General features: G+C 31.6%; 9 protein-coding genes across 26 annotated transcripts; 1 reads left to right on the top strand and 8 right to left on the bottom strand.

The window, feature by feature from the left end:
• Positions 1-817: 817 nt before the first annotated feature.
• Positions 818-4503, bottom strand: LOC129302199 (SNF1-related protein kinase regulatory subunit beta-2-like). Of its 3 annotated transcripts, none has more exons than XM_054940901.1 (5): positions 4077-4503; positions 3695-3831; positions 2947-3119; positions 2676-2838; positions 818-1578 (listed from the first exon to the last, which is right to left on the bottom strand). In XM_054940901.1, the coding sequence occupies exons 1-5, from the start codon at positions 4468-4470 to the stop codon at positions 1249-1251; spliced, it is 1197 nt and encodes a 398-aa protein (XP_054796876.1). In that variant the 5' UTR covers positions 4471-4503; the 3' UTR covers positions 818-1248. The 3 variants fall into 3 exon arrangements, with proteins under 3 accessions (XP_054796876.1, XP_054796877.1, XP_054796878.1); XM_054940902.1 differs by having other exon boundaries at positions 3695-3969; positions 4077-4217; XM_054940903.1 differs by having other exon boundaries at positions 1435-2675; positions 2783-2838.
• A 9173-nt stretch (positions 4504-13676) lies between these two features.
• LOC129301678 (nuclear transcription factor Y subunit B-3) lies at positions 13677-15863 on the bottom strand. Of its 2 annotated transcripts, none has more exons than XM_054940273.1 (2): positions 15087-15857; positions 13677-13939 (listed from the first exon to the last, which is right to left on the bottom strand). In XM_054940273.1, exons 1-2 carry the CDS (start codon positions 15617-15619, stop codon positions 13918-13920), a joined length of 555 nt encoding a protein of 184 aa, XP_054796248.1. In that variant the 5' UTR covers positions 15620-15857; the 3' UTR covers positions 13677-13917. The 2 variants fall into 2 exon arrangements, with proteins under 2 accessions (XP_054796248.1, XP_054796247.1); XM_054940272.1 differs by lacking the exon at positions 13677-13939 and adding an exon at positions 14699-14950 and having other exon boundaries at positions 15087-15863.
• A 601-nt stretch (positions 15864-16464) lies between these two features.
• On the bottom strand, positions 16465-20671 carry LOC129304158 (F-box protein At5g65850-like). 8 transcript variants are annotated; one of them, XM_054943842.1, is made up of 4 exons: positions 20574-20671; positions 20411-20465; positions 18958-20232; positions 16465-16912 (listed from the first exon to the last, which is right to left on the bottom strand). In XM_054943842.1, exons 3-4 carry the CDS (start codon positions 19711-19713, stop codon positions 16793-16795), a joined length of 876 nt encoding a protein of 291 aa, XP_054799817.1. In that variant the 5' UTR covers positions 19714-20232; positions 20411-20465; positions 20574-20671; the 3' UTR covers positions 16465-16792. The 8 variants fall into 8 exon arrangements, with proteins under 8 accessions (XP_054799817.1, XP_054799815.1, XP_054799819.1 ...); XM_054943840.1 differs by having other exon boundaries at positions 18958-20465; XM_054943844.1 differs by lacking the exon at positions 20574-20671 and having other exon boundaries at positions 18958-19855; positions 20411-20523.
• A 1268-nt stretch (positions 20672-21939) lies between these two features.
• Positions 21940-24052, bottom strand: LOC129303274 (F-box protein CPR1-like). Of its 4 annotated transcripts, none has more exons than XM_054942476.1 (2): positions 23903-24052; positions 21940-23470 (listed from the first exon to the last, which is right to left on the bottom strand). In XM_054942476.1, exon 2 carries the CDS (start codon positions 23095-23097, stop codon positions 22063-22065), a length of 1035 nt encoding a protein of 344 aa, XP_054798451.1. In that variant the 5' UTR covers positions 23098-23470; positions 23903-24052; the 3' UTR covers positions 21940-22062. The 4 variants fall into 4 exon arrangements, with proteins under 4 accessions (XP_054798451.1, XP_054798454.1, XP_054798453.1 ...); XM_054942479.1 differs by having other exon boundaries at positions 21940-23431; positions 23903-24030; XM_054942478.1 differs by having other exon boundaries at positions 21940-23477; positions 23903-24013.
• An 11003-nt stretch (positions 24053-35055) lies between these two features.
• Positions 35056-37161, bottom strand: LOC129301621 (F-box protein At4g22390-like). 3 transcript variants are annotated; one of them, XM_054940177.1, is made up of 2 exons: positions 37044-37161; positions 35056-36544 (listed from the first exon to the last, which is right to left on the bottom strand). In XM_054940177.1, exon 2 carries the CDS (start codon positions 36411-36413, stop codon positions 35184-35186), a length of 1230 nt encoding a protein of 409 aa, XP_054796152.1. In that variant the 5' UTR covers positions 36414-36544; positions 37044-37161; the 3' UTR covers positions 35056-35183. The 3 variants fall into 3 exon arrangements, with proteins under 3 accessions (XP_054796152.1, XP_054796153.1, XP_054796154.1); XM_054940178.1 differs by having other exon boundaries at positions 35056-36522; positions 37044-37156; XM_054940179.1 differs by having other exon boundaries at positions 35056-36519; positions 37044-37136.
• Positions 37162-40378: 3217 nt separating this feature from the next.
• Positions 40379-41951, top strand: LOC129304062 (fasciclin-like arabinogalactan protein 2). Its single transcript, XM_054943691.1, has one exon. The coding sequence runs from the start codon at positions 40399-40401 to the stop codon at positions 41611-41613; it is 1215 nt and encodes a 404-aa protein (XP_054799666.1). The 5' UTR covers positions 40379-40398; the 3' UTR covers positions 41614-41951.
• Positions 41952-42790: 839 nt separating this feature from the next.
• On the bottom strand, positions 42791-48311 carry LOC129301986 (glucose-6-phosphate 1-dehydrogenase 2, chloroplastic-like). 3 transcript variants are annotated; one of them, XM_054940642.1, is made up of 11 exons: positions 48019-48309; positions 47637-47947; positions 46032-46222; positions 45844-45938; positions 45649-45763; positions 44968-45173; positions 44741-44890; positions 44513-44633; positions 44202-44431; positions 43915-44115; positions 42791-43221 (listed from the first exon to the last, which is right to left on the bottom strand). In XM_054940642.1, exons 2-11 carry the CDS (start codon positions 47818-47820, stop codon positions 42972-42974), a joined length of 1743 nt encoding a protein of 580 aa, XP_054796617.1. In that variant the 5' UTR covers positions 47821-47947; positions 48019-48309; the 3' UTR covers positions 42791-42971. The 3 variants fall into 3 exon arrangements, 2 of the variants coding, with proteins under 2 accessions (XP_054796617.1, XP_054796618.1); XR_008591136.1 differs by adding an exon at positions 43552-43812 and having other exon boundaries at positions 43097-43221; positions 47637-48311; XM_054940643.1 differs by lacking the exon at positions 48019-48309 and having other exon boundaries at positions 46032-47437; positions 47637-47654.
• A 946-nt stretch (positions 48312-49257) lies between these two features.
• On the bottom strand, positions 49258-51300 carry LOC129303530 (nitrile-specifier protein 5-like). The gene is made up of 2 exons (XM_054942905.1): positions 51142-51300; positions 49258-50403 (listed from the first exon to the last, which is right to left on the bottom strand). The coding sequence occupies exons 1-2, from the start codon at positions 51169-51171 to the stop codon at positions 49459-49461; spliced, it is 975 nt and encodes a 324-aa protein (XP_054798880.1). The 5' UTR covers positions 51172-51300; the 3' UTR covers positions 49258-49458.
• A 10308-nt stretch (positions 51301-61608) lies between these two features.
• On the bottom strand, positions 61609-65030 carry LOC129303521 (nudix hydrolase 7-like). The gene is made up of 9 exons (XM_054942897.1): positions 64518-65030; positions 64237-64430; positions 64063-64128; positions 63717-63854; positions 62972-63049; positions 62838-62888; positions 62710-62744; positions 62489-62597; positions 61609-62101 (listed from the first exon to the last, which is right to left on the bottom strand). Exons 1-9 carry the CDS (start codon positions 64726-64728, stop codon positions 61889-61891), a joined length of 1095 nt encoding a protein of 364 aa, XP_054798872.1. The 5' UTR covers positions 64729-65030; the 3' UTR covers positions 61609-61888.
• Positions 65031-70333: the final 5303 nt, after the last annotated feature.

Genomic DNA, 70333 nt, shown 5'->3' with positions numbered 1-70333 from the left:
GTTTTTTATTTTTACATTTTTCTTCATTTTTAGATCTAAACCACTGTGTATCCTTTTTTTTTTTTGACAATTTACCAGTTAAAATATTGTTTCTATCATGCATCTCTCATTACCACCGTGTATCCCTTTTTTTTTTTTTTGACAATTTACGAGTTAAAATATCGTTTCCATCATGCATCTCTGATTCTCTCTGCCTCTAGGATAGAAATATGTTAAAATGGAATAAATTAATAATAAGATCTAAGCCATCCGAATCAAATCTTAGCAATTCAGAGAAAATAAACACCCATGGTTCTCTGTGCGATTTATCCATTGATTCGTTTGTAATCGAACTAAACCAAAATGGTTAAATCGATTTTGACTTTATTTTTTTCCTTTTGTTCAGTTTTAGTTAATTTATTTTGGTTCAATCCAGAAAATTCTTGATGCTGTATTAGTTGTCGCTTATGGGACGGCCCCATCAACTTTACATTAGATTTTGTCATTCATTTGTTAGTGGGCTCCACTTGAGCAAAATATTAAAGAAAATATCTCTCCAATTTTTATCATAAAACACCTCTAATCATCTCTAATCATCTCAACTCATTGTAACCAAGAAGTGATGTTAAATTATTAATTTTATCTAAAATTTATTTTTCCTCATATTTAAATAGAAAAATTTCATATTTGTGTCACATTTCCTCTCACACATAATGACTTTATAGGAATAATACTAAAAAAAAAACTTAATTAATACATCATCAAATGACTTGTAACAAGAATCATTTATCTATCTTAAAAAGTGCTTTATAACAAGAATCAAATTGGCATTTTAGAGTACTGAAATAAAGCCTTCAAGTAGAAAAATTTATCGTTTAAAAATTACAACATCAAATGCACTCCATCAAAATCTCAGACTGCAAAAGAAAAAAAACATGACCAACCAAAAGAATACATTAATAGAAGCTAATAGATGCTACAGACTTGCCAGGTGAATATATCTGCATCACAGCCGTATCAATAATAACTACAACGTATTATTGACAGCCATATTGAGTAATATATTACTTTGTTTCTCGTTTTTGGTCGAAGAAAGAAACCTTGATAGATGTTTGACATGGCAGGCTATCTCATATTTACTTGTTTTCAATTCAGCCCACTTTCTGCAGAACAAATTCATTAAAACTCAACAAATATCATCATCAACGCTTGAAAAACCAGACAAGTCCTACCAATAACGGATGAAAACCATGCGTGTTTCATGTTTGATCATGTTTCTCTTCTCAGGGATTTGTATAGTAGTGTGGTGACATAATTGAGTTGAAACCTAGAAGTTGATCTCAGTACAACAAATGGTTCTCCTTCAGTTTTGTGAACGTAGAGATGATTCAGTTCAAGATGAGTAGGTCTAAGGAAAGTCTGATGACTGTCAGTGGATGATGAAGGTTCATCCCTTACAGTCACTGGCATTTGTGGTGGTAATTCTGGTGGAGGCTTATCAAATTCTTCTTCATTTAAGAATATGTTGTCATAGCTCCATGGTGGTGATGGAGGAGATTCAAAACCTGATAATTTTGCCAGATTTTCTGGAATATAATCCTGTAAAATATGGTTTATCATGAGCTAAGTTAGAGTATTCTGCAGAAACAAAAGAAGAGGATGTTCAAATGGTCATTGCTGCATGAGTCTATTCAGATTTTAGAAAGGGCATTGATAAAACAAAAAAGGAAAATTAATTATTTGATCATTATAATTTTAACTCGATTGTAAATCAGTCCCTAAATTTTGACTTGATACAACTTAATTTTTATAATTTTGACTTAATTGCAACTCAATCTCTAAACTCTATCTTAGTGCAATTTCATTCCTATAGTTTTAATCATTTAAAATGTTGATATCTATATTTTCAAAAATAAAATTATGAGAATTAAAGTTATTTTTTGAAAACTTAGGAATTGAGTTGTACCAAATCAATGTTTAAAGGCTGATTTATAACAAAGTCAAACTATAGGAAACGAGTTGTATTAACTTAAAATTTAGAGACTGAGTGACAATTGGATCAAAATTATGAGAACCAAATGATTAATTTTTCCAAAATATCTTTTTGGGGATTTTCTTTATTTCTCTCTCTCTCTCTTCCTTTGAACTGAATATTTCTGGTAATTGAGATTCTGAATTCTGTGAAAACTTGCGCCGTGTAGAGAGAAAAATAACTGATATGGAATCCACATGCAATCAAGATAACTGATTTGGCATCGTCATTTAACAAGTAGGATGATCTACTAATCAAGTAAACAAAAGCAAGAGATGCAGCATCAAGATGTGATGCCATAAAATTCCACAATCAAGATTATACATTTAATATAATTTAATATCTGTCCAAAGGACTCTGATACATTCTGTATGAAAGGAAACAATGCAGGTGAAGAAATTCTGTCTATGTCCAGTGAGTTTAGATTAAAGAATGATGATCATGTTTTGTATCAAGAACAAGAAAAGAATGTTGCTTTTACTTTGATTGCAGTAAGATTGCGATCTAACTATACACACACACATGCTCCTAAAGGTGTTTTCCTGAAGCATGTATCAGAAAAAATCTACGACTTTGGAGTGTATATATGTCATGGATCAAAACAGTGTTTTCCTGAAGCAGATATAACAATTGTGAAGATGGGGTTTATCATCAATGGAATTACCTGCAAATCCAAAATATTGTAGGCATACCCAGAATCATCACAAGCCCAAGGCAATTCTGGAGCATAAGTGAAAAAGCCATCAACAATGAAACGGTAATGATAGATACCTACTGGGAGAGTTTTTACAGCAACAAAAATCTGCCCCACTCTCTGCAAAGCCTTCCTGACAAGGAAAAGACAGAACAGAACAATTTCTGATATCAAACTATGATTTTAAAATCAACAAACTGAAAGAAGAAGAAAAAAGTGTGGATAATAATTAATTAATTACGTGGTTTCCCAGTTGTCCCATGATCCTGCAATAGCTACATTATTCCCAGGATAATTCCATGAGAACTTCACTCTTCTCAACTGTTCATGAACCATTGACTCTAAATACCCATTTTGCAGCAACCCGGTTCTTGCTGGCTGTCCAGGAGATCTTTGAATTGCCATTCTAGAAACCTTGATATTGGAAAATAGACACCCAAAGATTTTAGCTTTTCAATATTTGAGTTCATGGACACTCGAGAAGCTCAAATGCTAACACGTAAAGGAGACACAGACAAAAGTAGTGAACATGAATACAGTTACAGCTCTTTGCCACAAAATCATCATTGAACTGCAAAACATCACAGCCTCAACATGACTGCTTATGTTTCTCTTCATAGAAACTCAGAATGACAATTATACATTCTGATCAGGAAATAAAGTGTCAAAGAAATTCTATACTCTTGAACTCTGATAAAGTCCAAAAATACCTCAACCCCAAAAAGGTCAAAAATAGTTTAGAGAGAAAATACTTGCAAATTTTAGACACCATCTCACAACTCGAAGTTCAAACAGAGTGCTTTTTCTGCCTCAAGTTCAAAGTTGAACCTCATGTGATGGATTCACCACAGAAGAAAACAGCAAAGACGTCTTGTTTCAGAGCTTGCTTCAGTACAATTCCTAGTCACTGTTCTAGGACTCACGAGAATAAGCAAATATCACAGCACAAAAAAAGAACCATAATTTTCCTAAAGGAAAATTCATCTGACCTGTGAGGTGATCATGGGAGCAGGGGACGGTTCAGATGCCCTAGCACCACATGGAGGATCCTGAACCATTAGATCTGAAAACCCATTACTTAGTTCATGTTCCAAGCTGTCGTCAAGCTTCTTAACTCCAGAAGTACCTGCACTATCTCTAATTTCTCTACTGTTACTACCCATTACTGAAGATTAGAAGAAAATGGAGCAAGACCCAATCACTCAATATAAATCACCCTCAGAGTCCAAGAACCGTGAAAAATTTCCACGTTCATGTGAAGAAGCTGTGAGAAGTAAGAACAGAGAAAGAGAAAAGTGACAAAAAATCAGAAACTTAACATATCTTGCTTCTTGTGGCATACCCATGTCTGCAAATAAATAAAACACACACCTTTCCAGGAATTCGATGAAAGCTGCACAGTGGCATTGTTTGTTGTTGAAGAATTTTCTTGCTTTCCACTTTTTCCCCTTTGCTTTTTTGTATTTGATGATAATAATTTTCTCCTTCTCTCTCGCTGAAAGTAACTGAACGATGTCCAGAGTGTTATTCTCCAACGAGTTGGGAAGATTCTGGGTGAACTAATAATTGTGACTCTGTTTGGGAGAGAATGTTTCCTTGATATACGGAACAGCCAAACACTGTCTAATTCACTGTGCAAACTTTTTCTTGATTCTTTCTTTGATGCTTGTTTGATAAAGGCATGGTTTCTGTTTGTACAAAGGAAAAGAAGAAAAACCCCACAACATTGAATGATTACACCAGCTAAATAAAACTTGTTCTTCATGAGGTTGAATTGATGGATTGCATTAAAAAAATGGAATATAATAATATAAATAGAAAAGAAAAAGGGAAAGATTCAAAAGGAACTTATTCAAGAAACAAATGACTTTGTGACTACGGCCCATACAGGGAGGCATGAGTTGTTAATGGGATTGAACAATGGACTTGTCAAGTTTGTCATTTTATACTTTGTTTTTTTTTCCCTTGGTAGTTTTGTTTACCAAGGTTAAATTAGTTTGTTCTAGGTTTTTTGAGGGTTTAACTTTAACACAGAATAATAACTCATTTATACGAGTTTCTTCTTTAGGAATAAAAATTATTGCTAATGTATTTGAATCATAAAAATTAATTAAACGGTATCCTTTAGATGATTACTTTTTCTTACCCAAGATTAAAAAGATTGTTTAGGGAATCTATATGTAAACATTAGAATTTAAAAAAAAATTAAACTTAGGAAATATTTATAATTTTTAAAATCTTTTAACCAGAGCTCTATAAAACCTGGGTCCTTCACCATAATTTTCCCCTAACTCGATGGTAGTGCAAGCATTTCTTTTTCTTTTGGCATATATAAGACAAAGTAAGTGCAAGTTGAATGTGACATTGGGGGCAATTGGAGAATATAAAAATAGCAACCTATATCAACAAGAAAGAATCAAATTAAATTAAAGAATAATATATTGCTCAACTGTACTTTATTTCACTGCTTTGTGATATCAGATGACAGATGACTCTCTCCCATGAATTTCCTGTTGTGTCCATGAGAGGCAAAGCATGGCATTGTCAAGAGCTGATGTGGCAGCAATTTTTTAATTTAAAATATTAATTAAATAAATGATTGTCTCTAATTACAAGTAGCCTCTTCTCGCTTCTCACTTTGATCCTTTGACAAATTCATAGAATCCATGTATACATTGATCATGGTTTTTGAAGTTATAATTTGGCATTTATTTTTGGGTTAAAAGGTAAATTTATTCTTAAATTATAAATTCATAAATGTTTGGATCTTAAATTTGTTTTTAGTATAATATTTTCTTTGAACATTTGAAAATAGTACAACATCATCCATACTGTTAACCAAAAAATTATAAAAAAATAATTTAAGAAATTATAAAAAACCTAATAGTTGCAAAATTAGTACCATATAATAAAATTAATATCAATTATTTTTTATGAATTACAAATAAGATAATATTTAAATAAGCATATTTTTAATTATTGGGTCATTTTTTAATTTTTTACTCTCTCCGTTAAAAAATGTAAGGTATTTTTAATTAAATTTTACCTTTTAATAAAATAATTATTTGTCTTTAAATTAATCCTATCTTTTCATATTTACTCCTATTTAATGGAGTGTTTCACCTTAAATAAATATAAAATAATTTATTTAATAAGGACACTTTTAAAAAAAGGGTAATAATTACACCTTAAAAGAATAAAAATACTTTACATTTTTAATATCTAACCTCACAAAAAATGTCTTACATTTTGAAAGGAGAGAGTATGTTCTTTTCTATAATTTTTTAGTCAATTAACAGTGAATATTAGCTTTTATTAATAATAGAACAATATTGTATCATTTCAAAATGTTGGGAAAAAACATCATATAAAAAATAAGTTTAGGATTTTAGACACCTCTAAATATATAATTTAAGGCCTAATTCATCCTTTAATCCATTATTTTTAAACAATTTTATTGTCATATTAATAGTAAATGTAAAATATCATATTTTATTGCAACATATTAATAAAAAAGTAATAAATTCATACATTAATTTGGTTAAAATTTATGTTTTTTTAAAATATGAATTAAACAATAATGTGAATAATTAAGCCATCATTTTCACAAGTTTTCTGACCAATCTAGTGGCGAAAACAAAGGTAGGATTGGACCATATAGAATGAAAGACAACCACTTTGAATGAACTGAAGACATTTGTTTATTTTTTACTTTATTTTTTAATTTAATCAAAGATCATACATATAAACAACAATGAAGACGCATATAATAATATAATTATAATAGAATAAAAAAGGTGACAATATTATCGAATGTAACGATGATCTTCTGTTTTTTTCCCCCTTCTCGTATACGTCTGCTCCCTTGAAACCAACCACAAGTTGTGCCTTCTCATGTGGCGACAAAACCCTCCCTCTTTACTATCACGCCACACTCTTAATTAATCACAATTCTTAGAATTATTTATTCACTTCAATTTTCATATTTAATTAATACATTGGTCTAAATATTACATGGAGCCTTTATATAATTTATGATTTTTTATTTATAGAGTTTGGAAAATGACTTATACCTTGTCATAAATTTCAATTTTGATATCATGTCACTGATATCTCAAAAGTTATATTAAACTTTGACTAATTTGAATTGAGTTAGAAAGTATCACACAAAGATTACAAGACTCTCCTAATATTAGCATTGACTTTTATTTTTTTATTAAAATAATAATAAACACATAATTATAATAAGTTAATAACATAAATAATTAGGTTCTCAATAAAAAAAATTTGATAAATGAGTTGCAAATATTGATTTAAATAATTTTAAACATGAATCTCAATTATAAATTGATTGTTATATTTAAAATTTAAATATTTTACTTATAACTAAACTCCTGAATTTTTAAAAAAATTATTTAAATTTATATTTGAATTTTATTTCTACAATATTTTATTGAAAACCTAATTATGTCTTTAAATTTTTTTTAGATATAACTGTCATTCTCCCTATAACAAGATATAATCATTTATAATATATATATATATATATATGAGATTTTATACTTTTATTGAAAGTTATATAAATAGTGCATGTTAGGTTTTTTCTTTTAAAGAATATATGCTCCTTTTAAAAATAAAGAGCCAATTATTAATGGTGTGTGTGCATATGCCTGAAATGTTAATGTGGTTGGTGGGCCCTGCAAAAGCGAATAAATTCCACCATAACAAAAACCAGAGATAGCCATGAATCTGTTCCACGATATATAAATATATGAGCTTTTCAAAACTTAAGATTCAATAAGTCCATTTAAATTTGAATTAAATATAATTAATTATAAAAATAATTAATTAATTAATATGATTAATTTTAATTATAATTGATCATATTATAAAATAATTTATTTAAATATTATTTTTTAAAAATTAATTTTAACTATATAAATTATTATAAAAGATATTACTTTTCAAAACTAAATTATTAATAAAGTTATATTTAATATCATTAAATTTGTTAAATTTCATTTAAGAAGTAAAATATATTATTTAATAGTAAAATTAAATCTATAAATAATCTCTCAGAACTTATCTCAAAATGTGATTCTGATTCAATAATTAATTATTAAAATTTTTGACTGTTTCAGTAATTTTTGTTAAAATCAATTATTTGGTTGAAAAAATTGATTATCTATGCAATCCAAACAAGCTGAATAATGGTCCCACTTATGCTACAATGCTTCAATATATTCCTTTTTGTGCTATCAAATGTCCTATAAGAGAACAGATCAAGATTAAGAATGCGCCTTTCATCTTTTCTCTTTTTTCACTGCATGATGATTCCTTGGTTGAATTCACAACAGCTCGCTAGCATTGTGTTTAAGTAAAATATGTTTGGATCAATAAGAAATTAAATTTGAATCATAATTTAAATATATAAAAATTTATGAATTTAAATTTGAGTCAAATCTAAATTCATTTTAAATTATAATTCTTTGATAATTTCAAATTCCTTTTACATTCTAATCATTTAAGATTCTAATCACTTTAAACATTTTATTATTTCCATATTTTCATTATTTATACATCTATAACTCTCTTATTTTTTTTTTCATTTCTTATCCATTAAGAAATGAAAATAAACTTATCATTTTTAATTTTTAATTTTTGTTTTGAATCTCAATTCATTTTTCTTTTGCATTTAAAATCTTTTAAATTACCTAAACAAAAGATTTTAAATGCATAAATTTTAAATGTGAAATTTAAAATGAAAATATAAAATCCAAATCGACCAATATAAATACTACCTAAATGTTGATCAGGTTTCAATATATTCTGCTCCATATCAGCAATTTGGTGGATTTCAAATTTCAGTCATAACTATGCTCTTCAATTGAAAAATCTGCTTTTTCTTATATTTCATGAAAAAGCTTGTCTCCAAAGAAATGTTTCTTATGAGTCTAGGTCCGAATCCTCTCAGCAGCCATCTCTTAGAGTCCCTGAGCAACACTCCCATCCACACCGTTCAATCCATCTTGTGTCTCATATCTTGCCATATCATCCCAAGTTGCAGCAGCCAAAAACTCTCGGCTTGTTTGATATGCTTAAATTATTTATAATTATTCTTGTTGAAAAAAATGTCCAAATTAACGTTTTTTAGTATCTTAAATAGGATTACCTCTTATAAAATGATACTTATGAAAAATATTTATAATTAAATTTTATCAAAATATTAAAATAAGTAAATAGGTTTGTAAAAACTTACAATCTAATCTATTTAAACTTTAGCCCAGTCTATTTAACAAAAATCCGTTTTAAAAAAAAGTCCACAAGTAATTTTGTAAAATAAGTTTTGAAAACAAAACATAAGAAAAATCCATTTGTTTATTTAAACCATCCAATGTCCTTGAGTAGCCAGATTGATATAATTAAATTATTTATAATTAAAATATTAAAATAAGTTAATGTGCTTGCAATGATCTATAGTTTGGCTTGTTTAAATTTTGGCCTAACCATTTAACAAAAGTCTGTTTGGAATCTGCAAGTTTTTAGAGTAAAATTTGAAAATGACAAATGAAAAAAAAATCTGTTTATTTTGAGAGTTTAGAATATTTTTTTATTTTGAGCTTATTTAGGCTATCCAAAAAAATTTAGGCTAAGCTCGAACTTAAATTGGCTCAGTCCAAATATAAAAATTCTTTTTTTATTATTAATAAAATAATATTAAAATAAAATAAAAATTGAAAATATTATTTTTTAAAATAAAAATTGAAATTAGATAAAAATAAAATAAAATAATATTCAACAATTCTGATATTCAAGCAAGTTCAAATAAGCTCAAAAGCTTGAGGAGTTTTTGAAGTTCATAAATTTAAAGAATCACTCACCTAATAGATTAGTATTTTGGACGGGCATTCTTTTTAAACTTTGTGATTATAATAATGTTGCATGCTCGCACATCTCTCTGCTTGTTCTAAGCAATTTCATATTTATGTCTCTCTACATATATATTTTTTCTACTTTCAGTTTCTCACCTTGGAAGCTTGAAGGAATGTGATTGAACGAACTATCATCTTTTTACCCCCTCTATCAATATATATATATAGTGTTTCTTGTCTTCCAAAAAAAAAAAAAAAAAAAACAAAACAAAACAAAACTAATGAGCATTCTTTCCGACTTATCAAAAGCAAAAACTTGCCTGTGGATGTAATCTCAACGGCCCAGAAGAATAATTATTTTTCATTGCAGTAACTTCCATGACACATCCTATTTGAAGGCAAGAATTCAACATATTTCATAGCAACAACATGCAACTATTTGGAATTTCAATTCCATGATATTGCATTTGCCTGGGGCATGGAAAAAAGGAGGACATGGCTGCATATTCTCTTCAATGATTACGTGCTATATATATCGCAGCCAGTTTCAAGTTCAAGGGAAGGACTGATTTGGACTCTTCTATTATTTCTCAGCATTGGATATCCTCTCCTTCAACTTTACCGCTCATTAGTTTTGTTTCTAATTCATCTTACTTCCTTATAATTCTTGCAACCAATCGTTGATCTTGGGCTCCTAATATCCTTATTTTAATTATTAAAAGAGTTAATGAACATTTTAAATTTTAAACTATTACATGAATAATATCCTGAATTCTGAACTCTTAAAATATGTAAAAACTCTTTTCAACTTCTAAATTCGCAATATTTTTTCACCTTATTTTAATTATTAATATAATTGCTTGTTTACCCAAAAAAACTTGTGAGCATTATCCAATTTTTTGTGTATAAATTATAAAGATTATTTTTGGGAAGTGTGCATATATATATATATATATATATTAAGTCAATTCCCTTTATTACAAAAATAATTTTTAATCTTTATAATATTATTTTTTAAAAATATATAGACCAATATTTTATATAATTAGAACTATAAGAATTTAATTGTACCAAATCAAAGTATAATTAAATTTCAGCCCCATGCGATGCACGAGACAAGTAAAGATTAAAAGAAATTAAAATTAGATAAATATTGATTGTAATGATTCTTTGTAATTTATTATATTTTAAATATATTTTATTTCAAAATTTATTATCCCTTACATATTAAAAATATAAAAGCTAGCTTTTTAATTTTAAAAAAATTTATCCTAGTGCATATTTAAAATAAAAATGTCATCTTATTTTATTTCATAATCTCTGTAAAAATATAGACAATTTATTTTGACAATAAAATATACACGTATTTATTTAATAAATTGTTATCTGCTACATTTTAGAAATTTAAATAATATATTTTGCTACAAAATTTATTACCACATACACCATGTTGATTATAAATCCTTCAAAAACAGTAATAGCTAATTTTCTTATTAAAGTTAATAGCTAATTTTAAAATAAGATAAATGAAAGATTAGAATAAATATTTTTAAAATAACTAATTTCCTTATGTTTATGGATTTCAGTTAAATTTAGATTAGACTATGGAAGGTTATGAATTAGTTTCTTATAAAATTCAAGATTTTTATTTTAATCCAAATTTTCACTTAGTAAGACTAAATTAAATATATAAAATGAAATATATATTATATTATATATAAATCACTTTAATTGTACTTAATCATTTGATATCTAAAATAAAGAATAAAATGAGTTTCTTAATATTTATCTTCAAGTGACCTAAGTTGTGTTTTTTTAGAGTATTCTAGTCAAATTAGTTTTTTTTGATTAATTTTTAGTTAAGAAAATCTTTGTATATATGTATGCATGTATACACATTCACATTGCGAATAGTTTATGTATGGAATTGGAATCCTTTTATTTTTCAAATCTATCAATATCATTTCCGTAATATTGATTTATATAGAAAACGGGCAACTTACCCTACTGCTAGGAATTTCACTATGTACATCTCTCAATAATGTAGAACCATTTCTGCTACTTTCTTCATCAAGTCAATCATTTCTACATGATAAATTTTAACATTCATTACATAAATGAAAGCAAATATGGATAAGTAAATGGTGAAATGAAGAAAAAAGAAAATGCTGCCAAGCTATTTACTATTTTAGCTTTTAAATAACGACATGCATTTTCCATTTTAGCTTTTTCTAAAATATATGGACCAACATTTTATATAATTAAAATTATAGAGATTGAATTGTATCGAGTTAAAATATAATGATTGAGTTATAATTGAGTCAAACTATAAAGATCAAGTATAATGAATTAAAATTTAAAAATTAAATTATAAATAAGCCAAAAGTATAGGGGCCAAATAATAAATTTTCCATTTTCCTATGTTTAGTTGGGCTCCCATTGCCCTGGTGTAACGTAATCCTTTTTCCACCGAGAAATCACATGTCCACACGACAGCACTTGTTCAAAAAATATCTATCTTCACTTGTGTTTAGTTTTTTGCGAGTAAATTTATTATTTTTCGTTTGGAATATTGTATGTGCGTGTCCATAATATAAAATTAAACACTGTTTTATTAAGTAATGACACGAATTCAACTTATTGAAAGACTAATAGTATTAATAGATATATACGTAGTAATAGTAATAGTAATAATAAAGAATGGACTTATGGAGTCGCTTAAGTTATGATACAAACATAATCACGCTTAAGCTTTAGCCTTTTGAGAAGATACATGAGATCAATGAAAACATAGGAAAATATTGGCATTTTTTATCCTTAGTTTCTTGTTGCCTGGCGAGTTAAATATTAATTTTTTAATTGAGTATATAATTTCAAAAAGAAATGATAATGGCATCATTATGTTGCCATTAAGATTATTAACCTTGTATCTGTCAGCTCATGGGAGAGTCAACGAGGGTATTTCAATTCGTGTGGCTTTCTTGACATATTTTTCAGCGTGAATTTTGCATCATATAATAAAAAAAAATTGTGAGAGTGTGACATCAATGAATATATAATGTTCCAAGGTGAAGTGTGAAAAATGAAAGAATCACATTGATTATGATGACAAGAAAAAAATATGAACACTTAAATCAATAAACCAGGTGCATGTGCCGCAGAAAGAGAGGCTCTGACAGTTATTTTAATCATTATTTGGCATTTTGGTGATTCAGTGATAATTTTTTAAATCAACTTTTGAATTGTATTTTGTCAAAGACCAAGTGTTATAAGATTTATTCTATTTAATATGATTATTTTAACCGTCCTTGGTTACCCCTCCAGTACGTGAAGTGTCGAGTGCTATAAGACGGATCAAGAATTGTTGCTCATTTCTTTTTTGATTGGTTTATGGTTGAATTCATGAATAGTTGAACCAATAACTTCACCAGTTTAATGAAATGCTTTATTGATAATTGATTTGACTATAGTTAAATTACAATTTTAATTATTGATCCTTTAAATAAATGTCTTCATCAGTTCAATAATTGGTCTAATTTTTAATGTCTAAGAAAGACTTTGATCAAGTAGCATAACAGAATTAATTAAAACGTCATGTTTGAAATATATTGTGGCAAACACTTGTTTCATAACTACTTATTGGTTTTCCCTCTTGTGTGGTCAATCTTAATAGGTACGATCTGTGATTGTGCATATAAAGAAGTATTTTAATAAATTTTGAATAAATAAAACATCTTTTTTTCTTTTTAAAATAAATTGCAAACACATGCTTTGTATAGCTTCTGTTAATAGTCATATTTAAATCATTGATCATCAGTGTCTTCATCAGTTTAATAATAGGTCTAATTTTTAATACCTAATAAAGACTCTGATCAAGTAGCATAACAAACCTAATTAGAACGTCATGTTTGAAATATACTGTGACAAATACTTATTTCATAACTAGTTACTGGTTATTGGTTTTCCCTCTTGTGTGGTCAAACTTCATAGGTATAGTCCGTGATTGTGCATATAAAGAAGTATTTTAATAAATTTTGAATAAATAAAACATCTTTCTTTTTCTTTTTAAAATAAATTGCAAACGCATGCTTTGTATAGCTTCTGTTAATAGTCATATTTATTAATCATTTAAGACTTAGAAGTAACTTGACTTCCTATAAATTTCGTATCATATTACTCGGTCATAGAGATACACAGACGGTTAAACAATGTGATTGCCCAGCATGACATGGGAAATAATTTGTTGTTTATCTCCATCTGCCCCACTCCCATGTTACCAAATCAAAACCAGCGCCTAAAATTCCTCTTCTATCTGGGAAGGTGCTTGAGAGGTTTTCAAGCTAATCAAATCTGAACAAGTCCCTGAAACCAAATAATCATGTTTTTCTGAATTTATAATCCCATGAACTCAGATGAGAACTGATAGAAATCTAAAAACAAGACGTAAATGAGACCCACATGAGTGTGATCCATACGTAAATTTTGTCATCTTCCTCCCTATGTCCATAACTGGGCAGGATTTTATCTTCAGAAGCAGTGACAGTGTAGCTATCTTCTAAATTAACACTAGAGAGATTCACACTATACTTGCACGGAAATTCTAGGGTCACATACGCACATAACAACAATCATCAACATCCTTTATATAGAAACCAAGAAGAGACAAAAATGTGGAGAAGCCCACCACAGAAACTCTTGTACTAGATTTGTAGCCGAGCAAATAAGGTTAGACAAGGGTTAAATTTGGAAAGATGAATGATAATATGTTTTCCAGTTCTAATTGTAAAATTATGAATAGCTGAAATTAGATTAGATCTTCTTAAATTGTTTATAAGTGTTTTTTTTTTTTTATAGATTTATCAGATATAGCAAGTATTTTTTTTTCCCCAGCCTAGAGAGACTAGTGATGGAAAGATAGGCAAATAGAACAGGTCAACAACAATTACCGTTCTCTGCAAAATGGCTAACCCAAGAAGCTTGAACCTTCCTTCCTCAAATGGTTAAACATTCCACAAACAACCTCAACCTAATTCCATGTCTCCCTCAAGGTTACAAAACCTCAATGATGACAAGCCATTTAAGAAGAAAACCATTATTAAACAAACATGCACAACACCAACAAACTTTAAGCCATTTCATTAAACCTCTGAGAGAAATTAAAGGGAATGAAGCACATGTTGATGTCTCCTCCCCCTCACTTTGATACAACTAATATTTTATCATAACAAGGTTACAATTGTACGATGATCCTGTAATCTCTATCTCATTACCATATTACACTATAAATGCTGCAAAATCACTCCTCAAAGTAACTCTATCTCTCATTCTGTCTTCCTCAGAACATCACAGCGATCCCAGCCTTTAGACAATTGACTAGAAAAATACAGGTTAATAACATATTAAGATAGCACCATCATAGTTATTCACAAGTTAATTTGAATCGAACTTGAATTCTTCATCCAGCTAAAAACTTCATTGGTTCCATGCTGAAAACTAAGAGTAAAGCTACCTGGATCTCATGTTGGAGCCTCCACCGCCGCCTCCTTGGTTGAACCCACCAGAACCGTATACCTGTCCCTGATGATGCCCCACCGTCATCCCACCGTACATACCCTCAGCACCATTAAACCCAACAACCCCACTTCCGCCGGAGCCGCCATCCTTCTCGCCGTGTTTCCCCACGGAAATCTTCTCCCCTTCCATCTCCCGATACTTCTGTAGGTAAATCTTCAAGGGCTCCACATAGTCTTCGAACCCTAAAGTGGTCATGGCCCACAGCAAATCGTCGCCGTTGATCGTCTTCCTCTTCTCTCTCTGGCACTTGTCCGACGCCTCCCCCGTCACGAAGCTTATGAACTCCGACACACACTCCTGCACCGTCTCCTTCGCGTCCTTTGAGATCTTCGCATTCGCCGGCAACGCCTTCTTCATTATTCTGCTCACGTTCGCTATCGGCAAGAACCTGTCCTGCTCCTTTGTCGACACATCGCTGTTCGCGTTGCCTCCGTTCGCCCCACCCGACTCGTTATCCGAATCCGCCATCCGATCCTATTCGCGGCCGATACGGATCGAACTGCACTCCGATCGTCGGCGACGAGAAGGCTGGAAAACCAAGAGCGAGAGGATAACGAAGGGATATGGGAAAAAGACAGAGGGTAAAACGGGGATTTCAGTGCGTGGCGGCGAATTGGAAAATGCAACGGGAAAGAGAGTGGACGGTGTTGCAGAGCGCAAGGAAGAAGATGGGAGTTATCGAGTCCGTTGGATCGAGGAGGTAATAATGAAGGGGGTTGGACTCGTGCCAGGACGTGAACCGCTCGTTGTTTGAAGAGGAATGAGATAGCGTGGTGGATGATGAACCGTTGGATTAAGTGGGACCGGAAGGATCTAGATGGCTCGGACATGATACAAGTGGTAGGCATGGGATGGTGTCGGGCATTTTGATTCTGTTCGTGGATTCTAGCGCTGCCTACTTCGGCTTGTAGCTGTGACATGTCGCATGCGCTGCAAATGATTGTTTTTTTTTTAAATGAAACTGGAAGTCCATTAAAGAAACTCAAAGGGCACAAATGGACCTAGAGCTAGCAGCAAACCAAAATAGCATACACTATAATCCTCTTTCCCCATCTTCAGCTTCCTAATTTGAAATTGGATGACGGCTAAAGGGCCAAAAAGAAGAATCCATAGAGTAGGAGTATCTAGCTAGGTTGTCCGCATTTTAATTTTGTTCGCGGTAAATGTAATAAACATAATAATGCCACCACTAAAAAGAAAAGCTCTCGCCTCCTCAACTATGTCCGTAAAGGAATAATTATTATCACACCCTTTAACAATCAAATTAATGGTTGCAATATAATCAGAGAAACAACAATGTTGTGAAGGCCTCATTCCCAACATAAATATAAACCTTGTATGATGCCAATGAGCTCTACAATAACAGGGGGAACCATAATAATCTTAGAACTGAAACCACAAATGTAATTGTTGTGAACATCACGCAAAATCCTGCCACATCCACAGCTTCCTTCCTGAGTTACTGATCCCTCAATAAAAAGCTTAGTAAAATCCTCTTCCTCAAAGCATGTCTAAGTCAAGTTTGGATTATGGCCACCATATAGAGAGCATTTGTTCATCAGCTTCCTGTCAATAATTGCCCTGAAGGGACTGGACATTCCATTTGGGCTAGGCTCTTCAATCTCTGAATCAAAAGCCCTTCTACACTGAGCCACCCAGGCATTCCAGCAAGCATAACCTAAAAGAATAGCCCAAGGATTTTTTTTTTGTATGGTTCGAGCCTGCTTCATGTAGTAAGTTCCATCTGACCCAATTGGCACCCTGAAGCGAGAAAAAAATTGGTTGTAAGTCACTCATAATCATCGAGGTCCATCTATTCCTAGCATTTGTACATTTGTACAATCACGCATTAAATTTATAGTCTTCCCCCGAATCGCATTCAAATGGACAAGACTCATCGTTTTAAACTCCTCTCTTAGTTTTAAGGTCCATTGCATGAGCTCTCCCATGTGTGAACATCCACATAAAAGATTTGATCTTCTTTTATCTCATAAAAGGAGCTTGCAGATATTATCACATTGCTTATGAGTACCTGAAAATAGAAATTTATGTGCAGATTTAATGTTAAAGGAACCATCCAAGGACGGCTTCCAATAAAAAAATTCTCTCCACTCTCCTCATAGGGTGGAAGTGCTCAAGTTAAAATCTCGACTACTTGTTTATCAAGCCAAACATTCCGTTTAGAACCATCCCATTCACCATGAATACTTTGGTAATCAGCCACGACTTCCTACTTATCAATAAATCCTCCATACCCATGTATAAGATCAATAAGAGGAGTGTTCATTTTTGACCAGTTATTAAACTAAAAGGATGTGGTAGCCCCATTTCCAAATTTTCTTCCCTACTCCCTTCTTGAAAGTCTCCCAGATATATTACAAATGCTTCTCCAAGTAAGTGAGGGTCTTTGTTTTTTTCCTAGCAATGGGATTTGGTCCCAACCCACACTTGTATTTAGTTCTCAGGACTTTGACTCGCAAAGCATCCTCATTTATTTAAAATGTATTTTGATTTTGATTTTTAAACATAAAGACCCATTAATTTTTTTTAGAAAAATTTAAATCTTCTACATTTTTTAAAAAAATACCAAAAATAAATATAAAATATCTTATAATTTATTGGCATGTGTGATTTTATTTAAAAATATTTTATAATTTATGACAGAAGAGTATAGCATGAAAAGATGGGTCATCATATGTTAATATAGTTTCATATTAATCACCACTCCCCAGTCTAACTGATTGAGAAGAGAGAAAAGAGTTTAGTCATATTAAAAAGCTTCAACTCTTTTTCATCACAGATCTCACATGCCTTTCAAGTCCAAAGCATAATAACTTAAAATATTAAGCTCCCCAAATTAACCCTATGGGAAAACCCAGTGGCGGGTGTAAATGTATTTGAAGGTGGGGGAGGGGGGGGGGTTCTCAATTTTTTGATGCCTTATGTAAGCATGAACTGAGTTTTAATTTGCTCCCACCGATGTGTTAGTTTTGAACCAATTGAATGAGAGAAGAACAAGGGAAATGGAAGAAAGAGGAAGAGAGAAATAACAATCATTTAAATTTAAGTGAGACGTTGGGGTGCAAAATTTGTTAGAGAGAAAAAAAAATATAATTGATTTGAAGTTTAAATTTAAAATACTAAGAGAAGTGAAGTTGACCGTGAGATCATAAAAATTTGAAATAGTAGATAAAGACAACTGAGATTTTAAAATAATTAAAGTATTATGAGTGATTTTTTTTTAATGGTGACTTTTATTTGAAATTATTTAATTCTTATATTTGTAGTGGAATCATTTAATTTAATTTAATTTAATTTAATTTATTTTTTTTAGATTTTTACTAATGTATAGTTTAAAATAATTTTGATCTTTATATATTCAATTTGTTGTTTATTTTTTTAGCAAATCAAGTTGTTATATGAGGGAGGGGTTTCATTAATTATTATTCAAATAAATTGTCAAAATTCAAATATCTAGTTCATAATATGGTTTTATACACTAGAAAATTAAATTTCATTGTCAGTGAAGTATATATCATTTGTGTTATATCAAAAATAATTCTGCCCCGGGCCTAGATCCGCTACTGGGAAAACCCCCATCTGAGAAAAACTTATATCAAAGCCATCTGTTTCATAATCTGAGTCTTCTATCTCTTGCCTTGTGTATCTCATCTCACCTACAAGAAAACATAAATTCCAGTGAAAAGTTTCTCTCTCCAAGTTAAACCATTTTTAACTGTTTTTTTCCCTTCACAAAATTCGCACCACTCCATAAGGCAAACAAAGATGAGAGTCGGGAATCATACCAAAGAAAGACACTCCTGCTTGGGAGTTTTCATTTTAATTATCTCTTGGCAGTGAATTAGACTCTCTGAGCATACTGCAACCTGTATGGAACCTATCTCATCACCATAACCACACCGAAATCCTCTATATCTGATTTCTTCAGTTTGGAGATCATAAGACATCATGCTTCCATACTCAATTTCCAAAAGAAACAGGTTCTTTCCTTCCAAGAATCCCAATGGCCGCTCCTCTCCTACAATGGGTCCAATGGTGGGGTGTTTGGTCCAAGACCCTTCATTGCTATAGTCTTCCATCATCCACAGATCAAAGATCTTCTCAGTTCCACTGCTAGCATATACAATCACAGCAATAGATTCCCTAAACTTAGCAACAGTTCCAGTATATTCCTGTGTATAAGACCTCACATTTGGCTGCCTGATTTTTCGGAATGTTTGGCTCATCATGTCGAATGCACGAATTAAATTACCAGCAGCATCATAGGCCAACCAGTGAAATGCTCCGTGAACAAAAGCATCCATCCAAGACCCATTCCAAATGGAAACATGTGGAAGAGGGCAATCAACAATCCTCCAACAATCAGAACTAAGGGCGTATATCTCAACACGCCAATGCAATTGTTCATGATCTGTTTCTTCCACAATCATAACCACCTCGTAATCATTAGTTATGGGGTCGAATACAAACCCAGGATAGTGTTTCCTGCAGTAACTTCTGGGTGGGGCCGAGAAATCGGGAAGAATTCTGAACTCTCTCATGGATGGATGGATTGATAATCGGGATGGGATAACAATAGAGACAGACAGTATAAGCCATTGCAAGGACCCAAAATTTCTAAATGGGTAACATCATTCTGGGTATAGATTAAATCCAGTTGATCGAGAGAGGTGCTGTGCCTTACTGGATCGACAGAGGAGAAACATGAAAACTTGTCAATTAAAACCAGAAGGACCAATGCTGTTAACGAGGAGATTAGTAGGATCTGTCAAGTTCATTTGGTTATTGAAGGTGAGGTGTCTGGAGATCAAGTATGGGCTTTTGATAAGGTGGTACCACGATTTACAAAAGCATGCAAATCACCTTAAAGATTTCACTGGCAATCTTGAAAGGATTTCAGGCAACACACCTTCCAAACGATCTAAGCTTTTAGCCATTATTGTAGTTTCTTCTAACTTCTAAGAATGAGAAAATCCAAGTTCGAATACCAGTCTGAGCTCAAATTAACTAGTGCCAGAGTTTTGTGTGTCTCGAGGAAGTGATGCGCATAGCTTCTGGTGCTCGAAACGAGAAAACAAAGCCATACCTAACAAACCTGTTCTTCTAAAATCAAATTGAAAGAGAAGATTTGACTCTATTGGAAGCATGCAAAGGTTCACAGCTCAAATCAGCACTGAATTATCAGGCATTGTGGTTTGATTGATCTGAAGTGTTAAAAATTATGTTAAGTTTGAATACCTGTGTAGTGGATAAATAAGGATGAGGATGAGGAAGCCGACGAAGGCGAGCGAGACTGCGAGAGTGAGAATTAACGCTTCAGAGCCGAGAATGATACAGGATATATGAAACAGCAAAGCAAGCATGAACTGTGAAAGAGGAGTTCAATTGGTTGTTTATTTACTCTATAGTGTTTTGCTGGCACGTCGCAGACATCAGTGATGGATCCCTCCTACTCCTAGCATCGCCCCGATGCCTGGGGCTCTGTGGCCAATAACACCCTGCTCTGCCACGTCATACATTAAGAAAGAATAACTCTATTTGGCCAGAATTCACACGCAGTTTGCCCCTATTTACAAACCTAGAATTCTTTAATAATTAAGTGAAAATACCACTTCGATCCATACACTTCAAGCATATCTTGTGTTGTTTATTTTTTTTTAAAAAATACATATCTTGTATTTAGTCCCGCTAGTATGTTTTAGTTGTTTCTCATTCGTTATAGCATATTTTAGTTCTTTTTCATTCCTCATTCGCATGCAACATTAAATGAACAAGATCAGCGGCATTTAGTTTGCTAACATGGACTTTTCTCTTACTCCTAAATCATCACATATTCAATAGTGTCAAGTCCATATCAGCAAAATAAATACTATTGAGCCAATCTAAATCTTTATAAATGTTTTTAAATTAGAAAAATTAACAATGCAGATGGATCAAATTGAAAAAAAAAAAGAAAAGAAAAGAAACAACAAGAATAATTTACAAAAGACTAAAAATAAAATACGATTAAAATATAAGGACACGGATTGATATATTGCTTATTTTAAAAGACAACAACGCATACTCATGTTGCTAACGATTCCTATCCATTTATCATTCCCCAAAATATTAATAGATGAGTGGATTAGAGAGATTATGTTTGAGCTATTACTTAATATGGTCGCAAGAGACCAAAACATCGATCACCTGTTCTGTTATGGAGAGGATAGCTGGTGTCAATTTCCTTTATATATAGGAAGCTAATGTTGGCACAAATTTGTTAGCTAGATTTATTTATATAAACTGAAGAGAGGTAAATATAAAAATGACACCCACTTGATTGTTAGCACTTAAGAACGAAACCCACTAGTATTATGTTTTCACCCTAAGAAACTTTAAAATCCCTCCAATTCAAGAGATCACTCTCTTCTCCAAAATGGATATCCCAAAGGTCAAATAAGCCTAACAGTCAATTATATTTTAATACTTTAAATTCAGGGAAAGCCAAATTCAGTGAGACTCCGTGAGAATGAATAAGATTTAATTTTAGTCATCCATTATTTTGTTTTGTTACAGCTTACACATACCCATTTTCACCTTTTGATTTTATAACATGCCTGATATGCAATTAAAAATACATTGCAGCGTAAATCCACCTCTCAGTGAATCCAAATCCATTATAATCTTAATTTTTATGGTCGTTTACATAATATATTGCTGGATTGGGTCCTCCTCTGAAATATTTCCTCAAACAAAATGCGTGTGGCATTGGCAATAGGGCAGTCATATCAAAGAATATAACATTCTTTCACATTACATAACTTATACTTGTTGGCCAAAGAAAAACAAGCATAACTTATAGTTACTAGAGAGAGAACATTGAAGCAAGCAACATAACGAAAACATTACTCTCATCCTGAATTTCCCTCAAAGAGAGGGTCAGGAATTACACCAAACAAAGACTGTCCTGCTTGGGAATTTTCATCATCTCTTCGCAGTGAAATCAGGCTCTCCATGTACACAACAGCCTGTAAGGAATCTTCCTCACCATGAAATCCAGTATGTATTATTTCTTCAGTCTGGAGACCATAAAACACCATCCTACCATCACTGTCTTCCAAAAGAAACAGGTTCTTTTCTTCCAAGAATCCCAATGGCCGGTTTGCACCTACGATGGGTCCAATAATGGAATGCTTGGTCCAAGACCCTTCATTTCCATAATCTTCCATCACCCACAAATCAAAGCACTTCTCTGTTCCCCTTCTGGGATATACAATCACAGCTAGAGATTCCCTGAACTTAGCAACAGTTCCAGCATAGTCCCGTGGAGAAGTCCTCACCTTTGGCAGCCTGAACGTTCGGAATGTTTCATTTAGCATGTCAAATGCAAGAACCAAGTCACCAGCGGAATCATAAGCCCACCAGTGAAATGCTCCACTAACAAAGGCATCAATCCAAGATCCACACCAAACGGAAACAGGTGGCAGAGGGCAGTCAACATTCCTCCAGCAATGAGAACTCAGAGAGTATATCTCAATTCGCCAGGGCAATTGTTCATCTGTTTCTTCACGCCATGTGTCCATCATCACAACCACCTTGTAATCATTAGTTTTGGGATCGAATCCAAACCCATGATAGCGTTGCAAGGAGTAAGTTTCTGGTGGGTCCGGGCTATCTGGAAGAATTCTGTACTCTCTCATTGATGGGTTGACAATCAGAATGGGAAAGCTATAGAGACAGTATAAGCCATTGCAAGGACCTAAAATTTCCACATGGGCAACTTCATTGTGGTTATAGATTAAATCCAGCAGATTGAGAGAGGCACTATTGCTGGTTGGGTTAAAAGACAGAAGAGAAACAAAAGCCTTTCGATTAAGGCCAGAAGGACCAAAAGTGGCACGCCTAGTACGGTTGACAAGGAGATTAATAGGATCTGTCAAGTTCATGTGGTTGTTGAAGGTGTGAAGGTGTTGGAAGATGAAGTCTGGCTTTTGATTAAGCGGTACCAGGATTTATTAACACACGCGAACCGCCTTAAAGATTTTACGGGCAACCTAGAAAGGATGTCGGGCACCACATCTTTCAGACGATCTAAGTTTGGTGCCATTCTTTTCGTTCTTCCTTGGCAAACCTAAAAGTCTTCTTATCAACAAGGTTTGGCTGGGTGATAATGAAGTAGTCTTCTAAGACAGAACCAATCCAAGTTCATTGCCCAATCTGAGCTTAAATTATTCAAAGCTAAGAATCTTCTCTATCTTACGAACGTGATGGAAATTGCTACTGCAACAGGTAACATTCGGGCGAGTTACAACAGAGGACCTGAAAACTGAGTTAATTCCAATATGCTGGTACTCAAAACAAGAGAATACATAGAAGTGTCAACAAGGCAATACAGAAAAGTGCCTGACAAACATGATTAGGTAACTAAGCTATTAATCAATAAATCAACTACAACAGCAATCCAACTTATGCGGTAATGGACCTTATGACAAACAACAAATTAATTTTGTTAAAACTAAATATAAAATCATCGGTCAATCTTGCAGATAGAAAAAAACCCTATCCAACTAAAGGCTCAACAAATCTGAACTTATAAGTGATCTCACTAAAATGAAAGTGCTTTTTTTTTTTTTTAACCAGATTCAAAAGAAAATTTCACTGCATCACAAGCATCGAGAGGTCAAATCAGCACCAAAATATCAAAAATGTTGCTCTGACCAGCAAGAAGAAGTTCAATAAGAAGTTCAATACCTGTATGATAGGTGGAAGAAGGAAGTGGGAGGAAGGCAAGCGATGAAGGGAAGTCCACTTCAGAGCCGCGAAGTGATCAGCAAATAGAGAGAGGTGGAGCATCGAAGGAAGTAAATAAGAGGAGATCTGGTTTTTTTTTTTTTTTTTTTTAACTTCTTTTCCAAGGCCATTCGAAAAGAATCAATCGATTGCCAGGGACCACGAAGCCCCGATCACGTGCGCGGAACACCCAGGTTTAACATGTGTCAACACTTTATTTAATGTTAAGAAAAACCTGCAAAAGTGAAATTTTGAATATCAATAATGCATAATTTATACTCTAAATTTATTTATACAAATTATAAATTCCAAAAAAAGTTAATATAGTTTTCATTTTACCTAATTTATTGAGAGAATTTCAATAAAAAATTAGGGACGTGATTATTTACAAATCAAATCTAATAAAAATTTGAAACTACATTGTAAGATCAAAAGATTAATTTAAAATTATTTTTTATAGGAATCAATTAAAATGCCTTTCTTTTTTTTTATATAGTATTGTTTGAATCAAAATCAAAGCACCAAGCCTAATTACAATGATTCCCTAAAGCCCAAACCAACATATGAGTATATTTGACTCAATTAGCAGTCCACCCTTACACTAGTAAGTGGTACGATGTATTTTGAGATAAAAAGATTGACAAAGTTACACTCACTTTGCTCACTCTTTGCGATTCTCAACGCGTCCATGCCCATTAAGCCACATGATGAAATGTCATTCAAGGATTTGAAGGCACAAATAATCGCTACTCCTACTAACACCAATTTAAATATGAAAAGGAGTGTACTATTGCCATTTATTATAAATAGATAATAAGCAAATAACTCAGGACACACAACATTTTGGCAATTTATGCCAAACTTGCCTGACACAAATATACTACTTGACCTGCATCATCTTCTACTTTGCTCAATGCTACTTAAATTTCCTTTGCAAACTTGACTCCTTAGGCTAGTTTTGCAAACTCATCTACTTCTCCATATTCATGAAGCACTCTATTGTACTTGTTTTTTTCAAGTTATGTTATCAAGATTTATGCTCAATCTCAATTAGCCCATCACTATTTTCTCAAGTCACTTTCTTCAAGGAAATTGCAGTAAAGAAACTTAAGAGCTCATTTAATTGTTTGATCACATCTTACTTTATTGAGGACTTACTCCTCTAACACACCTAGCACACACACACCTAAGAGTCACGATGCTTTGACCCTTCAACGAAAATCGAGCCAATAAATATTAACAACTCAAGTAATAAAATTAACAAGTGTTATTGTATAAAGTTATGCAATTAACAAGTTTTTTTCATTTGGGAGAGTCATGGATTTAACAAGTAAAATTAAGTAATTAACAAGTACTGTTAAAAAATTAACAAGTAAAATTACATGATTAATAAGTTATATAATTTAATCGAGAGAGTCACAAATTTATTGAGTAAATTTAAGTAATTAATAAGTTTGTTTGAGACATTGGCAAGTAAATTACGTGATTAAGTCTAGTTGAAGGGCATTTTGGTCATTTCTTATAAAATAATTTTAATTTAGCCCTTTCTTCCTATAGTATAATTTTATATTTTATTAGGTTTGATTTGTGAATAAGTCACACCCCTAATCTTTAAATGAAATTCTTCCTAATATATTTGTTATTATTATTATATATATATATATATATATATATATCTTTTATATGTATTTATAAATTTTTATTAAAATACTTTTAAATAAAAATAAATTTAAAAGTATTTGTTTTTAATAATATAAATATGATATAACTTTGGCCAATGAGGAAGGTTCCTTGATTGACATTTGACAGTGCCACTAATAGACATATTTCAGAATTTCCTATAGGGCACCGCAATTCCCAAGTAACCTGCGTGCATGTCGTGTTCATCGCGCTATGCACGAGGCTATTTTCAATTATTTTGTTTATAAAAAAAATAATACACTTTTTGAGACATTTTAAAAAATACATCCTAAAGATATATTATAGAGTAAAAATGATAGGAATGAGATGATATAAATTTTTTTTAAAATTTTATGAGAAAATATCTATAACAATGTAATTAAATATAAGGTTAAGGTATAAATTTATTTTTAAAATTTTTAACTACGCACACCTCATATTTTTAAGTATTTTTTTATTTATATAATGTTACTCCATCATTTTTTAAATTAATACAATTTTATCTTGCTGCCAGTGTTGATTGTTAACTTATTGATTTTAACCATTAATATTGATTTTAACTATTAAATGCCTCTCTAACTACCACAATTTTTTTTTGTGGATAAATATCAAATTTCGTTAATCCACAAAAAAAAATTACAACACAAAGAAACACAAAACCTAAATTTCATGGGTTAGAATGAAAATATCAACATACTAAAATAGTAAATATGACAATAAAAAAGCAAACTAGCCTATTATAATATGGGTTTTACAACTAAAACAACAAAAACATAAGGAAAGGCACAATTGAAAACAAGAGACTAACAAACCAAAGATTGTTGCTCTAGAAAGGGAGTCATGATGGAAAGAAGTAAAGCTAGTATATTGAACAATATGGCAGTGTCATTTTGAAGAACAACAAGCACGAAACTCTGATAAGAGCTTCGAAAGATGAAATTCAAAACATATTTTTTTTTCTCTCAAAAGGTTTGAAAAACCTTTGCATAAAGTGTGTGTGCAAAAGATGTAGGAAGGCATCAAGTAGTTCAATATAGTAGCACCTATTAATAGAAAGACCCATGCCAAGTCTAGAATTAAAACAACAATCAAAATAATTATTATATGAGATTAGCAACATTGCATGATGGATCTTTAAGTGGTTGTAGGTGAACTTAGAGGTCCCAACCATAATTATGAAATAGGACAAGGTTTATTCTGGCAAAAACCTTGTAGAAACCATACTTTGTTTTAGAAGTTGGAGACAAGGGAATCATGGAGGCCTTTCATTTGATGCCATGAGACAACCTCTTTGAGAGTGCAATCATAAAACCTAGATTAAGGAATGGTAAAAGGTTCTTAAGAATGATAGTAACAAAACTTGTCTCATATGTAGTTGAAATAGTAGTAGGTATGGTACTAAAAAACCAAGCTACTCTTTTGCTTACCCTATTGCTCAATTCAAATGATTCAACTTTCTTTTTGCACATAAGCCTGACCTTACTTGTTGTATTCACATGAGAGCTATCACCTATATCCTCATACTATGGCCAATTTTGACAAAAGACAACCTCCTCCAATAGAATCTCTTTAAAACAACAAGCATCCACTCTAATTCTAATCATTTGTGCAGTGAGAACATATCTATTAGAGAAGCTATGATATTTAACACCTACTAATCTTGACCCCACAATAGAGACCAAAAATTGAGATTAAAGGTTGGAAGCTGTTTTACATTATCTAGCTAGATGTCCAATGTCCATACAAGGACATAAACACCCGCTTATTATAAAACTAACTAAACCTTCATATTTTTACCATCAAGTAGTTGACAATTATTAAGATTGATAGAATTTAAACCAAACTCTGAGAGGAATACTTGAAGATATAAGCCATACTAGTTTGAAAGACTGTTGATAAAGAAATTTTCCAATGCGTTCCCTAATAATTTGCACAAACTCTTCAGTGCAGTACTCCAAAGGTAATCCATATATTTGAATTCGCATAGGGAAATGATGAATTTTCAAATTAGACAAAATGATATCTAGCTTTCATGGGGTTAGGGTGATGAAATATCCTTGTAACATTCATGAATCATGAAAGAGCATGTAATTTAATTCCTTCTCATATTGAAAAAGTAGCAAAAAAAGAATTGTGGTGTTGTTGAACCACTAATATCATCTCTTGTAATTTCCAATGAATGTTAATCAAGGATTGCAATTTTGATCTAAAACCTTAGCAAAAACAAAGTATCTCTAATTGAAATCTAATGCATCATAGCCATAAGAGGATGATCTGAAATAAGATTGAAGTAAATGAATCAACACTTAAGATTAGGAAGACAAGCTTTCCCCAAAGTCAAAGCACTAAAACTTGTAAATGACACAACCTAAAAAGGAATGATTAGAAGAACACAGAAACTTGCCTTAGAGCAAATGATGACATCTAGGAATGCCACCATTCCTCTCTCACTATGTTGGTGAAGAAGCAAAAGAGTTAAAGGAGAGGTTAGATGATAGTGAGTAGATTGATGGTGGTGTAATGGCGGATAGAGTTTTGAAGGGATGAAATAGCAATTTGGGACAAGAGAGATAGAGCTCTCTAATTTCTACTTCCTATTTTAGATTTAAGAAGCTAGATTGCAGAAGCAAAAAGATATTGAAGTAGAGATTGAACTACAATATGGTTAGGGTTTCAGAGCAAAGAGGCAATAATTTAGGAGGAAAGAGATTAAGCTCTCCCCTTAAGCTGCCACATGTGAATCCATGCAAGATATAGCCCATTTTTTATTTAATTCTTTTTCTTCTTTCTTCCCACTTAAAAGGCATGTAGATCTTTATCATCTTTCCTCTTCCCCTTTCAAGTTGCTTCATATCCACTAAACTCACCTTATCCTCTTCTTTAGCTTAAACTAAATTATCCCTTTCTATCTTCCCTCCATCTCTTCCTCTCCACCTTCATCATCTCCCCAAATCTCAAGCCTAAGAAACCTTAGACCTTCTTTGCAGAAAACCAAAACCCAAATCGTGTCTCTATTTAGTTTCTCTTCACTTGAGTTATCCAAATTTGTTAGTTCAATTCACGAGGACGATGATGATTCCAAGATAGCACTTTCAATTTTAGGTTTTTAGGTACTTCATGAGGACAACAACTGTACATTCAGTTTTAGGTTTGTTGAACCTATGCCTAGTTCATATATGCATTTCGACTCTTGGATTTGCTGATAGTTTAAAGATTGCATTTGCATTTGTGGGTCATAAATTTAATGCTAAAAAACTTAGGGGAAGTAATCTCTAAAAAACTATCTATCTATGGGTTTTTTTTTTTCTATTTTTTCAGGAAATTGATCTAGGTTGAAGGTTCTTCCCACTAGTTCAAAACTTGTCTTAGTTGATTTGTGCTTGATTGTGATCAATCTGAATGCTTGAGATTTGTGCTTCCTAAAATTTCCATTTTGGATGGAAATTTGCCCTTGAAAACATTGGAATCGCTTGCTAAAATTTGTCATTCAAAACATCAGAATGCTTACTTAAATTTGCCCTTCTTGATTTGTGAAGAGTATCGTTTCTAAATCTCATTCACATGTTCTGGTGAGAGTTGTAAATTTTTGTGAGATGTGAAGCTATAAAAATGTTTTGCTTTAATTGAACAAAAAAATAGTAAGGTGGATGATAGAGGGCATGCCACCTAAGCACCTCAAAGTCAAATTAATAATGAACACCTGAGTCTATTAAATGAGTGGCAGTATTGTATCAATATGAAAAACGTTGGGAAAAAAACTTAAAGATATTATATGTTCATGTGCGGAAACTTTAATAATAGATTTGTACTTTAACCCTCAAATTTAAATGTGATATGATCTCTTAGTATAAAATAATTTAAAAATCTAAAACTACAAAATTAACAACTTGGATAGGTTGAAAATATCATCCAAGACTAATAAAACAATTTAACAAAAGCTGGAGAACATGAAAATCACCTTGTAACATGTTGACACAGGTCGTCTTGGTCACAAAAACTATTAGTAAAATTGTTTGATAATTTTGATCGCTGCCTTGGTATCTCAATTGTCAGAATAAGGCGAAGCTTACTAATTAAGTAACAGTCCTTAATCTTCCACAACCTAACATTAAATTAAAAGAAATCTTGATAAAGACCAAACATTACTAGAAAATTATGAATTGTCTATTCCTTTCTAGAATATCAAATTAATGAGGGATGTTAATTTTATAACTCGACATAAAATTAAAGGTTAAGGGTCATTTTAGTTATTGAACTGTACACGAAATGTCACAAATGCTCCTAAACTCATTCATGGGTTAATTTTATTTCTCAACGTTAAAAATTTTCTTCCTTATCATCTTATCATTTTCTCACTATTAGTTAACTATTAGTGCCCCCTCACATTATATTTTTTAATATAAAATAGTTGAGTTGAGAGACAAAAATCACCTTTTGAATAAAAGTTAAGGGACAAAAATAACCGTTAATCAGATAAAAATATTTAAAAAATAGTAGGACCTATTGATGACTAATAGAAGGTAAGTGTTTTTAATGTTAGGGTGATGATGAAAGGAATCTTTAAAGTTAAAAGTCAAAATTGATTCATACTTGAATTTAGGAGAATTTGTGATATTTCGTGTTCAATTCAGAGATAAAAATAAGCCTTAATTCTAAAACTAATGAGGAAAAATAGCAATAAACTATTAATCTCTCTTTAAAACAAAATAATTAACAAAGAAAATAGCGATGCATTTTTTATACCTCTAAAATGAGAAATTTATTGAGAAATTTTGTATTCTTTTCTAAAATAATATGATTAGTGAAGAAATTAGTGTCACATTTTTATACCTCTTTACAAAATAAATAATTAGCAAAAAAATAATGATATATTTTTATGCTTCTATAAAAATAAGATAATTATTAAAATATTAAAAGTGTCAGACAAGGATTTAGCGAGTATTCCATCCCTAGCTAATTACTACAAACAAATTAACTTTTGACAATAACTTTTAATTATATATTTAATTATTTTTATTTAAAAATAAAATTTTAAAATTAACTAAAATATTCATAATAAAATTATTTAATATTTGATATTTACTTTGTTTTAATTTTATTTTTCTTAAAAAATATAATGGAAAAATTCATATAAATATAAATATAAATATTTTTATCATATCAATAATTATTTTTATAATATATTATATGATATATATATATATAATTAACAATTATATATTTAATTTTTCATATGATAACGGTATATGTATTTCCGTTTAACTTGCAAAAGAGAACGCAAGGTTTGGGATTCAAGTTTTGATTTTGACATAAATATAATGAATATATAATACGACAGTGAGTAGGTAACATAGCATGAATCGTCACACATACAGTGACTTTTTTTATATTATTTTTAGCTAACGGCTTACAGCATAGCGATTTGATCCGCATTTTTTTCATGCATAGCGACTTAATCAGCTTTTCTTTTTTGTTTGTTTGTTTTTCATGAAAAACATTTTCCAAACAACTTAATCAACAGACACAGAGGTAATCTCACTGCCGCTGCCACCTCTTCGCTAGATTCCACAAAAATTTGTTAAGTAAGGCCAATGACAACCCATCACAAGGAATGGATCTAGATTAATATATAAATATAAATATAAATACAACAATTAAGTAGTATGTGGCAATTGAATTGTCGACTAAATATTATATGAGTCATTGAGTGATGCCAACTTGTCAAGTTAGCATAGGATTCATTATACTAGCAAAACGTGGACTGCCTTCATCATACTAGCAAAACGTGGACTAAGCCCTCTTTCTCAAAAAATAAAAAAATAAAAAATAAAAACTTTAACATTTTAATTTAAACAAAATATTCTAAAATTTAACATAAAACAAATAAAAGTCTCATATAAAATTTGACAAAGATTTAAAATTTTAAATTTAAGATGATGACTAAAATTTTCATTAATATAAATATGAATCTTACTCGTCATCATTTAAAAATAAAATATTAAATACCTCAGATATAGGTTTATTTGTTGAAGATGTAAGTGTAGATTCAATATCAATTATCTCTACAATTTTTTCTTCATCGCCAATAATAAATATTAATCAAATTGTGTCATTATCAATCAAATATATGGATGTATGTGTGTGTGTATGTAAGATAATCGGGCTTATCAGGGCTTGAAGGGTTATTCGAGCCTGAGCTCTTTTTCACAGGGCCTATTAAGGCTAGACTCTCAAGCTCGATTATTTAAAAAAAATAATTTTTAAAACCTGAATTTTTATTTAAATAGAACGTTCAGGCTCGACCCTCTAAACCTGGCTTTTATTCTCAATTCTAATCACATGCATTCGTTTGATGAGAACCTAACTGATGATAGTGGTTGATCTTTCAAGAGAATGTTGCTCTGTTGGACAGCTAGAGGAAGAGGAATAATAGGCAAATATTACTCCTTTTTTAACCACTTATCAAGAATGAGGAAAGATAATCCAAAAACAGAGGAAGAGAGGTGGATAAGAACGGCAGAAGGACACTATATCTATTCAAAATTTTAAGATCAAGTTTATGAATTTTCTCTTTTTATTATATATAGTAGTTATTAAATTCAATTTTACCGGTTCACGTGTTTCTTTATGGGTTGTACACATGATCACGACCACCTCATAATCTTTAAAAATAGATCAACTTCCACAGGTGCAGCCTCATATGTGGAAGAGGTCTATAGCTCTCTCATGGATGGGTTGATAATCTTAATGGGAAACCATCTCAAGGACCCAAAATATCAATATAAAGGAAAATTCGTGGTGGTTAAAACAAATATCGAATCCATTGACAGTGAGATTGTGAGTCTCTAGGTTATAAGAGAAGAGATAGATATCATAAGAGAGAAGACGTTGAATAGGATCTCAGGATGTTCAACAGCTTCGCTAACATGGCGAACAAGGAGGATGAACAGGACATACGAAGATCAAATATGGGCTTTTGATATGGTTTTCACAGGCAACCATGATAGGATTTCGGGCACCAAATGTTCCGAACGATGATCTCTGTAAATCTGTGCCATTACGGTAGTTTCTTTCTTTTCCTATCAACGAGAGCGCTTCTTGATGTTGATCAAGTTGTCTTCAAGCACAGAATCACAGAACCAATCCAAGTTCCATTCCCAGTCTGAGCTCAAATTAACTACTGCAACAGGCAACTCAAAAACAAGACCTGAAAGGTGGGTAGCTTGCGTGGTGACATTTTCATCATGATGGGCGATTGTTGTATAACATGCATATTGACTATTAACTAGATTTATTTCTCGCACAAGATATTTTAATATTTAAAAACTACAAATAGTATAGAAATATGAAATTTCATTTATTTCATCATCCTCAAGATTAATTATTTTATTTAAATTAAATTTAAATAATAATTTATTTTATTTTAAGTGTGTTGTCGTCCCCACACCTGTGCTCTTCCTTTAACAAATGTATAGGAGGAAAAATTTTGAAATCAGGTTAAAAAAAATATAAAACTTCGGCTAAATTCTGTCCCCATAATTAATTGCAGAAGAAAATTTTCTTCCCAATAAATATTCCTAGATCTTTTGTGGTTCTGTAAATTAAAATTTAAGTAACAACTTTTATTTTATAATATCTTCATACATATTAAAAAATGTAAACAATTTTGAAATTTAGCAATAACTTTATTTTTAAAAATATTTAGCAGTAACTTTCAATGATAATGACAAAGTTCTTATAACTCAATAGTTATTTTATAGTTTCTTGAAGTAATTATAATTTTAAAAGCATATTGAAAAGGGTGAGAATGAAATGTATATTAAAGAAATAAACATAAAAAAAATTAATATGAAGAGAAGAAATGTCAACCATTAAGAAGGGAATAATTTAATTTATAAAATTAAAAGTTATTATTTATAAGATTTATGAAGGCGTGATAATTTTTATATTTAAAGTAGTATGAGAAAGATGATATGAAGATAAATATGCAATCAGTCAATGTATAGTAAGACGGAGACCTTATTTTTGTTTTTATTTTCTTCAGTCCGTTTTAATTATTCTTATTCTCTATAGCAACCAAACAGCTATTAAAGATATATATATATATATATATATATATATTTTTTTTTTTTCTGGTGAAAGCTAGTAAAGACGTTTTTAATACAACTTTTCATCATGTTTATGCTTTTAGATATATTTGGCTTTAGGGTGATATACGCACTTGATAGTTGATATATTAGCTTTCATATTATTGAATAATGAGGCAAGACAACATTATGATCCTGTTTGGTTAATAAAAAAGATTAAAAAATAAAGATAAAAATAAAATGATTGAAAGATATAGATGAATCACATTTATAAAGGAGAGGAGTAATTACTTCATTAGATTGAAAATCATGATTCATGATATTTTTTAAAAATGTGATGATTCTCATATTTATATTATATATTAAAAAGCTTTATTATACTTACCATAAGGTGGAAATGTGAGTTAGTTATTTTTTCATATTTTTTCACTAATCAATTCTATTACATTTTTTTTTTTAGTATCCAAATGGGACCTATATTACTTTGTTGTTCACTCTTTTTTAGTCATTGCTTGAAGGCTCATTCATCATTCCATATACTCTTTACGAGATTAATATTTGACTACATCTAATCTGATAATAAAGAAGTTCATATAACTCAATAGTAATTGTCTAGTTACCTGGAGTAATTACAATTTTAAAGATATTTTAATGAAATTTCTCATCACGTTTAATCTTTTACATATCAATTTTTTTTTTTTGGGCTTTAGGATAGATAGCACACACTTGATATATCAGTTTTCATATTATTTTTCACTTTAAGGAAAAATCCCGGGACAATATCATACTACTTTATCGTTGGTGATCATCAATATTTAATCTTTATCCTATCCATTGTTTGATGACTCATTCCTATTCCATATACTTTGTTGATCCTTATTCATTCACTAGATCTGAATTACACGATATAAATGTGTTCACATGGATCAATCATTACATAAATAATTAAAATATACTCGAAACTTTCGTTTAAAAATATAAAGTATTTTTAATTGAATCTTATCCTCCAATAAAATAATTATCTACTTTTTAACTAATCATATCTTTTTATATTTATTCATATTAAACATCCTATAATAGATATAAAGTCATTATTAATAAGGATACTTTTGAGAAAAAAACAATGATTATACCTCGAAAGATTAAAAATATTTTACATTTTTTAATATTCAACCTCTTAAAAAATGCATTATATTTTTAAATGTATGTAGTGTGTATAGATATATAAATAATTAAAATATATGTACGGATATATAGGGATTAACAAACGGCACAAACATTAAGAAGTCATAGGAAGCAAAAGATTAATTTCCTCATATGTTTGGTAATCACATCAAGGAAAAACATTCTTTCTTTTACCTGTATTCCACGATATGGCTACGAACAAAAAACGCACACTACTAAAAGAAGTAACACCTCAAAGGGAATGGTTTGTCTCTTTTGGCCTCCCCTAAAACAAGGGAAAAATTACTTGATCATGATGAATGGCCACGAAGCAAAAGGGCATCAAACCAAGTGAGGAAACTCTTCACTCCTAATGATCGTAACTTTCCATCGGCTCTTGGTAGTGGAACTAGGCTTTCCGTGAACACTGCAGCCTGAAAGGACTCCTTACGATCAGCTTCACTGTATAGTCCACGTTTGATTTCTCCTGTTTTGAGATTATAAAACAACATCCCATCTCTATCTTCCACAAGAAACAGGTCCCTTTCTTTCAACAATCCCATTGGCTGCTTTGCTCCTAAAATGGGTCCAATACTGTAGCGCTTGATCCAAGTCCCTCCGTCCTTATAATCTTCCATAACCCACAGATTAAACTTCTTCTCAGTAAACCCCCAGTAGGGATATGCAATCACAGCAAGAGATTCTCCAAACTTAGCAACTGTTGCAGTTACACGTCCAAATATAGACTCGAGACCAAATTCAGATCTAGCAGTCACATCCTGTGGCACCCTGATGACTCGGAAAGTTTCGCTCGTCATGTTAAATGCAACAACTACAGAACCAACATCATCATCAGCCCACCAGTGATATTCTCCGAGAACAAAAGCGTCTATCCGAGAATTATGCCAAATATATACAGAAGGTGACACACGGCACTCAACAGTCTTCCAACTGTCAACGCTTAGAGAGTATACTTCAACATGCCAAGGTAATGCTTTACCTGTTTCTTCATCGTATGTACACATGATGGAGACCACCTTGTAATCATTAGTTTCTGGATCGAATCCAAACCCATGAAAGCGATCCACAGTTGAAGATACGTATGGGTCGGGGGCATGTGGAAGGGTTCTAAGCGCTCTCATGGATGGGTTGATAAGCTGAAAGGGAGAGCAACTGAGGCAGTATAAACCATTGCAAGGACCCAAAATATCTATACATGTAAATCGATCATGGTTAAAATCTAAATCGAACTCATCGAGAGTCATATTTTCGGTCTCAGGGTTGAAAGAGAGGAGATAGATGTGAGAGAAGAGAGGTTCGTCAAAATTAGAATGAAAATAAGCACTGATACGGCGAACAAGGAGATGAATGGGCTGTGTCAGGTTATTGAAGGTGCGATGGTGTTGGGAGATGAAGTCTGGGCTTTTGACAAACTGGTTCCAGTCTTTACAAACGCATGAAAGTCGAATTAAATCTATAACTTGCAGCAGTGAAAAGATTTCAGGAAACAAATGTTCCAAACAATCTATGTGCCGCGCCATTATCAACGAGGGCGTCTTGATGTTGATCAAGTTGTCTTCTAAGACAGAACCAATCCAAGTTTGATTCCCAGTCTGAGCTCAAATTAACCAAAGGCGAATGGCATAGCTACTGCAGCAGGTACACATAGGACCTTAAAACTGAGTTAATTATTATGCCGGTGTTCAAAAAAGAAAGAAGGAAAGAAGGAGAACGAAGCAAAACAGAAAGCACCGAACAAGCATGAAAGAGTATATAGAATTCCACCAGTCAAGCTCATCGCCCCCAACAGAGTAAAAATGTATAGCTAACTAAAATACATAGCAAAAATTATGGCAACTTCATGACAACCAAGAAATACTTTATCTATTATCTATTGTTAAAATGGAGATAAACAATCCCCAGTGCCTCTTGCAGATGCAAGAAAGCAATAAAGAGTCAAAATATTGATGCGAAAGGCATTACGAGTTCACAAGAAACAAAATAGCAGGAAGAAAGACTTATATTATTCAAAGGCTAGAGAATGCTGCCTGCAGAAGCCATTGATGACAATCAAATGAAGCCTATGATATAACAAAATTCAAATGCGGATTTTCATTCAACACTAAGACATCGCAAAGATTCGCTCTGGACAATGAGATGAAGTAGAATACCTGTATCACCGATGGATCAAGAAGTGGGACGGAGGCAAACTAGAGTGGGAATTCCGCTTCAGAGCCAAGATGAGAAGAGAATGCTGTAATGTGAGTGACTGACTCTGTGCCGTTGAAAGGAAGGGGATGGGACGTGCATGCGGTTACTTCTTGGTTCTTGAAATATTGGGCCTACAATATGATCTTTTCGGCCCAAATGTTGGACATACTTGGTTGCTTGTTCAGCAAATTTTTTTTTTGTGATTGGCCCAAGGAGATATCAAGCAAGCAAGAAGGCCCAACCCATTAACGTTTCACCACCATTGAATAGGGTGCAGGTTGCTTATTAATTTCGGTATTAATGATGTATTGTTCGAATTTAGAATAATGATAATCATTTAATATTATTTCTTAATATAAAATTCATTAAAAATACATATATATGACCAAGTTTAAAAGATAATTTTATCAAGCAGTAGCAGTATAATTTTATAATGTTAAAAAATAATTTTATCAACTATAATTTCATTATTAATAATATGTTAATATAATAATATCATTTAATATTTATAAGGCCTCTCTATTTATGACTTGAATTGAGATTAATGGTTGTTCTTATGAAAAAAGATACTCGTTTTATTAAAAAATATAAGGATATTTTTAAACGAATCTCACTCCTAATAAAGTAGTTACCTACTTTCAAACTAACTCTATCTTTTCATATTTATTTTATTAAACACCTTACAATAAATATAAAGTCATTTATTAATAAGGTACTTTCAAAAAAAAGCAATGATTACACCTCGAAAGATTAAAAATATCTTATATTTTTTAACATCTAACTTTTCAAAAAATATTTTATATTTTTGAACGGAAGGAGTAATTTGTATGTAGGGTCAAATAAAAAGAAATATTCCATCCATCTAATTTATAAGTTTCTTTTAACATGTTTCATCATAATTGTGGAAAAACTTAAAGTTTATTAACTTGTATAAAAATTAAATAAGTTTTTAATTCTAACCCTATTAAATATATATAGTTTAATAATATACTTTTTCTTATCAACATTTAATAGAAGATAAAGAAAAAAATATGTGATAAAAATTCTCTATTTATAAATAATAACCGATGGAGTATTTTTGTTTTGAGTACATATCTCATTTGAATTTAGTACAACACTTATTAGTAACAAAAAAAGGATTAGGTTTAAAAGATAAAGAAAGAAGCTCAGTTGGGTAGATGTTAGCTTCCTTGTTGGGAAGTGAATGCACAATCAGCAGGCGCATGTTAGTTTCCTTGTTGGTATTTTCCAAACAATATAATCATAACTTTATTAAATCTTCTCTTTTCGGCTGAACTCAATTTCCAACTTTGGCCACTTTTCCTAAAACCCATGACAACGAAAAGAATCAACTTAGAACTGACCTTTCTTTTCGGAGACATTACATCTAAGAATTTTAACATTAAATAATTAAAAACTATGCTAAATGTTTTAAAAGTTATATTTCTTCTGTTTAAAAATGTAAATATTTTTAATCTTTTGATATATAATTATTATCTTATTTTCAAAAATGATCCTATTGATAATAATTTTATATTTATTGTAAGGTGTTTAACAGGGATAAATATAAAAAGATAGAGTTAGTTGGAAAGTAAGTAATTACTTTATTAAAAGATGAAATTTAATTAAAAATGCCTTATATTTTTTAACGGAGGGAGTAATTATTTTTTTTTAGTGAAAAAATATCCATACTCACAAAGAGATTACAAGTTAGGTACCTCTTTTAAACATTCTCCTTCCATCATCCACCATATTAACATAATAAAGTAGGGTTGATCAAAAGTTATAACATACTCAAAACCATTCTAAGCCTGTGTGTTCAACTTGTGGCCACATGTTAACTTTCTTGTACATAAAATTCAAACAAATGCTCCATTCCTTATACTAAAACAATGTAGCTTAGTTGATAATGTCTCCAGAAGAATGATAAACAGAATCCTATCTAGTAATTAGATTAATAGCTTCTACATTGTCAATAAAGACTTGAACATTGAGAAAATTAAGTCCCGACATAATTAGAGTCCATAAATGACCAGAAAACCACTACTAAGTTTTGAGAAAAATTATTATTTTAAGCAAATTTAGCAACAACTTCTCTAAAATCTAGTAGTAACTTGCATAACACCAATAACAAGTCATCATAATTTAAAATATTAATACAGCTTTTAGATGTACTTTTTTTTTTCCGGCTTCAGTGCAAGACACACTTGACATATCACTTTTCAGTTTTCACATGATCAAGATTAGTTTGATCTTCACTCTTGTGTAGGACCAATCTTCCATGCCATTTCAGTACTTTATTCCATGTTGGTTTTGATTGTCCTTTCCTATTTATTAGTCTTCATTCATTGTTGAAAATATTAATTTGAATTATTCCTCTATGGCAATATGATAAAACAATCAAGTCAGAGTCATGCTACATCATGCTGTGCCAGTGTTGGTGTCCCCACACCAACACTAAACATTTGTTCCACAAATGAAACAACTGTAGGTGGTATATTATATTCTTATCCAAATTATTGAGGCAATATTTAAATGTTCCCACGAATATTTAGAGTAAAAGATATTATATAAAACCACAATAATATTTTAAAACATAAAATGGGGGACTAAAAACGTCGGTGGGCTGAACTCAAAATTGAAAAAGAAAAAAAATCATAAATAGATCTCAAAATATTAAATAAATGACAGTTAAGTTCTTAGTAAATTTTTTTTAAGAAAAGTAATTATATACTTAACTTTAATAAGGTGATAAGGTGATTGTTTTCAATTATATTAAGACGTCCAAATATTTTGTAGTATTTCTTTTATAAGAAACTCTTATTATTAATATTATTAACACCTTAGAATCCACTTGTTTTGATTTAGTTAAAAAAATAAATTAAATATAAAGTATTAAGTACCCAAGTCCAGCCTCTTTTTTAAAATATGAGTTATAAATATCAATTCAGATAATAATAAATAAAAATTTTAAATACAATTTGAAAATTATATTTGAAACTTAAAGGTATCATTTGCAATTAAAACTCAAAAATTTATAATTGTCTGAATTAATATTTTTTATTCATTTTTTCAAAAGATTTTGTTGGGACCTAGTTGTCATTCATTGAATATGTTGGGACCTAATTGTTAGACTCTCATATTGAAATTCAAATTCTTATAAATTTACTAATTCATAGCATGTAACTGGGTCCATCTCATCGCTCGTGCCAAGCTAGCAATTTTTGTCTGGGCACGACTCCCATGTAACCTCAATTATCATCCCACACTTATAAACACATGAATCCCTTCTTCTTCCCTTCACGCCATTACACCATGAAGCTTCTCACTACCACTTCTCTTGCTCTTTCCTTCACCTTCCTCATCCTTCTACTCCTTCCCTCCATTTCTCAAGCACACAACATCACCACCATTCTCGCCAAACACCCTGAATTCTCCACCTTTAACCACTATCTCTCTGCCACCCACGTCGCCGCCGACATCAACCGCCGCCAGACCATCACCGTCCTTGCCCTCGACAATGCCGCCATGTCATCCCTCCTTGAAAAACACCTCTCCATCTACACTCTCAAAAACGTCCTCTCCCTCCATGTTTTGGTCGATTACTTCGGCGCCAAGAAACTCCACCAGATCACCAACGGCACCACTTTAGCTTCCTCCATGTTCCAGGCCACCGGTGCCGCTGCCGGAACTGCCGGTTACGTCAACATCACTAACCTCAAAGGTGGGAAAGTGGGGTTTGGAGCTGACAACACTGACGGCGGCGCTCTTCATTCCTTCTATGTGAAATCTGTGGATGAATTGCCGTACAATATCTCTGTTTTGCAGATAAGCCAAGGTCTCACTTCTGCTGACGCCGAAGCTCCGACAGCAGCGCCGACTCAGGTCAATCTAACCTCAATCATGGCGAAGCAAGGCTGCAAAGCCTTTGCTGATCTGTTGAAGGTTTCCAAGGCGCTTTCTACTTTCGAGGAAAACATTGATGGCGGGTTGACAGTGTTTTGTCCAACCAACAACGTTGTCAATGGTTTCTTGCCAAAGTACAAGAACTTGACAGAGGCTGATAAAGTGGCATTGTTGTTATATCATGGGATTCCTGTGTATGAGTCCTTACAAATGTTGAAATCCAATAATGGGATTGTCAACACTCTGGCTACCGAAGGAGCTAAAAAGTATGATTTCACAGTGCAGAATGATGGAGAGATTGTGAAGTTGGAAACAAAAGTTGTGACAGCAACACTAGTAGGGACATTGATAGACCAGGACCCTTTGGTTGTGTACAAGATTAACAAGGTGTTGTTGCCTAGAGAGCTGTTTAAGGAAACTCTTGCACCTGCAGAATCACCTGAGCCAGCAAAGAAGAAGAAGAAGGGAGATTCGTCGGCTGACTCGCCGGACGCTGATGCCCCGGAGGCCGATGTAGAATCAGATAAGGCTGATGACAGTAATAGGACAAGTGGGTTATGTGGAGGGGCAGTCAAATTCTTCATGGTTTTGTTGAGTTTGGCTATGGGGGTTCTGGTTCTATGATTGCATATTGAAAAGAAGATGATTCTCCGTGTCGGTTTACAGCTGTATGGTCATGTGAGAGAATTGATTTAATTTGTGGCGAAAATAAAAACAATGAGACCCACATGATGGATTGGAGCTTGCAGGTGCTCTGTCTTTTTCTTTTTTTAATTTTTAATGGTTCTATATTTGTTTATACATTCGTTTGTAATTTATGGGATTTGTCATTTTCGGTGCGGATGGATGGAATCCAGATTGTACGTGCTAGCAATGCATAGATATATGTACAAGTTTTTTTTTTTTTAAGCAAAAATATGTATAAGTTTACTTTGACAGATATTAGTGGCTTTTTCTCAAAACTATCCATGAGATTCTACATCAGATACCAATATTCACATGATTTCTTATAATATGCCTATATTTAATACAATTACAAGTTGATTGTCTATATCTTGATTAATTTCAAGGACAAGTATAATGGTACAGAAACCCAAAGGAAGAGAGAAACTCCCTCCAAAGAGACGTTGTTATTCTCAAGATTCAAACTAATGATCACAACATAGAGGGAAGGTTCCTATTTATATTGCCATGGTTCTTAAACTGAAAACAGGAAAGTAAATGGGGGGTTAAAAACAAGTTTTATTGTGCATTATAGAAATGTTGCAATGGACGTACACCCCTTCCGTTTCATCTAATCTCAATGGTTCAAAACTACTTCAGCTTTAATGCTTTGACTCCACTCAATTAGTTATCACCTTTGTTTGAAAGATGTTCGCTGTCTTTAATACTTCTCTCTGATTCGGATGAATAGTTTTTACAATAAACTTTAAAGCTTCAACTTATTATGATGAAATCAAATCCATTATGTCACAAAATATCCAAGAGGGGCATGAATCGGAGGAAGATATCGAAGAGGGGAACAACTCTTTTTACTGAATCAATGAATGAGTGAGGCTTCTTCATGAATCTGGTTTTAGATCATAAATCATTGCATGAGATATCAGTGCTGATAGTCACAGACATTGACCCGAATAAGCCCGACTTGCCCAAATTGTCAGCTTTATCTTTTTTCTAGCTTCTTAATTTATTCTTCTATTTTATTTTATGTTTTTTTTTTTAAAAAAGCCATTACCTAACCTGTTACATATGCAACATGAATCTCAATCCCACAACCGTTGTGAAGGGATGAACAAATAAATTCTTCCAACTCTAGTTTCATTGACAGAGCCATGTACTATCACATCTTAATTGAACACTTGCACACAATCAAAGCTCAAAGACTAGAGATTCATCATGAGAAAGCCTAGAATAGGAATCACACCAGAATGAAAAGGAAATTACTTCTTGTGGATTCATGAACAAGTCTACAAACTACCAGATTAACCTTCATAACCAAAATCTCCCCAACAGATGTTGTGCTTTGCAGCAAGATAGTAGACACCGGCTGGCCCTTCACCGCCATATGTGTATAGCTCTGGCACAACTTTCTGCTTTTCCAGTTCAGTCAATAAAGGTGAGATCACTGCCCAAGCAGCATCAAGCTCATCACTTCTAATGAACAATCGCTGCTCTCCTTCTATGGCATCTAAAAGCAGTCTCTCATATGCATCTGGAATCTCTTTTGTGTGCCTTAACACACCAAATAGAATGATCAGCAGATTCCCAAATGAAACGATTTAAACATATTCAGAGAGAAGCCTCTACTCTAATAAGCTGAAAACAAGCAAAAATAAGAAAAATACACTACAAATGGGATTGAAAATAGAAAATACTATTGCTGAATAACAAAGTTAGATTACGAGGGAAATAATGATTCAGACCAATCCCACCTCCCTCATACCAAGCACTGAAACTACAATCAAATAACAGTTAAAGAGTACATGGAACATTACAAAGTACACCCCCACAAAACAGAAGCACAAACATAAGACACTGGACTTTCAAGAGGCCAGTACTCACCGAAACACACTTCACTCTCCAAAAGATTGAACTTCCCTCCCTCTGGCTGAATTGGAGAATTTAAAATCCAAGAAGTTACAAAATCACTGCCGCTACCCTTAGCTGCACCTAATCCCTACTCCTATATTACTTCTTTTCCATTATGGCCAGGACCCATGGTATAATCTTTTGACCCAGCAGATTTTGTTTTGCCCCCATCTATCTTTTTCTTCTTAATTTGCTCCTATAGGCCTTAGCCAATGATCAGCTCTATCATATTCCCTGAAAGAGAGTCTTATATGGTTTTGACCTTGATGTTATATGGTGTAATAGAGAACAGAGTTTATTGCAATTCATCCGTGATAATAATGTTCATACTATTACCTGGAATTGTAAAGCAAGTGAAGATCACTGCATTCAAATCTCATTCCAAGACCAGGAACCTTGTTGTTGATCTTCAGATAAATAGAATGATCAGGTTTATCTCGAAGAACAAGCTCATTTGTTGTTTTATTTAAGTCAGCTCCAAATCTTTGATTGTATAGGTTGCCTGGGACATGTCTAAATTGCACTCGGATTTCTGCTCTAATATTCCAGCAAAGTACATTTAGCAAGTCTGCTAATTGTTTCAGCAGCTTAAACGAAATGATATAATAAGTGAATCCACTCACCGATTTGAATGAAGACCTTTACCAGCTACCAATAGAATGGGAACACCTTCCCATCGTGCATTGTTGATGAATAGTGTTGCAGCTGCGAAGGTGGGAGCGAGATTGTCATTTAAGACAGTTAGCTCATCATTATAAACAGGATATCGTGAACCACCATTGCCATTAATCTTATATTGACCAACTACCACATCTTCAAGCTTGAGGGGTCTCATGGAGCGCAAAGCCTTCACCTGATTTAATGTCATGCCCATGAAAATAGTCAATGGAAATAATCATCAAGCTTTACATCTTTAATATTGGAACAATCAAACCTTTTCATTTCTAATGTCTTCAGAACCTAAGGTGAGGGGTGTCTCCATGGCAAATAGTGCAATGGTTTGCAGGAGATGACTCTGCATTATGTCACGGATGATGCCGTAGTTGTCAATACTTCTGTAGGAAAGCAAAACAAGTGTTCTTAGTGAATCCCCAAGTCCACCAGAAAGAATTTTGAGAGTGGATGAAATTGCTTCTTTACTTTACTCACTATATATACTGACCTGCTTCGTCCCTCCATGCCGAAATCTTCACAAAAAACTACCTGAATATTGCGGATGTAGTTCCTGGACCATAAAGGCTCAAAAACCAGATTTGAGAAGCGAAGTACCAAGAGATTTTCCACTAACTCCTCAGCAAGGTGGTGGTCAATCCTGAAGAGACAATTTGAAGGCTTACCTCATGCATGCAGTAATGCTGCCCTGCTGAATTGAACTACAGAAGAGCATACCTGAATATTTGGTCCTCTGTTAGGTATTGTTTCAAAGCTATGGTCTGATTTTTCGATGAGTCTGTATCATGACCAAATGGCTTCTCAACTATGAGCCTCGTCCACCCATATTTGGAAGAAGCACAATGTTTGGTGCATCTTGCAACATCCACGCATAGGTTTGATGGTATTGCTAAGTAGAATAACCTATTGGAGATTCTTCCATCCTGAATTTATCCTTTAAAGAATTAAGCAAATAAACATTGATCTACGAATTAATGTCCAAATTGAAAATGCTATGCTATGCATGTTGCACACCATTATAATGAATGCTCATTCAATGAAATAAATAATATAGGTTTATTACTTGTTGAACTTAATTTGGTTAATATGCCTACGTTGTGAATTTTCATTACAATTTTGTTGCTGCATTGTTGTATATAATGTCATACTCTGCATGCCCAATTGCTTAAATTTGAACTAATTGATTACAATAATATGCACAATTGCTCAACATAAACCAAGTTTTTTAGGAAAAGAGAAACGCTTAAAAAATTCTATTTGAGCTTGAGTGACTAAATGTACATTACAGCTCCACAAAATATCAAAACAATTCACACAACAGTTTGAAGTCCACGTGCTTGCGATGAAATATAAAAGCAGAAGGAAGGAGACTAAAATGTCTTAGCATAGCAATAATACCTCTCTTTCTTCCAGCTTCTTGTTCAATTCCATAAAATGCTCCTCAGAACTATACTGACCTGAATGATAGAAACAACATTTTAGGAACTCAGCCATCTTGCCATCACAGTTGTCCCTGCAATTCTGAAAAGATTTTATTAAGAATTGCAACAGAATCAAATGAAATACATCACAAAGAAAGTGGCTGAAAAGGACCTCTCAGCAACTCTGCAGGTAAGATTTTTACTAATTAGATTTCTTAGTTCATGGTCAGTCATTGGAGTACGTGCGTAGCCTGATATCGTGAAATGCTGCAAAAAGTTAATCAGCAGCAGTCACTAATTAATGGCAATTGGCAAACAAATATAAGTTGAGTTAAGAAGATAACATAAAAGGAATGCTACCTGAGGCAAACAGCCTTCATAAAAGAGTGCAAACAGAGCAGGGAAGATCTTCTCCTTTGCGAGGGTTCCTGTAGCCCCCACAACAACAATGGTTAGTGTGGAATTCGCCTTGTCTATTTTCAATACATTGCACCCTCCCTCGGCTGGAGTCATCCGCTGTTCTGTGTCAAGAATATTTGTAACTGATCTGCCTACAAGACACTACAACTTTGAGTTCTTCAATGTGAGAATGAAAAGCATAAGATACTCTATTTTGGTTTTCCAACGATTCTCATGATGGTCATTAAAAGACTTATTTTCATTCATTTTCAATGTAAGACAAAAACAATTGGAAACAAGTCAGGAGGTGGTCTTAATCATTAATGCTCTTTGGTATGGTCTACCACTATCTAGCCCACAACACATTTTACATTATATATCTTGGATTCACATGCAATAGAACATAATGGTTCATTGGCATGACTGTAAAAAAAGACAAATGGAACAGGAAATGTTTGTTCAATCTGTGAGAAATGATACAGGATGGGTTATTGAGGTTCTAGATTTCCAAAAATGTAAGAGGCGCAGGAAATTGTCATCTCATGACAGAGCTGATTTTATTGGTGAAAATCTGATTGATAAATGCAGTTTGTTAGATTTACAAGGAGGGAGCTGCCACAGATTGTTGTCGGAATTGAGATCGACACTATTCTGGGTTCATCAGGAAGGAATAATTCTCACGCCACATCTTCTTGATATTCAAATAATTTTACCAAGAAAGAGTTTGGTTAAAATGTTGTCAAATATTTATCTCCCCCCAGGCTTTTATGTCCATCGGTGTATGACATTCAGGCCATTACTAGTAGATTTTTTAACTTCAGTAGGCTAATTTTTTAGGATTAGTTATTTTTTGTTGTGTAAAGCTTTTATTAAAAAAAAAAAAAAAACTAGTTCCTCCAACAGTGATTGACACTGTGACATTGCCAGTGCAAGTAATGGAATGTCATGTTTTCTATGATATGGCATCCTTGAATACCGAAAATCCTCAACAACAGAAATGTTTGGACCGAATTTAAATCCCAGGAATCAAAATGAGAAACTGATCCTTCACCAAAACACAGTGTAGTCAGTAAAAATGAAGTACCTGTATCATAAAAGCCTAAGTAATATACTAGACCAACACTCGAATCTAACTATGAACCTTGGTTTTTTTTTTTTTTTTTGGGGGGGGGGGGGCGCATTACATGACACAGCTAGTGGCTTAACATAGAACATTTAAGTATGAAAAACTTTCCTTAGAAGCAAAGGGATCAAAATAGCAAGGTCGTTTGCAGCACCGAGGGTGAACATTTGTTGGAAGAGGACAACTGCTTTTCTCTTTCAATTCAATATTCAATATCTGACACTGAAACAAATCAAACATCAACCTGAACCAGATATATGCTCGCTTAGTAGCTAATTAGAACGATAATAGCATCCATATTTCGCTTTTAACTATAATGCACGGAATCCTATTTTGTTCAAAACAAACCAGAGCTGTTCCATAAATGAAGTCTCATAAAAACATTCTCTCGAACACGTGGTTCACATAGAATTATATTAATTGTTAGGATCGCAAGAACCCACCATTCTGCGAATGAACCCCAGCCGAAGGATGAATACAAGCTTTGATCTCAAGACGCCTGTTTGAACGTGTTCCGAAATTGCTCTCGCGAACCCAAGTACCGAAGAAGCTTCTTCGGGAAGAAGAAGAAGAAAACCCATAAGTAAAGGGTAGAGGCATGCAGTTTCGCAGCGAGAAAACGCCCATTGGATCTTTTGGCAGAAGATATAAGTTGCTTCAGTATAACAAGTCTCCGAGAGGTTAAGAAGTAGCTGAGCTATCAGACGCGGGTTAAATGAATTAAGCATTGTCATCATTTTCTCTCACGTTGATCCTGGAAAACACTTAACTTTCAAGTGGAATGGCAAATCAGGTGCCAAACTAACTCAATTCGGTTCAGTTTACCATATCGTTGAAACTTTGACTTTCAGGTGATGTCAAGATTCAAACGCCAACATCAGTGTACGAAAGAGGTTGAGAGTCCCTCCTGAGAAAACGAGTTAAAGCTCTTCGTTTCGCCCAAATTATGGCCGCAATACACCCAATTCGAAGACATAGATGTGAGTGGTAAACGAGCATTATATATACGCAAGTATATAACAGAACTTATAAAATATCTAGGACTGAAAAAACCGAGTTGGCCAACTCGAGTAAGCAATTTAACAATCTGATACTTGAGATTGAGAATGAACTTCCAAGAAACGCGCACCGCTCCTAACAATCCTATGAGTAAACGCGCCTTATCGAATCATTTTAACAAGGCATGTTTCCTCACTTTGTCCAAAACATAAAATAATCCTATTCATTCATGCAAGTGATGTTTCTTCTTCTTCTTCCTTTTTGAGAAAAGCATAGATGCCAATAATAACTTATTCATTAAAATATACATTTAATTGTTTAATTTTATATAAAATTTTATTTTAATCCTTTAATTTTATATAATATTTTTAATTCTTTAACATTAATAGTATTAGTTTTATCCCAATAAATTTTTACTTTTGACTTTCAAATATTGATAAAACACTTTCAAATGTTAATATATTAAGTTTAATTTTGTTAAATAACAATTATTAATATAAAAAAATAATCATTTAAAATTAACGATATTAGAGTTAAAAAATTAAAAAAATACTTTATGAAATTAAAAATTAAATTAAAATTTTTTATAAAATTAGAGAACTAAAAGTATGCTTTAACCTAACTTATATTATTCATGATTTGTTAGGAACATACTTTTTTTTTTTGATATATTTTATATTCTTATATAACTTATTTTGGCTTTTTAAAATAGTAAAATAAAATAATCATCCAAAACCTTAAAATTTTTACCATCCCCAAGCTGAAAGTTTGATATTTTAGTTTAGGAAGAATACCAGCAAGTCCTAGCAAAAAAAAAAAAAAAAATCAGGACCCCTTAAACATAAAATTTGAATTTGAATGCAGCAAATATCTTTCAAAAAATTCCCAACAACACAAAATTAATATTAACAAAGAACTAAAACCTTTTCAAAATCACTTGAGGATTAGAGTTTAGAATTTTAAAGTTGATTCACTTAAATATAATTTACAAAATTTAAATTTAAGCGATTGTCTTTAATGGTGAATGGAAAGAAAATGTGGAACTTGACAAGATCAAACACGAACTTTCAACTCCAAGTCATTCTTGCAACTTCATTTCAACACACAAGCATTCTCCAAAGTGGACTCATGTCACGTTACACACCAAACTTTCCTAGCTAAAGATCACATACCATTACACTGCCACCACGATCCTATACGTTACAACAAATTATTCATTCACAACATGACGCAATTTTACAAAGTCGCCAATCATTTACCACGAAACTATGAGAGAGGAGTGAAAAAGAAAATGTCATCAAGACGATCATTACTCGGTGAATTCCCCCCATAAACCAACAACCCCTCGTTGCCATCCCTCTGGCCACTGGCAAACGCACACCATCCCCGAGGTCCAGGATGACCGCCGGAACCCGGCTTATCATCAAGTCGTTTCCATGCCAATGTCTCTGTGTCCAACGCATAAACCTCACCGGAGAACTTGCCGGCGCCCAGATGACCCAGGTCACTAGGATCTATCTCTCCTCCATATATGAATATGTATTTCCCAATGGCAACACTAGAGAATACACTCCTAGCAGTGGGCTTCTCACCGGTTGTTTCCACTTGGGCCCAGCTCTTTTGGGCCAGATCAAAGCAATGCACATCGTCGGCTTCGTTGCCAGTAAAGCCATAAACGACCCATATTTTTCCTTGGGCCTCTGCAAGCCCAGGCCCACCTCTCCCTTTGCAATTTTCCCCGGGAGAAGGAAATTGCACCCACTTGTTCTCTGCAACGTTAAATGCCCACAGATCATTGAGCCTGCCGGAGACACCACAACCACCGAAGACATAAACATACAGGTCATCGGCGGTAATTGAGTGGTAACTCCGGTCAGGTGGTCCGACGACTCCGGTGGAAATTAAGGTCCACTTGTTAGTCTTTGTATCGAAAGAATAGAGCTCATTCAGCTCTTTGTGCTCAGCATCCCTGCCACCAAAGACGAAGATGGTGTCTCCGATTGCAGCCATTGTAACACCGACGCGTGGCGGCGGGATGTCGCCGGAAACGTCAGCCACAGTCCATGTCAGAGATTCGAGATCGAACACGTGGAGCTTGTTGTCCACGGGAACACGAGGCGTAAATTCACCCCCAAATACATAGACCTTCTGCCCTACTATGGCAATAGCATGTGAACTCCTTGCCCCAGGCCCTGTTCCATTCTGCTCTAGCTGGGGAAAAATAACCAAAAAAAAAAAAATCATGTAAGTTAATTCTATGTATATTCTTTTTTATTCCCAGATTCTGAAGGCATGATATACGAACATACTTTTCCCCAGGAATTAAGCAGAACAGAGTAAAGTGATAGCTTGATATTGTTCATGATAGAGACTAAAATTAGTATTAGGGAGATAAATTTAACAGTGAAACAATCAAAAGATGGCTTTGCGTTAAAATCTCCATCTAATCCTCTACCCTCAGAAACCTAAGTAAGGTGGGGAAGTACAAATGAGTCCCAATTTGCCGATTTATCCAAATTTTTCTGTCATTTCATGCATTTTTTTTTTTGGTGGAAAAATTAACACAGATCTTCTACTAGTTATTCCAGTAGTTTAACAGTTTAGTACTAGTTTTAGATTTTTTAAGTATTTTTTAAATCCTAGATCATGAAAGGAAGAGTAACTGTCAATTAATTGCGTAACAAGAAGATGCAACAAATCTTAAATTTGCAAGAGGAAGTGTTGTGAATTAGACAGAGGGTGAGTGTTTAGAGAAACCAAATCAGGAAATCACAGAAGCGGATGAATATTGAATAAGAAGGAGAAACAGATCTTATCAATTTTCAGAGAAGCAAATAATCGGTTGAGATTTCCAAAAATTATGAACAAATTGAAAGAGGAATGAAAAAGAAAATCGCGAAGAAACAAAAGAAGAGAAGATTAAAGAGAAAGACGAAGAGGGTCAGAGACCTTAACCCATTTGCCTTCGACCACAGCCATCTCTGAGACTCTCAGAAGAGCTCTGACGTATGCCCAAAATCCAAATGTAGCTCTCTTCACGAGCGTGACCGATTGGTACGGATGCCTTTATATAGAGTTGAAAGTTAAAGGAAAATATGAAATATGATCGGCCCAAATATCATGAGTAATATTGCTCTTACTTGAGTGATTTTCTTTTCAATATATTTCTTTATATAATTAGTCATTATTTATAGGTTGTGTGAGGCTTTTGGATTTATTTTTATTTAATTACTTGCATGTTCTTTTTTTTAATTAAACCAATCAGCAAAATAATATTAAATGTAGGCATCTTTTTTAATGTTATTTAAATCTTAGTTTGATATGTTATGCCAATAGTATTTTTCAATAAATTCAATCCTAATTCTTTTAGGTTACTTTAGATGGGTGAATTTAAATTATGAATTTAAATTATTAGCGGTCTGATCTCAATAGAAGTTGGCAGTCTGGTTTGGATTGTCGCCTGCACTCCAATCCCTATCGACACAAGGGGTTCGATCCCAACTGAAGTCGGCCATCTAGCCATAGCTAGCACCAACAGTGCAGTCCCAGTTAGCAGTAGTGGTTTGGTCCTGATTAATGGTGGCAACATGGTTCTGTCAATTTTAGCAATCTAGTCTAAATATCGTTGGCAGGCCAATTATGCTTTTGTGTATTTGGGTTAAATATAAAAGAGATTGAGTTAAAATTTAAAATAATAAAAGTTTAGAAATGATTTCAAATTATAAAAAGATTGAGGTAAAACTTAGATTTGAATTTAGGGTTTAGAGCCAAATCTATTCATTTTTAATTATTCAAATAATAAATTTGGCTTAAATTTAAATCCAAATTCATATATATTCGAACATAGTATCAATGTTTTAATTATGGTTAATTATCACTATTTCTCGTCATTACTTCATAAAGCCATTTCATATTTCATTTAGATGGTCGAATCTTTCCATATCTTCATAAGACTTTCTTTCACTCATTTTACCAGTTCACTTTTAATTGTTGTGATTCGAAAACTTATTCTCTTCTATTACCATTTTGTTTTTCAGATCAAGCCAACTAATTTCTTGTAATTTGCACCGTCACGCTTTTTTAGAAAAAAAAGGTTCTTATTAACTTTTTTCGGTATTTTTATTAAAAATTAAAGATTAAATGAGGAAATTGTCCTTAAACTTTATATTCATTAACACCATATTTCCTAAACTTATTTATTATATAAATTATTTATTCAACTTTTGAAAACAAAGCAATATGCTTCTTTTGTTAATAAAAATTAATCTTAACCATTAGTTAATCATAAAATAATAAAAAATGATATAAAAAATTACAAAAAATGACTAAAGAACTTTTATTGTAATTTTTATGTCCTTTTTATCATTTTTTAATTAATAATAGTTAAAGTTAACTTTTCTAAATAACAAATGCCAAATTGTAATATTTTTAAAAGTTAATGAAATCATTTGTATAATAAATAAATTTAAGATCTATGATGCTACTAAGCCAAAAGTTCAAAGAGTAATTTATTAATTTATCCTAAATTAAATGATGAACAATAAGCCTTTGATGAAGATACGTCTACTTCTCGATACTAAGTTATAGTTTTTTGAAATAAATAAAGAGAAAACGATAAAAAAATGTAAATGAGAATTAAGTATCGTGAGATGTGATAATTACTACTTAAATAAAGAGAAAACGATACAAAAATAAAAATTAGAATTAAGTATCGTGAGATGTGATAATTATTAATTAGTTTATGAAGATTTAGCTTGTATTTGATTTTTAACGAAATAACATATATGCCCTACATGTCTATTATATATATTGAAAAATGACTATTTTAGTTAGAATATTGAACGGAACATAATAGAAAATAATTATTTTCTTTTTGTAAATTTGTTTATCAATCAAATGTAACTAAATTAATCATTTTTAGTCATTTTCTAATTAATTTATAAATAATAAATTTACAGAAAAGAAGTAGTCATTTTTTATTTTGTTTTAATCAATAACCCAATTATATTAATCATTTTTTAACATAAAAGTCATTAATTTTTTGTGTTTATGCTTAACTGATAAATATAACTTGCAGTAAGAAAGCAGTTATTTTCCCTCATTAATAAACAGTGATAAAGGTTGATTATTATGTAATTTTTATTGAACGAAATAATTTTGTAATTGATCTTGACATTTCGGAAAAGGACGAAAATCATACAAAGCTGCAATGTCCGGATCAAATGAATTCCAGAATAAATAAATTAATTAACTAATTAACAAAAAATAAATATATGAAGTGGCAATTTGTATTAGGGTTGTTTTGTATTTTCATATAATAAATTCATCAATTGGATATTAAATTTTGATTCTCTTCACAAGCATGCATCATGTCTCGTCATCTAACTCTAAGTTGAGTTAGTTTGACATTATTTGATATAAACTTATTATCCACTAGGTGGATTTAATTTACACTACAGATGATGAACCACTTTACTCCCTTTTTAATATCATAACCATTATCAATAGGTCTTTTTATTTTTATTTTAATAGAAATGAATTTATAATTCACAAAAGTCAGCCAATAAAGGGAATCATATGACTCATGATTTTTGTTTTTTGTTTTTCATCATACATAGTTACAACTACTCTGACGTTGATGGTAATCTTGTGAGTTATGGGGTGGAGTATTGTACTAACTATTAATCAATACTTTTGAGAATTGGGTTGGCCAGTTTGATATGTTGAACTATTAAACGGTATAGTATCCACTATGGATATAATAAAAAACTAGGAAACCAGAAGTCTTGAATTTATATATAGTTGGACTGATCGGCCAGTCACTTGTTTTTTATGTTTAAATCTTAATCCATGTAAACACTTTATGCTTATCTATACCAAAAAAAATATGGGGAAAAGGAAAGAAAATAAATAAACATGCAAGAAATATGCATGTAACATTTGTATTCTAATATTATGAATTATAATTATGAAATAAGTATATAAAGCTTGCATCAAGATGATGGAGAATCTATGGATATGACCTTTTTTACCTTGCATAATTTTTCTTTGAATTTAAATACTAATTTTTGATATTATGGATGATTATTTCTTTTTATTTTAGTCTTAAATTATTTTAAATATATTAATTTAGTCACAACCAATTATTAAACAGTGAATCAATGTCTTGACAAATTCAACAATAATAAAGTTTTCTTTAATATTGATGGTAATAATCAATCTAGCAGTTTATAAATAGAAACTACAAAATAATTTATATTAAAAATCTGTACATGATACATCAATTTCATAACGGCTGACTTTGAGATTTTTTTTAATTATATTTGCCTTCCTTATTCTCATAAAACTCATTTATTAAATGACTTTGAGATTTTTTTTAATTATATTTGCCTTCCTTATTCTCATAAAACTCTTTTATTAAATTTCTTTGGGTAACATCAAGATCAATTGATTTGATCTCACACCGAAAACCTATGATAATTTTCATGTATATTACTGCTAGCAAAATTATAGTTTGAATCCTCCTCGAAAACATTGTTTTAAAAGCTATTTTGCCACATCATATTGTTCATACGACAGCTTCTCAAGATTAAACAAGCTTTTCTTATAAAAAAAATGAGGACATAAAACAATAAAAATTTAAAAAATAAACTCATATACTAGCACAAATGAAGTAATATGATAGAAGAGGAGAGAAATTACAAAAGCTCAAAGGCCCATGCTTTGAACTTGTGGCTAGTGCTACCTTTCATAAGCAAAGACTTAGAAAGACTAAGCAATAAAACTACCTTAATCACAATTAAAAGTGTGTTATAAAAATAATGAGGTTAAATAAATACATTAAGTAAGGGGTTATGGTAATTCATATCATTTATTACAAATAACTTCTTTTTGAAATACCCAATATATTTGATAATATTTAATAATCTCCCACATATTTAAAAAAAAGAAATTTTTTAAAAACTATTTTATACAAATAATTTTGTAACTTTGTAAAATAGTTTTCAAAATTTTAAAAAATTACCCAATATCACATCTAACTAGTTGGCATAGGTGTACTTCTTCTCTAAGTCCATTTACTTGTCCAAGTTCACACCTTAGTATACATGGACTTTGGCCACCATTCATTTGAGTAACATGGAACTTTTCTTTTTGATATGACTACAACAATTTTCCACATATGTCAAAAGAAACGCAATCATTTGAGTTATTCACATATAAGATAATCACTTTCAATCTAGTGTCTTTTGATTTGAGCCAAACCTTGACCAATAAAAGTTACCACACAGAAAAATTGGTGTAACTTATTATTGAACCAACAGATCTTAGGCATGTACTAAAAGCCTCATTAGTTGGATTATACCCCCTATAATTTCTATTATAAACAATGGTTTTGTATATTATCGGCCATGCATGTTTTTAGTTTTAACAAATGCTGAAAAGATTTCATTATGATCTCATAGAAGCGACCTCACTCTAAATTTGTATAGGTTCTATCATCAAGTGTATATGCAATGAATATACCTTCCAAAAGGACTATGAAAATTATTAAGAGCTTTTGCTCAGCTTCTGATTAATGCATTCTAGCACTTTTTTAAGTCATAGAAAAGAACAAAAAATTTAGTGCTAACAAAATTAATAAGTGACTTATTCTTACGCACTGAACCACCTTCATGGGATCTTCAATCATAAAAATTAGGTTGCCATCACCATTAATTTTAAATAAGCTTAAGTCTCATTTTCCTTGACATTTTAATAATTACAATCATTCTTAGTGGCTAGTTAACGGATCTATCAAATTTACATCTGATCTCACATAATCAATTGAGATAACTCTCTCTTTTAGCATGTTTAATTGTATCTTAAATAATATCTACCGATGCTATCGTTCTCTTTGCAATGACTATCACCATTTGGCAATTACACAAATCATCGACATAATATGCGTCAGTTTTACTCTCAATGTAATATTATTCACTGAGAAGTTTCTCAACTACTTAGCCTTATTACTAGCTAATCTCAAAGTAATATACTTTGGCTTACATAATATTTTATTTGCCTACCAATGAATTTTTCCTCATCTTAATATAAAATTCAATCACTTTATTATTTTAGTATAATGAAAATTCATTATATGTGGTACCAACATTTATGGTATCCTTCAAACATTCGTTTGTCTCGTCTTCTTATGAGACTACTTGATAATCTCAATCTCCACACAACATAACTATATCATGGGGTTAACATTAATTAATGTATTAAACTCTTTAAAGTTTGTTCATGCATATATAAATTGAGCAATAAAGTCATCCCATTTTTATTTTTTAAAAAGAAAAAACATGTTAGCGACATGGGAATGCTCATCAACACTAAGTGTTTGTTTTACACCAAAATAATTGCTGAGAAGATTTTTCACAACTTAGCCTCCAATTAAAGTAATACATTATAACTCTATTATGGACCTATCATCATATTCGTTTTCATCACTACTAAATGTGGATTATCTCTAGTGGATTTTCACTTATGAATTTACAGTTCAATCAACATCCGTATTTTTATACAACAGGAATTCACTATACACAATATTATAATTCACAATATTTTTTGAATATTTCATTTATTTTATAAGACCACAATACATAAACAAATTATTATTCACAACAATGAATATTTATGCCAAGATAATTAAATAGGTCATGCACTTATTTCAAAATACATTTATTTACATTAAACAAATGATTAAATTTATGCCACCAACATGATGCTTATTTTTAGGCCACAAAAATTTTATAATTAACAAACTTTTCCCTCATGGAAATAATAACCTCCTCTTAATTAATTTTTCTCTATAAATCACAACACAAAACAATATTTTGACATTTAGAAAATGAGGCTAATATTTTGGCACGACACATTTTTTAAGCAAAGCAAAATAACTTTTTTTTTCAAGCTATTCCACGCAAAAAGGTACCCCATACTTTCAAATATTTCAATTACATGAAAAGTATTTTTATGCCTAATAACAATAATTCTAATTACATATAATCTCATCACATTCTAATTAAATTAGAATTTCTTATAATTTTAAAGTCACCATGAGCATAAAATGTATGCACATTGCACAGCCCCACATTTATTTTCCTTTAACTCAAATTCTACCCTTTCAAAATATTTTATATGTCACACACTAATTCCTTAAACAAAGGAACTAATCTCAATTATGACACTCTCGGGAGATGATTATCATTCATGTGCCAAACATTATTTATCCAACAATGAGACCAGCGCTACTAGATACGACTAACAAGCCCAACAAAGAAATCATTCATGTCCCATGCGAAATATCATTTTGACTTATCTCATATTTTATAATTTTAACATATAAATGACAAAATTAAACAAAACAATTCGAATAACCTGATAAAAGGTTTTCAAAATATATTTCCATCATAGACCATTGCTATATGCCACCTTTCATTAGTCAAGCCTAACATTTTCGTTAATCCTAACACATATGCTATATATATCTACTGCATATAACAACATTATCGCTTTCAAAGGTATTAGGCAAAATTACAATTTCACAGGTGTCGACATGCATGGGGCTTCAGGTTTTTCTTGCTGTAGAAAAAGGAAAGCATTAGATTTCATAGACAGCTCATATGTGCTTTGGATTAAAAGATCTAAATTATGTTCATAAACTCTGTTTCTACCATTTGATAATAATTTTCGCAAAGCAGCCTCACAAGTGTTTCTTTCTCAAAATTATCAAGGTATTTTATTAACAGTTGACGGCTCACTCATCTCAGTAACACAACATGTCTTCACTGAATAAGAGCCTTTTTCATCATTTCTGATGTCATTTTATGTGGGTGCAAGTTTCACTTCTACCTCATTAGGATTTTACTGCTTGTACTCACACTTACTATCTAAAGTAAAACTTCGAGTGAGCTGTCGGTACTCAATCTCTAGGATGAGGAATATATCAGAGTTATGCCTGTGGTAGGCCACTCATTTTACGACTTTTTGCTTATTAATGACTTGAATGGTGGTCATCTAAACCTTTCTCATGGGTTCCTCCCCTATTTGTGTCGTCATCACAATGATGTTGCATCTCCTACTTCTGTTTTGCCATCAACCGGTTCATCCTTAGATGAGATCGGGTTCATATCAACTGCTTTGCCAGTCTCTGCCTCTCCAACGTCTTTGCTTCGAAAATGCACAAATGCTTTGCTTTATAACGATGAAATAGGGTCGCATAATTTGTCTGGGTTCAGTGGGGTTTCAACCAAAAAACCCTGTTTGCATGAATGATTCTGTAGGGAACCTTCATGGATGGCAACCTCATGGAGGTCCATATACGTGTGCTGCTGGTTTTTAGAAGTCATTTTGTTGTTTGGCTTTTATGTTTCTTTAATTTTTTTTTTGTCTCAATTAGTTTGTTCTTTCTTTGCTGGTTTTGTAATTTGATCCTTTCTTGTTTTATTTTCGTCAATGCAAATATTTATCTCAAAGGCCAAAGCTGTTTTGTCTTTGGCAACTCAAATCCTACGGGATCTTTTTTCAAACTTTGATTTCCATTTTCAAAGGAAATCAACTTGCTCAATAGGTCGCAGTACTTTTTCCTTTTCTTAATAAACCAGTTTTTAAACTGGTTACTTATCTCGTTTGTGCAAGCTTTAAAAATTATCATCTGCATGCTCGAAAATATTGTAAGGAGGGTCAAATCTTGGTTTTTTCTTGAACTCATTCTCTATTCTGTTTTTGTTGTCTTTCTTCTCATTTTAAGTTGTAGTTTGCCAAGCTATTTTCCTGGGCTTTTGATTTTTGTTCTGAAAGCCCATATCTTTGTAATCATTTCACCATTGTATGTACATTGACTTAATTTTAAAAGAAAAAAGAAAAACAACAGTTTCATAAAATTCCAGTAAAAAAAAAAATTTCAATGGACGATAATAGTTCATAATTCAATGTAAGTGTTAATTTGTCATAACAATGTTTTATTACAGATTAATGACAGATATAGCCTAAAACCACAAGCCAAACACAAGGTTAAAACTCCACCTCCACATTCATTTGTTATCATGAACACAAAATTCAAGTAGTCTATTGCTACGAAAATATAATCAACAACATGCCAATAATAACTTACTACCTCCAATATTCAACCCATTAAAAAACTTGTATCGTTGCAAAAAAAAAAAAAATTAAATGCACCATAATAAATCGGCATGGGCCAAGTCTAAACATATTCTCCTCAACACTTTTAAAAATGAGATAAACACAATTAAGCACATGAAACGTTATGTTTCTAAATTATGAATTGCAGATGGCTTAATTACCACATCATTGAGACATTTTGAAGACTTCAACATTTTGTAAGTAGAACGTGAACATTTTGTAAGTAGAACGTGAACGGCCATCACTTTGCCTTGATTGTAACCAATATCATTAGCATATGATATTTGTGCTTGAGTACATACCGCTCAAATGCACTATTGTTAAATGTCTTAAGTAAGTTCAAACAATGGGACAAATTTGGTACTATTGATATTTATATTTACTATTGTCTATTTTAGCATATGCTTACTTATATAAATCATATACGTCCCAACACCTAATTTTATTCACAAACATATCATCAAACCCACAACCTCAACACTCCTTCATTGGGGTCACATCTACCATCAACTTGAACTAACACAAGTCACGTTTTGGTTATTATATATATAATCCTCTTTCTCCATAGATATAATTAAAAAAATATGTACAAACAAATATATATCAAACCAAAATCATGCATTAAAAGAAAACTCAATGCATGATATATAAATAGCTAGTTTACATGCACTTAAGGTATGCTGCATTTCCTGTTGTTATATATAGTCAAATGCTAAATCGCCATAAAATTAGCAAAATGTCATGAGCATAACATATCCATGTTGGACCAATAAAGCTCAGATTATAAGTACAAGATTAATCATCGTTTTATACTTAATGATAAGAATGTATGTATATCATAATCAACCATGGAGATGTAACGTTTTAAATCTTAATTTGAATCATATCATAAATTCTAATCAAATTCGACAATAATTTCTTCACAGCAGAATTTTAAAGCTCATGTTATATTTTAATCTATATAATTGTCTGTTGGCTCAACCTTTTAACCCGTGTTAAACTCTCTTTATGAGAAAACAATTGGAATTACTTTAAGAAATAATATAAACAAGTAGCCAATGCCCCGCATCTTCTTTATGTTCGTTAAAATAAGACCAAGCAGATAAAGCACATTACGAGTTCAAGACACAAGGCTACCAAAACGCTGCTACCAAAAATTTGTGTACCAGTGTCATAACGAAACAGCAGTTCTCGATGCCCACAATGGCGGCGAGCCCCATAATATAAGAATCACATCAATGAAAACAATAGCAGAGGAATTAGCTTTCATGATTGATGGCAAAAGTAAGAAAAATCATAGTTTTAGATGTGACCTAAAATATCATCATTAAAAGCTACTCTGCCATGTCTAATTAATCAATGATAGTCTTTCAAATTAAATAGACTTCTCTTACAAACAAATAAGAATACAAAATAATAAAAATTTACAGGATAAATTCAAATACCAACACAGATAAAATAGTATGATAGAAGAAGAGAAAAATTTCAAAAGCTCAAAGACCCACGCTTCAAACTTGTCACCAATACTGCCTTTTATAGGCAAAGACTTCAAAAGACTAGGCAATAAAATTACTTTAATTATAATTAAAAATTCGTTACAAAAATAATGAAATTAAATAAATATATTTGAATAAAGGGTTATGGTAATTCATATTATTTATTATAAATAACTTTTTTTTGAAATACCCAATATATTTTATATTATCCAACAGTTACAAAATAAATAAATAAATGCTTCATATTTATTCAACAATTTTCATATACATGTTATTTTATAAAAAAACTAAAATGCCAAACAAGTTCCTAAGGAATAAAAAATAATTATCACATTTCACAATATCTATTTGTCATTTGTATATTTTGAAGGGATTTTATTATCATTTTCTCTTTTTTATCCTTAATATAAAACAAAGTTAGGGTATTTATTTATTTTTTTAAATTTTATACCTTATGTATTTATTATAATTTGGATTATTAGAAATTTAGTATGATTATGAATAATTGCAATGAAGGGCAAAATTAAAAATTGACATATTTATTTAACAGTTTAAGAATGTAACTATCATTTCTTAATAGACATAAAGTCAATTAAGTTTGCTTTATATTAAAGATAAAAAAATGTAACAATGTAAACGTGTTGTGTTCTAGGAGGTTCATCAATTAACCACCTAAAACACTAAAATTAACGTTAAACCACTAGGGAGGCGGGGCAAGGATTTAATTGAGAGGTTGAGATGGAAAAGCATATATAATGTAAATTTTATATAAATATTGAAGAATTGAAAGTGTATAAAATGAAACCAATCTAACACACTTGGTCACTAAAATGAGAAAGAATTACATGTGCACAAATCAAATAACAGAACCACAAGTAAACTGCGTCCATTCTTAGACGGTTACAGAAAGAAAATGAAACAGGATGAGGAAACTTAGGAAGGTATAGATAGCTATATAATGCAAGCAAGAACTTAATAATCCATGAAGGTCTCATGGTCATAGTACTAGCAATTACAAGTCAAGCTTGGTGATTTTCGGAAGCAAACAAGTGGTCAGCACTGTGTCTGTTGAAATACAGGCAGGTTTTTTTGCCAGAAGATGACACTGTAGGCAGAGGAGAGAAGCCAGTGTAGTTCCTATCCAACTTCTCTAAGCATATTTTCGCAACTGAGTCAAAGCCTGAGTTTTGTTTCACAAAGGGTTGGGCTGCATATTCCTCAACTGGCATCCACTGCGTGAATCAAAAGGACAGTTACATCAGCCTCTAATTGATATAATCTACCAGATGCAATGTCTATTATGTCCTTGTTATCATTATTTGTATCTACTGGTCACTTTTTTGCTATATTGGGATGTGAATGACATTTCTTATCCACAAATGAAAAGAAGACATGTCTGTCATTGATCTGGAACAGTGATGGTCTGGTTTTTCTGATGATCTCAGGATGAAAAAACAATACAAGCAGACATCCTTTATTAACTAGAAACAAGAATGCAAGAAGCATGAAAGCCGATAAGTGAACAAAAGTTGAAATCTTTTAAACATTTTCATGAATTTAAAAGAAAATGAATAGGAGTTGAAATTTTTTTTCATAGATGAATAGGCCCCAGAACAAACCTGAGCTGCTGCAATTTCAGAGGTCTGAGTCTGAATATCAAAGGAACGTGGTCGCAGCATGCAAACAAAGAACAAATCTGATTTCTGGAAGAAAGACTTATGGCTTTGCCTGATACAAGAGAGATAAGAAAGAGAAAAACAATTCAACCTTTGTGCCTTGACAACTAATGATTATTGATTAACACATAAATTTGCTAATTAAATAGATGCATTAGTCCTACCTGAAAGCCAAAACTTCAACAAATTCTGTCTCTATCTGTAAGAAGAATTAAAGCAGAGAGGTATTAGGCTTCAAACGAGTCCCAAAAAACAGAGTTGAAAAGCTAATAGATTGGCTAGGTATGCTTACCGCTGTTTCTTCTTTAACTTCTCTAACGGCAGCAGCAGCAATATCCTCACCCTGTAAGTCCAATCCGAATTATGTACAGAAAAAGATATTAAACAAAATAAATAAATCATCAAGATTAGACTTTAAGATACTACCTCCTCAACAGTCCCAGTAGGTAACTTCCATACACCTTTACCTTTAAAATAACCATTGCTCTCCTGAACCACAAGCACCTATAAAATGAAACAAAATAATTTCATTACTATGAATACACTCTGAAAGCACTAAATAGAAATTTCCAGCCCAAAAAACTAGCTGGATAATCAAAGAATATATGCTGACACAGGTACTTGAAAAGGGAAAAGATTTGATTCTCATTATGGAAAATAAGTTTTTTGCTCTATGTACAAGTCCTCAGGCAACTAATATAAGAAAACATAAAAAACCCAGATTTCTCTGCTGGATAAAGCAAATGTATTGCTTTTCCTCAGTTGCTAATGAATCTCTACCAATCCAAAAGTTAAAGCCTCAATGAGTCTTGGAGTGTAACTGATAATATTTTCCAACACACATCATTATATGTGGACAATTACATTAAAGCTTAAGATGTTTCAAAGAACATGTATTAAGCCACTGCCTTTACAATTCACTTGTTCTTTTTGTGAGAAAACAAGTACCATGCAGGAATACATGTTCGTATACACTTAGCAGGCTCAAACTATTCACTAGAAGTTAAAAAAAAAAAAAAACAAAGCTAAGCTTTGTATTTTTTTCCCCTTCAATTTTCTTGACAGCAAAGTTTATACCATGACCCAACATAAACAATGGTACTTTGGTTAGCTAGTGCTAAACAAGGCAAAATGTTGGCCCACTGAAAGCTGGAAACACAAAAAGGAATACCTCTCTATTGTCATTTATGACAAATGCACCAATCCCCACACGATGTGAAGCATTTGCAGGAAGAGTATCAGCAGTGTTGGGAATCCAATGCACAAGCATCAAGTAATCCGGTTCAGCATGGTGGTACCTAAATCCAGCCTGCAAAACAAGATCAGTATAAAATCTCAGCATGACCAAAATAATTTGCAGGCCAACATCATAAGATTAGCCCGGACTATTGTGCAATGTTAGGTAGGTAAAAAAGTGATTTCTGGGAAGAAAAATGTGAAATACACCATCTCATTTTCTTCTTAGAAAACACTTTCCTGTATATCAAACAGTATCTTAATGCAGCAAATGCATTTACCTTCACCGCAGGTTCAACTAGATTTGCGTGTCCTATCGGCAGCTTGATCCACACTCCCTTCTTTCCCTGTTAAAGCCATGTCGATTATTTCTCAACAGCTAACAAGCAATCATATATATTCAACCAAAAAGAGGTATTATAGTTTTTTTAAAAAAAAAAAAACTGACAATCTACCTGTTTCCGCCAATTTGACATTGATAATTTTAGCAGAGAAGCAAAGACCATGGAATCCATTGGCTCCTCCACGTTAACTGTAACTCCTCCATAGCTATCCTCCTTGGCATTAAGTCCTCTATCTTGTATTACCTCCATAGCTGCGGAAGGCGACATGTAAGCCCTTGGGATCAAACAGTTGCTTATGTTGTTACCTAAAGGAATGACAAAAGCAAATAGGATTAACATCAAAACACACTAATAAATAAATAAAGAGCTCAAGCTCAAAGCATAAACCTCACCTTCTAGGAAGGATCGGTAAAGGGAACCAAGAAGAGTTCTCTTTGGGACAGAGGAAGATGAGAGAAATGAGTTAGACTTTGCCAAAAGGCAAGAATTATAAAGGTTCAGAGCTCTAACTCTGAGCATTAAAATCAAAGCTGAAACACGCAGAGCAAAAGTGCTGACAATTTCTGACCCCGTGTTTAGCTGTTTTGATTTTCGAGGTAGCATGATACCTTGTTATTCTTATAGGATGGGTCAAGCACAAGAAGGAAATTTCCATGCAAAATGAGAGTGCTAGACTTTGAATGGGTCAGTGAATTTCTCTGCTTTGGTTAGCTTCTGGGGCAAATTTGAACCCTGCAACCAACAAGAAAGTACAGGACTAAAACGGAAACAGGAATCAAATCAAAATGAAAATAGAAGGACGAACAGAAAGATACATAAACTCGTTCAGCCAATCTGGGAAAATGCTCCCGCCTTTCGACCTTGTTTTCTTCTGAGTTTCGCATTACGAATACGCTAACTTGAGAATGCTACAGCCGGTTGCCGGTTGCAAGACGTTACGCGGGTTTCATTTTCTTGTTTTTGTTTTTTTTTTTTTTTTCGGGTAATATGACCTCTCGGTTGCGTGGTAATATCTATTCTATATTTCGGAGTTCACGGGGAAGTGTCTGTATTTTTTTTTTTTTTATTTACCAACGGGAAGTTAGTTTAGATGTTAAAGGTTCAGTACATATTCTTCTTGTAGTATTCATATTTCACTCCTTGTTTTTTTTTAATTAAGAAAAATTTTATGTCTAAAAATTTATCAAGTTTCTAATTTTATTTCGATTGTATATGCTTTAAAGATAAAATATTCCATTATTTAATAACTTTCCCTACATCTAATAGAGATAAAAGGATAAAGATATGCAAAATGATTATTAAGATACCCTATAATTAAAATAAATACTATTTGCTCTAAAAATAGAATCAAAAGAGTAACTTATAAAATTAGGAATCAAATCCTTGACAATGTGATGAACTTGTTGCTATTAGTAGCCTGCATGTATTTCTATAAATGGTGAGCCCCAATGCAATTCACCTAAAAATTAATAGCAAGTTCTTTTTGGTTAAGAATAGCAAGTTACTTCCTTTATCATATATATAAGTTATTTTTAACATATTTTACTTTTACCAAAACTTAAAAAAATTTTAAAACTCATTATCTCTCTCAAAAATTGTAACAAATTTTTAACTTTATCACTATTAAATATATTTTCTCTATTCAAAAATGTAAATTTTTTACAAAGTGAGATGTTAAAAAATATAAAACATTTTAAGTCTTTCAAGATGTAAATGTAATTAATGTTATTTTTTTAAAAGATACTTTTAATTAAGGGTGTAATTAGTAAGATTTTTTAAATGAGACACATTATCAAATAAAAGTAACCATCGAGAAAGCATGTGACTTTAAAATAATTAACTAATTCATTGAGAGTATGATTTAATTAAACGTATCTTATAATATTGAATGAAAAGAGTATATATTTTTTAATAACATATTTTCAAATAAGGAGTAAAAAAAATTTGAATAAAAATTTAAAGGCATAACTTATAAATAACACACACAAAAATTCTCTCTATTTTAAAAATAGGAGTGAAAAAAGAAGTTTTTTGTTCTAGTTTATTATTTATGGATGATGAGAGGACCAGTGATGTTTTTGATTAAAAATAAAGATTATAATTATAAGTTTCTTTGAGCTTTTTATTCATGCATATATTTGATCTTTGTATTTACGTCATAATTTTTAAAATATTCATTACTCTTTTTTTTTAAGAAATTCAATGCTCGTTTTAAATTTTCAATGACTCGATTTGATTATTACATACTACATAAGTAATCACGTATATCATTAAACTAAAAATCATATGATGGCAAAAAATAAAAATCATATGTTATGTATTTTACATGTCCTATCATATGGGAGGGACACGCTAACACAATGCACTCCCTTTGCCATTCGCTTCCTTGTTTTTCAATTATTTAAGGTTTTAGCATATATATATATATATATATATCAAAGAATACAATTGGTATTAATATTACTATGTCAGATTTTTTTTTCTAATGTCTTCAATTTATTTATCCATTCTTTCTATAATTATTTTCTTACTGGTGAAGATGAGGTTAAAAGAATAACAATAGTTAATATTATAAAAAAATTGGATAAGATTTAGATAATTAGTCTTATATTTTTAATATACTTTCTCCCAATCAAACAAAAATAAATAGATTTTCAAATATTAAAGATATTAATAACAAAAGTTTATTATGTATAAAAAAAATTTACATGTTTTGATTATATTAGAAATGAGCATCTTAAACATATAAGGTCAAGAGTTTAAATTTAAAAAAATTTAAAGAATTATATTTATTTTTTAATTAAATATCACAACATTCATTAACAATTAACAACCTAGGATGGTGAAATGACAATAATTTTAATTATCATTTTGCTGTGCTAAATTTTTGATAAATTTTATATTTCATTCGTCTAAGTTATAAGATATTTTTAGATAGATTTAATATTTTAAAATATAAAAAAAATTTATAAAAATAAAATTTTATTAATAATATTTTTTTAATGTTACCCTCCCCATTATAATCTATTTCTTTATATTCTTTCACAAATAAGGTATTAAGTGAAAGTTTATATTTTTGTTTTAAAAAAATAAAGTTATAAAGCATATTTAATAAATTTTATTAGTATCATGGTATGTGTAACTTTGTCTAAAATATCTTATAAATTGGTGGAGAGAATAATAGTAACCTCCATCCTAAATTATAAGATACGTTTGGAAGAGATTTGACATTCTAAAATATAAAATATTTTAATAAAAATAAAATTTTATTAATGATATTTTTTAATATTACCCTTTCCATATATTTTTTCTCTTTAATATTTTTTTATAAATAGAGAATTAAATGGAGGGCATTTTCTAAATTTATATTTTTATCTTAAAAAAATAAGGTTATAAAATGTATTTAATAAACTTTATTGATATGTATAATTTTATTTAAAAATATCTTACTCCCTCCCTTTAAAAATATAAGGCATTTTTAGTTTTTTAAGGTGTAATCATTACTTTTTTTTTGAAATGTACCCCAATTGATAATAATTTTATATTTATTATAGGGTGTTTAATAGGGATAAATATGAAAAAAATAGGGTTAGTTGAAAAGTAAATAATTATTTTATTGGAGAATCATATTTAGTTAAAAATATCTTATATTTTTTAACAGAGAGAGTATAATTTATAATAGATGCAGCATTTCATTGTAGGGATTTAATATCATTTTTCAAGAGAATTTTGTAAGGCAACGAGTGGAGAACATAGAACTCGGACCCGCACGATATTTTTGGTGGTCAACACGCATTTTTGTGTTTAAGAAGCGAGATTATGGTGTTGATTACTTCCTTTGTTACTGGTTCTTTTATATATAGTAGTTTTTAAAAGTTTATTTTATTCTTAATTTTAAGGAGTGTCATAATATATATTTTTAAGTAATTAAATAATTTTGTCCTTGACTTAAAAAAACAGAAAGATATTAATTTGGTTTTATCCACCACCATCATGATATTAATTAACATTATTAGAGACAAAATTAAAAAATTATTGTAATTTAATGTAATTTTAACTAAATAATAAGCTTTTATTAATATATAAAAATTAATTAAAAATACTTTATACATAGGAATTGAGGGAGTAGTTTACATGCATTGCTTTTAACTCAAGCCTCAAACTTTGAAAATGGGAACCTGAGTTGAAACAAGAATGAGAGTATTTGAATGGCAATTCTGACTTGATTTTCGTTCAAATCTTCAAAGTCGACTCCACATTTTCTTCACTTTTAATTCCTCATTTATGGCGTTTCAAAATGATCAAAATCATAATCAAACACGTTTTTTTAACATTTTTGTACCGGATTATTTGAAGTAGTAAGGAAGCTAAAAAGCAATTCAACGGAAATATTAAGGCTGGGCACAATGGGTGATGTTAGAACGAATGAACGTGGAATATCTTATGAAATTTACTTTCATATTATTTTAAACTGAGACAGCATTGATCAAGACAATTCTAACAAATTAGGATTGCAAACAATCAAATTAAATTAATTTGATCAAAAAAACAATTAAATTAATTAAGATGTGATCAGTGTATATAGGACACACAAACATATTATATTTACCACTCCCATATTGTAACTTTCCCAGATATGATCTATTCATTCCTCTGAAGAGGCGCGTTGTTATTGTCAGTGAATTGGCTTCCTAGTTAATAGACTTCTTTTTTTTTTTTTTAATAACGTTTGTGAACAATTCTTTTCACAATCCAACCATCCAATTCGGATCAGCTATAAAATGGATTTTAGTCGATTTAGTTCAAAATAAATGTATTGGTCGGAGCAGACTTCTCAATTCTCATCTAGTTAGATTGTTCAAGTAAACAAAGAGAACAAATCGAAAACTGTAAATGACTCTTATTATTAAAGTCACTTGTTAAAGAATCCAAATTTTATTTTAAAAGTTAAATGTGCATTTTCATCTTCGAAGTATTTTCAAGAAGTACCCAACATTCTAAATTATTTGGCATAAAATTTTCACCCCTCAAGTAATTTAAGCGTATCATTCTCTACCCTGGCATTAAATACTCACAATGGTCTGCTAGATAATTAAACTACTTCCATCACATCATATTAACAATCAATATCTATTATTTAATGTTGAGGTAGGAGCGGCTACATTTTAATTACTTTAAAGACAAAAATGTTACTTTATAATTTAGAAAGAATACTTCAAAGATAAAAATATACATTTTTATAATTTATAACTAGAATGGTGCAGTTTTTTTTTGTGAATAATATAATCTTATTTTGTTTATAGCCATAGGAGAGCATTTGTTTAATTAAAGAGAACAAACGCTAAATATTGATCCATTGCTTGGTCCAACCACCAAATGCAAGGCCTTATATGATGATTTAATACAAAAAATTGTCTGCAAAACAATAATAATAGAATAAGAAATTGAATAATATATTTTTTATAATAAAAAAGTTTAAAAGAATTGGCTCCCGAAAGCTTACTAAAACTAGAGCATCTTTTCAGACTTAAAGAACGCTTACAAAAGTACTTATAGATCACCCATCAACAAAGTTCTTATATTGATAATGAGATTTGAACCCATGACCTTATAAAATTATAGACCAAATCATTACCAACTACATTAACTTTTGTTGGCGAAAATAAAATAATACATGATCGATTAAAAAATAAACATGTAGCATTATTATCAATTTATCTTAATAATATTGTCAATACACCAATTACAAGCTGGTCAAAAAATATATATCATTTACAAAGTTACAGAAAATGAAAAGAAGAATTTAACATCCGCATAAATATATCTTCCCATAATTAAATAATGATTTTTTGAATAACTCCAATATGATCCTTCAAATGATTTCAAAGAGATTGTGAAAAAGATATGGCAACAGCAACAGTGGATTCCCACTTCCCAGCTCCAATAGAGAATGTCAGTCCTTTGTCACGGCCTTGAAATTTTTTTTTTCCTTGAACCGTGTCGGCCTTAGCTTTTATCAACCTCTTAATCGTGACTAAGTCAGCCGAACTCACAAAGTAGGCTAAGAGACTTAAGAGAACTAGCACAAGTAGAGAGTAGAGAGCTTGAATAAATGAACTTAAGAGCTTTATTACTTTGCTTGAATTCTTACAAATGAGGGGTGAGGGGGTATTTATAGGCTCCCCCTTCTTTTAAAAAGTTTCCATCT

Source organism: Prosopis cineraria, unplaced genomic scaffold (genome assembly GCF_029017545.1).
Source record: "Prosopis cineraria cultivar Desert tree isolate PC_DT_omini unplaced genomic scaffold, ASM2901754v1 PC2, whole genome shotgun sequence".
In the NCBI taxonomy this organism is placed as follows: Eukaryota; Viridiplantae; Streptophyta; class Magnoliopsida; order Fabales; family Fabaceae; genus Prosopis; species Prosopis cineraria.
Note: the sequence above shows the minus strand (reverse complement) of the source record. Positions and strands in the feature narration are given on the sequence as shown.

Coding starts and splice junctions, on each gene's coding strand:
- LOC129302199 (XM_054940901.1), bottom strand. CDS start 4,470: ATGAAGAACAAGTTTTATTTAGCTGGTGTAATCATTCAATGTTGTGGG. Junction 3,120..3,694: donor CTCCCATGATCACCTCACAG/GTCAGATGAATT, acceptor TCCAATATCAAG/GTTTCTAGAATGGCAATTCA. Junction 1,579..2,675: donor ACAATATTTTGGATTTGCAG/GTAATTCCATTG, acceptor CATATTTTACAG/GATTATATTCCAGAAAATCT.
- LOC129301678 (XM_054940272.1), bottom strand. CDS start 15,619: ATGGCGGATTCGGATAACGAGTCGGGTGGGGCGAACGGAGGCAACGCG. Junction 14,951..15,086: donor GGCTCCAACATGAGATCCAG/GTAGCTTTACTC, acceptor GTATTTTTCTAG/TCAATTGTCTAAAGGCTGGG.
- LOC129304158 (XM_054943840.1), bottom strand. CDS start 19,713: ATGAGAGAGTTCAGAATTCTTCCCGATTTCTCGGCCCCACCCAGAAGT. Junction 16,913..18,957: donor AGCAGGAGTGTCTTTCTTTG/GTATGATTCCCG, acceptor TTCTCGCTTCAG/GGTGCCAATTGGGTCAGATG.
- LOC129303274 (XM_054942476.1), bottom strand. CDS start 23,097: ATGAACTTGACAGATCCTATTAATCTCCTTGTCAACCGTACTAGGCGT.
- LOC129301621 (XM_054940177.1), bottom strand. CDS start 36,413: ATGGCGCGGCACATAGATTGTTTGGAACATTTGTTTCCTGAAATCTTT.
- LOC129304062 (XM_054943691.1), top strand. CDS start 40,399: ATGAAGCTTCTCACTACCACTTCTCTTGCTCTTTCCTTCACCTTCCTC.
- LOC129301986 (XM_054940642.1), bottom strand. CDS start 47,820: ATGGGCGTTTTCTCGCTGCGAAACTGCATGCCTCTACCCTTTACTTAT. Junction 46,223..47,636: donor TGGGGTTCATTCGCAGAATG/GTGGGTTCTTGC, acceptor AGTGTCTTGTAG/GCAGATCAGTTACAAATATT. Junction 44,891..44,967: donor ACAGAGGACCAAATATTCAG/GTATGCTCTTCT, acceptor TTGTCTCTTCAG/GATTGACCACCACCTTGCTG.
- LOC129303530 (XM_054942905.1), bottom strand. CDS start 51,171: ATGGCTGTGGTCGAAGGCAAATGGGTTAAG. Junction 50,404..51,141: donor TCGAAGGCAAATGGGTTAAG/GTCTCTGACCCT, acceptor ATTTTTCCCCAG/CTAGAGCAGAATGGAACAGG.
- LOC129303521 (XM_054942897.1), bottom strand. CDS start 64,728: ATGCTACCTCGAAAATCAAAACAGCTAAACACGGGGTCAGAAATTGTC. Junction 63,855..64,062: donor TAGTTGAACCTGCGGTGAAG/GTAAATGCATTT, acceptor CTTGTTTTGCAG/GCTGGATTTAGGTACCACCA. Junction 62,889..62,971: donor CTACTGGGACTGTTGAGGAG/GTAGTATCTTAA, acceptor TTGGACTTACAG/GGTGAGGATATTGCTGCTGC.